Below are 72089 nucleotides of genomic sequence, written 5' to 3'. Positions count from 1 at the left end.
ATACATATAAATAAAATTGTAATGTCTGTTTGTAATACTGAAATAACCGTTTCTAACTACATGCATATGAATATATACGGTACATAAATCAAAATAATATTTTTTTGTCTGTCAGACCGATTTTGACAGGACTTTTATTGGCAGGTAGCTGATGTAATGAGTGACTTAGGCTACTTTTATTTTAGAAAATTTAAAGTTAAATGTACGGACGTATTTGCGGATACAACCAGTCTGCAATAGAATAACAAAACAAACATAGAAGCAGTTACTTTAACTGATGTAACCGTCTTTTCTGAAACGGGTTAAGAAATAGATTGCTTTGTATTATGTAAACTTGCTCTATATTGTGTTTACTGTACAATACAATACTGTACAATACACATCGGTGCAAGAAATTTCTGTTCGAAAACTGAAACTTCTGACTACAAAGGATAAACTTACTGTTATATCCATCTCGTTCATATCTAAATGGAGTGAAGGAGACGGAACTGTAGCACAAGTTGACCCCTCTCAAGTGGACACAGTTTACTGAGAAGTGTATAGGCAAGTTCCCAAACGTGTCCCTTGGGGCTAAACGTACCTGATACTGTAGGGGCATTTGGTAGTAACGGGTCACGTGACTTTAAATGATGGTGTACTTTGCGCAGAGTTTGAAAAAGAAGGAAGAGAGCAAGATGCTCATAGTTATACTCTGTTTATATATTCCATAGATCTAAAGAGAGAAGACCGGTTTTGTGGAGTATTCATTTCAAAATATCTTTATTCATGTAGGTCTATTACAGACTCTTATGATATGTCAAATCTACCGACAGTTCGGAATGATATCGAGATGAGAAGAACTGACTTTTCAAATAATAGTGGAAGATGTTTATAATAATACATAGTCAAAATGTATTATTATAAATATGTTCCACTATTAAAAAATAATAATACATAGTTAAAATTCAAATTTGGGAGAATAGAGTAACCACCAGCATATTCTATCGCAAAGAACAAAAAATTTTATCAGTGTTCACAACCTGAACAGACCATCCCCACAGCACCACCCGTTCACGAGTATGACGGATGAGCCAGCCATCATTGCACTCAACCATATTTGAGGGAGCACGTGACCCGGCCCATCAGCCGCCACAAGTTTGAACTTTATAGCGAGCATGACTGTTTCAGGTTATCCACTAGATAGTATGATAATGTAATAAATATTATGAGGTCAGGTCAGTTTGCCCCTCGTGATTAAACAACCAGGATTTAACAACGATGGTTTCCAGGGAGAACCTCCACGCAGGAGGTTGACCTAACATAGTACATTCCTAGTAATGGGGGAAGGTAATTGGTAGTAATATGGATTCATAACCCCTTTACTAGCAATATGCCATGTCAGGCTGACCTCCACGCGGTTCCCCCTGGAAACCATCGTGATAAATTCCTGGTAAATTTGTCACGATGGGCTAACTGACCTGACCTCATGTTCTTCTTATCATCCTCCACTGGTGCCCCGCCAGCGTAAACCGTTAGCGCAGGCGGGTGCACCATTCCATTGTCATCCACTAAAAAAAAAATCCTAGTAATGGGGTCACTAGACCCCGTTACTAATCGCCTTTCCCCTGAAGAAGAAGAAGAAGAACAGTTATAAGAATGACGGCCTCGATGGTCTAGCGGTTTAGTACACCGCTTCATTTCCAGTGGTAGCAGGTTCGTTTGCTTGCACGGTACAAACATGTTAATACATGTGTATTTAGGTTGTCTGTATTATTCTGGGTATTTTCCGTATATATATTTTTTAATTTTGACGTGGTCATTATTTACACGTAAAATTAAGAAAATCAAAGCCTACAAGTGATCATGGTGGTTGAAACACGGCCGTAATATTTTTTCTTTTTGATCCCATTTATTTGGGGTCGGTGTAATATGTTTTTATCTTCCATTCATCCCTGTTTGCAGTCATCTCGTTACTTACTCCCTCTCTTACCATATCATCATTTTGACACTTACAGTAATTAACATTTATTATAAGACTAGCTGCTTCCGCGTCCGCATGTGACTTTAAACTTTAAATTTTTTCTAAAATAATAGTAGCCTAAGTTACTCCTTATTATATCAGCTACCTGCCTAAAAAGTAAAAAAAAAAGTCCCGTTAAAATCTGTCCAGCCGTTTTAGAGATTAGCAGGAACAAACAGACAGACAGACAGAAAAAAATTGTAAAAAATGTTCTTTTGGTGTATATGTACCTTATATATATTCATATGCATGTAGTAAAAAACGGTTATTTCAATATTACAAACAGACACTCCAACTTCATTTATATGTATAGATATAATTTACATATTATCATTTTACAATTCCTAATTTACGACCTCAAAGTGCGCGCTACTTTGTTGTGCAATTAACATAAACTCAGTAATCAGTGTATGCATTAATAAATGCAACTTCCACTGGTCGTTCCCGTTATAGCATCCCACGGGATTGCATTGTTTGTGTCCGGAACTCGGTACATTGTCAGCACACGAGTGCCATATGCGTTCCATTTACAATATGTATAGCAAATTGTATTTTCCTTAATCACGCCATTGGAGTTTATTAGATTCTATACTTGGGCAATTGTTTGTTCTTTCATGTTTTTGAAAAACACACTTTTCAAAAGGTAGATTGTAAAATGTGAACAGAACGTAAGAAAAGAGTAAACCAGTTCCAGATAATTAACACTTAGTATTAAATCGCTATTAGAGTTTATTAGATTCTGTACTTGAGCAGTGCATTTTGTTCATACCATGTTTTTTGCAGAAAAACACACTTTTCAAACGGAGTGATTGTAAAATGTGAACAGAACGTAAGTAAGGTAAAACAGTTCCAGATAATTAACACTTAGTATTAAATCGCTATTAGAGTTTATTAGATTCTGTACTTGGGCAACTGCGTTTTGTTCATACCATGTTTTTTGAAAAACACACTTTTCAAAAGGTAGATTGTAAAATGTGAACAGAACGTAAGTAAGAGTAAACCAGTTCCAGATAATTAACACTTAGTATTAAATCGCTATTAGAGTTTATTAGATTCTGTACTTGAGCAACTGCGTTTTGTTCATACCATGTTTTTGAAAAACACACTTTTCAAAAGGTAGATTGTAAAATGTGAACAGAACGTAAGTAAGAGTAAACCAGTTCCAGATAATTAACACTTAGTATTAAATCGCTATTAGAGTTTATTAGATTCTGTACTTGGGCAACTGCGTTTTGTTCATACCATGTTTTTTGAAAAACACACTTTTCAAAAGGTAGATTGTAAAATGTGAACAGAACGTAAGTAAGAGTAAACCAGTTCCAGATAATTACCACTTGTATTAAAGCGCCATTGGAGTTTATTAGATTCAGTCCTTAGGCAACTGCATTTTGTTCAGACTATGTTAAGCAAAGACATTCTTTAAGAGGTAGACTGTAAAAATCGTCTTCTTTTCGGACTACTCTAATGCGGCAGCTGACCTTTAAACCTTCACTGGCTCGTATTAGATTCAGTAACTGTGCAACTACATTTTGTTCAGGTTATGTTTTCTGAAAAGACTCTTCATGGAGTAGACTGTAAAAGAGATCTTTTTTTCGGTCTACACTAATGCTGTTGGTAGCTGACCTTACACTCACCAGACAATAGTGGCGTATGCAGATGGCACTCCTAACACGCGGAGGGACTTATGGAACAGCTGAAGGCCATCTCCTGCCTGAAGGATACGACTTTAGTCTAAGAGCACCGCTAGGGGTTCGAACTTCGGCTCAGGCCGTCATAATGTCGATCCTCGTTTGACGGGGATCGATCGGAGGACCTGTTCCTCGTCGTCTCGTTCTCACATTTTCTAGTCTTGTAGGGTGCAGATCATTCTAATACTGGACATAGATCAAGGCATGTCACTGGGCACGATCTTCAACCCTTCTCGTCCAGTTTTTACCCGCAATCGTAAGTGTGTCGTTGTTCCACCAAGCTGGAAGCATCCTACGCTACGTTTGCCAATTTCGTGGTCTATCACTCTTGACAAAATACTATAGTGCAGATAGATTGTGCAGGATAAGACGCATGATATTTTAGCTCTCTGGAATGGCAACGCACAAGCAGAACTCCGTTTAACGCTGATTCGGTTTAGCGCTCCTTTATTTCAACTCGAGGATTGGAACATAACGGAAAGACGTCGAGGAAATAGTTCAAGAAACAGCAGCTAATCTTTCTAATAATGGGCTCTAGAATGAACTGAGCAAGAAGATTACAAAAACATTGATAGTAGTGATTCCGAAGAAAAGAAAGAAAAATAGCCAGTTTTAACGCTGTTTCGATTAGCGAGGGAACTTATTGAAATGTGACCCCGCGTCACGCGAGGTCTTTATCTTCATTGTGGGGTTTGGGCTATTGTCAGGTGCTATGCACCTGTAACACTGCGACCTGTATAGATATATCGTGATCGCTCTTATTCAAAGTTCGCAACCTAAATCCATAAGGGACAAGAATTGAAGGATATTCTTGGAGTGGCGGAGGTCGGTTCTTACGGTAATTTTATTTATGGAGTACATCTGTGTGCCCGAAAACGTGAGCCAAATGTGTCGTGAATGGGAACCATCACACAGTGGTGAATATATGATTATTTCATATAATATTAATATTATTATGACAATTCACATATAGCGCTATCTACTAAGCTCAAACTAAACAAAGTCATTATCATATAAATATATAGATATTTTTGGCCGCAAACTTGAAGCTCTTGTATATAAAAATTACGTGTCACCTTGTTTTCTCAGCGATGTACTCGCAAACTACTGAACTGATTGCAAATTGATTTGTACATTGTGTACAATTTGATCCAACTTGAAAGATAGGAGAACGACATCTCAATTTATAGGTAAAAATTACGTGTCACGTTTTTTGTTCAGCGATGGACACATAAACTACTGAACCGATTGCAAATTAATTTGTACATTATGTGTAATTTGATGTAAGTTAACAATTTATAGTTGCAATATTCTTTTATGCCAAATTATTTGTTAGTTATTAGCCACAGCAACGCATGGCCAGATCTGCTAGTTAGATTACAAAAAGTATAAAAAATATAACATAACTATCGAAAATATAACACAATATATTTTACCACTATGTAGCTGGCTGTATTTTCAATTAAGCATATAATATCTTATTCAAGTTTATTAGCAACGAGATGCCACCAAGCCTGGTGTTCAGTGTACAACATTGTATCTCACTTACATCCCAAAACAATGTAAGAAGCTGTAAAATCCTCTATGAGTCTTATTAGACCGTTGAGGTGTTCACTTGATGCACCGTGAGGTTAACTTCGCGTCTGCACTTAAACGCTATCAATATTGAACTAGGTTTCTTCATTTACTACATTAACTTTGCGGTTTTCATTTTAATTAGAATGTGTTAATTTAAATTTAATTTACGTTAATTATAGTTTCAATAAAGGGCACTAATTAAATAACATTTCAAAAACTAAATTATTAATTATATTCAACGAGGAAGGTAAGAGGGTTTAGTAAAGAGAATAACCCTGTGTAGGACGGAGACCAAGACAACGAGCAAAGAAAACGGCACCAGTATAGCAAAATATTGTAATGACTTACTTAAGTCACAAAAAACAATAGAGTATTATAAAAAATATATAAAAAAAGAGTTTATAAAACAGATTCCAACGATTCCCATTGCTAGCAATATACCATGTCTGGTTGAACTTGATAAATTCCTAGCGAATTCATTACGATGTACTAACCGACTTGATCCCATGTACATCCTATCATCCTCCACTAGTACCCCGCCAGAGTATAAAGGTAGCGCAGGCGAGCGGAACATTCATTATAATTCATTAAAAAAATACATTCAAAGATATTAAATATAATAGGGTTCGTATATATATTACATCTGTATTAAATATATCCACGGTTATACTATAAAAAAACCTATCAACTATAATCGTCGATCTGACGCAATTTTGATATGATCTCAATTCTATTCTGTTAATCATAAGTTGTTCTTTTCTACTACTACTACTACTACTACTACTACTACTACTACTACTACGACTACTTTAAAGCTGTTGGCCGTAGCTGGCCTTTACAACTTCACCGGACGATAGGAGACAAATGCAGATGGCACTCCAAACCAAAGGACTTATGGGAGCTGCCGAAGGCAACTCCAGCCTGACGGATACGACTTACTCACGAACTACTTATACCACACTGGTTCTATATCGTTATTTCTGAAATGGCGCTTTTCTAAGAGAGGGCATGAGACCAAATGACCCAATCACACGCTAGTTACGAAGGACTATCATTTGACTGAACGTAATGTGAGACTAGCTAAGGCAGAACGTTTAGATCTAATTATTTTGTTAGTAGTACTGTCAAGGCTCTAAGGGTTTCTTCAATAATAAGGACTATATGATGAAATATATTATATTGTTTCTAATATGAATTTACAATGATTAACTAAAGAAGTCTGACGACGCGCGTCCTTGAAGCCGCTCGTGATGGCATTGAAGTTGGATCGCCGAGCACTGCACCTCAATCCGCGACAGCATCATTGTGTAGTAACAGTACAGTAATATAGAATCTGTAGTTTCTAAAACAAAGAAAATATACGCAAAATACAATTGCAGTACATCCATCAAAATTATTAGCAACCGAAAGCGCTTCTGTATAATATTTATTCAATGCAAACAAAACAAAAGCGAAGCAAGAAGTTTGTGATCCCGAAACGGACCGGCCTTATTCACATTAACTGCAAATTCGAAGAAAAATACACCAAATGTTTTCAGCCATAAAGTTTAATATGGCGAGCGATAAAAGTTTTTTACTTACTACAATCGTGTGAACTTGTTGAACTGTGTGTACAGTGAGAAATGAGTTTTATTTAGTCGAGATATGATTCATAATTACTGTGAGGATGACGTTATTTTGTAAATTGTTCACGTTACAGTGACATAAGTTGAATTGTAGGGTTGGCTTTAAAGAGATTCATTGACATTTTAACTGTTTTCCATTATATTTGCTCAATCTTTTGTAAGAGCTTCATGGTCTAGTTGGTTTACGGTCCCAACTTATAGTCATCTGCTTCTTCCTTATCCTATACAGTTGGCATAATATATTTTTCTCTTCCATTCACTCCAGTTAGCAGTCATTCACACCCATTCTTGCTATATCTTTCTGACAAACCATCCATATTTTTTCAAAACAAATCAAATATCTTTATATGATTTTTGAATTTGAATTTCTCCCTCTCCTCTTTCTTCTCTCTGAAAGAGGAGAGGGAGAAATTCAAATTCAAAAATCATTTATTCATGTAGGACACTTTAGCCGCTTATGAGCGTCAAATTTTTTATAGTAAATTTTTTCCCTACAGTAATAAATAAATAAATATATTATTTAGGTCTATTTCATATGATATGCCAAATCTATTGTTTGTTTTAGCTATAGTTCGGAATACTCACGAGCTGAAAAGACCTGACAAGAAACTCAGCTTTTCAAATAAGGATGTACATGATGTTTACAATAATACAGATTCATTTTTAAATTCAAATTTGGGAGAATAGTGTGACCACTAGCATAATATTATTGCAAATTTTTCGACCTTCCTCGACCTTATAGCAATTTTGTTGCAAACTCTATTCAGTGCTCGTAACCCAAACAGACTAGTCCCCACAAGCAGCACGCGTTCAAGAGTATGACGGATGATACAGCTATCATTCAAGTTACCTCCACTATATCACTTTTCTGCCTTCCTCTGCCTTTGTAACCAGTCAATCCCGACTTACAACCTAAAGATTATGAGTCAGTGAATCTCGCCCATACCAATAGATCTCGTAACTGTAACTAAAAAAATTACTTAGAAAACGGCGGAAGGCCATCAATGACTACAATTAACAATATTCTTGTTGCACTATCTGGTATAACAGCCGAAAAAGTATATCGTAGTATTATTTGACGGTCTCGGTGGTCTAGCGATTTAGTACACCACCTTACTTCCGATGGTCGCGGGTTCGATTCCTCGCACGGCACACATATTTGTATTTATAAGTATGATTATTTGTATCATTCTGAGCGTTTTGTAGGTATAATATGTATGTATTTACAAAACATATATATCTGTGTATTTGTATCAGTTATCTAGTACCCATAACACAAACTTTAGCTAGCTTAACTTGGGTCTAGATGGCACTGTATGAATTGTCCCGAGATGATGATGATTACATAGTATTAAATAAAGTTGCTCTCGCTGTCTGTCCCAATGTAGGTTTAAATCTTTAAAACTACGCAACGGATTTCCGAAGCGATTTTTTTAAATAGATATAGTTATGTATTATAGAGGAAATTTTATATATATACATATATATATAATACATGTACACCCGCTCAAAGCCGGGGCGACTAGCTAGAGTTATTACTATTATGAAGAATTAATTTTATTCTAATACTCACTACCCACCCCGTCTTCGCTCAGGCGTACATGTATTATATATATAAACCTTCCTTTTAAATAACTCTATGTATTAAAAAAAAACCGCATCAAAATCCGTTGTAGTTTTAAAGATTTAAACACACATAGGGACGGACAGACAGCGACACTGACTTTGTTTTATACTATGTAAAATTTTATTCTAATAAAATCACTAATAATGCATATTGGATAGCGCAAAATATAGACTTTTATTAAATGCCAAGCTGCCAATATCAAGTTATCTCAAAGAACTCAAAGAAATTTCTTAATTAAGATAGTATTATAATATATATATAGATAGTATAACATATATAGATAGTCTTTATAAAAGCAAATGGCCGTCTTAAGAAAGGTACAGTAAATTCTCCATTCAAAATAGGTATCTAAATATATATAACTCAAAGGTGACTGACGTAGTGATCTATCAACGCACAGCCCAAACCACTGGACGGATCGGGCTGAAATTTGGCATGCAGGTAGATGTTATAACGTAGGCATCCGTTAAGAAAGGATTTTTGATTAATTCTACCCCCAAGGGGATAAAATAGGGGATGAAAGTTTGTATGAAACTTTGTCAATTTTAAACCGATCGGGCTGAGACTTTGCATGCATAAAAGCTACACTTGACATCATTTTCTATGAAAGGATTTTGATACCACCCCTAAGGGGATATTATCGCGAGCGAAGCCGTGCAAAAGCTAGTTGAAAATATTTCTTCATAATTTTCAATTAAACTGATTTCGAATTTATATTCCTATTACCACAGACTATCGGATTAATTTTTGTTTTGATATAAGTGTTTTATATTGAGACAAAGAATTAATACAGCAGAATTGAACTTAGACCTCTTGATTGTAATTCAGGACAGTAAATCATTAGGCTTCAATGTTTTCCTCAAAAATAATATTCTGTTATTATGTTACAAATTCAGAGTCAGTCAGCCAATAATTATTTAGCGATCACGGCAGGTGGCGACAAGATTTTCTGTATTTATAAAAAGCATATTTTAACCAGCTCGTTGTTATAAATAGTTCGATGCAATCATGCAATATGCAATATTTTTATGCCCTGTTTCTTTATTTTTATTTATAACTCCTTATTGCACCTTATATAAATACAAAACGAAGCAATATTCCTAGTATATAGGTAGGTACGTACTAGGGACAAAGGGCGATCTTATTGATTAAGCGATTTCTACTAGACAACCTTTGGGTAGAGGAGAAAAAGACAGTTGGATAGTATATAAATACATATATTATACATAATATACATATAAAATAAAATATATAATGTAAAATTAAAGAAATAAATTAGTAATAATACACTATAACTATGCAATAGAAAGAAGAATAGAATAGAAAATCATTTATTCAAATAAACTTACATTGAACTAATATTGAACATTGAGCACTTTTGAATAGTCATCACATTTTTATTTATATGCAATTAAGATTTATATTGGTATATCATCGTAGAGATTATAGAAAGAACCTCTAGGTTTGGGAAGTAAATTTGTATATAAATGATAATAATAATATCTCAGACATTTCACACAGCGCCATCTAGTCCTAAGCTAAGCAGAGCTTGTGTTATGGGTACTAGACAACTGACATAAATACAAGTATACATTTTTTTTTGTAAATAAATACATATTATACATAGAAAACAGCCAGACCGATACAAACAATCATACTCATGAATACAAATGTTTGTACCGTGCGAGAAATCGAACCCACGACCATCGGATAGTAACGTGGTGTGCTAAACCACTAGACCACCGACGCTGTCTAGTGTCTATAAATACAATACAACCTTAATATTTATAACCTCTATTGAAACTCTCCACGTATTTGTGATGCATCGGTGATACATCAATATTAGTCTAACTGAGAGTCAACCTGAATATCATGCGTGTAAAGATTTTAACGAGATCTATTTAGTATACCTCAACATAATAACATATTTGAGTCCAACGAAGCCTGTTTATCAGCAACTGAAAACCATTGAACAGCTTATCTATTCATGAGGCATAAACGTGAATATTTTATACCTCTAGAACTGTGGTGTAAGTAATAACATGCAATATGACTTGCGAACCAATTCATAAGATTTGGGATCTTTTCATTCGGTTACTGAATAGGCCGCGGCTACTAACACTTTTTATCCATATCACCACAAACTGAAATCTCTTTTAGCTGCTCTTCTATTCATAAAATGTATGACGAATAAATTATTTGTGATCACAACGTTTTTCGTTCAATAAATTGTCATAATAACGGATGTCTGATAATTTTACTGAACGAGAAAGTAATGTTATAGAAAATAATATATATTACTAGCTGTCCCGGCAGACATTGTTTTGCCATATAAATTAATAACGCTATAAAAAAATAGGGGTTGATGATAGAAGGGTGAAAATTTAGGATTGTATGTATTTTTGTATGTATATAAAAAATTAGAAACTAAAAATTTTGCCTAGGAGTGGACTACCCCTAACATTTAGGGTGATGAAAAATAGATATTGGCCGATTCTCAGACCTACTCAATACGCTCAAAATTTCATAAGAATCGGTCAAGCCGTTTCGGAGGTATGGGAACGAAAACTGTGACACGAGAATTTTATATATAAGATGATTAGCTGTCGTTTGTATTCACATATTTAGAGAATATATAAGTTTGTAGCTCGTTCTTCTATTGATGAGACAGAATTAGTGGTAGATAAGAAATATGTATGACTATTCAACAGTGCTTCAATTTTAGTTCATTTCAATAAATAATTTTCTATTCTAATCAAACTGTACTGCAGATTAATACCAGCTGCTGAGTTTCACCACCGTACCAACAGCTAGAAACTAAAATACCATCCTGATCATCTGGGTGAATGGCAGTCCTCCACAGTGCGGTTTTCTAGAAACTTTTTACGCACAACCACATTTTTTTTATATATTTAAATACATTTTTCCACAGATATATTCGTCCGTGCCTTTTTTAATTTACTTTAATATTATAATATTTATTTAATTTCCACTTTTGTGCAACTCCAACCGAGATGTTACAATTTGCCTAACAGTGACACCGAGGCAGACCTTATCCGCCTGGCCCAGAACCACCGCTGGCCGGCCGGGTGAGTTGACAACATGCAGTTTCACCCATCTTTATTTGGAGGATTAGATTTACCAATATGCATATACATGCACAACCACATTGTGGAATCACCTTCCAGCAATGGTGTTTTCGAACCAATACGATATTGAAACCTTCAAGAAAAACCTTATTCTAATGGCAAGCCGACAACGCACTTTCCCCTTTATTCCCCTGAGGTTGCGAGGTATATAGGCATTGGTAATCACTTACCATCAGGGTGGTACATGCTCGTTTGTCCCCTGCGCTGTAAAAAGAACAGAGTTAGCCACTAGTATTGGCATATTTGAAATGTTACTTCATGATAAATTATACTAAAATTAAGGCACTACATATTTTATAGGCCCAAGTTTAAATCGAAAGCGATTAACTTCAAATCAGTGATATCTGGGCCGATACAGTTGCTTACGTATTCACAGATTTATTCATCTGAGGGGCTACTTTCAAAAGCTACGGAGATTGGATTGGGATTGGGAAATAAAGTATTCAACTTCTCGAACGTGTATCGACCTATTCATATATATATACTGGTAGCTATAATTTTACAAGCGAAACAATTTAGTGTACCCCAGGGCGCTATAATAGGACCGTTGCTAGTACTAAAACTGCAATTACGTCTGCATTATTAATAGATTCAATAATTTAAATATGACTTAGTGCAATGTGAGTAGCATTGTTATTTTACACTGTAGGTTTGTCTTTTCCTACCCGTGCCTATCATCCGCTTTCTATTTTAACCCATTGATTAGCTGGTGTTGAAATGAAATGAAAATGCCACATGGAGTTATGGTTGCCAATTTTTATCTTTTCGATGGTCTAGCGGTTAACCACAACTTCTCACTTTCGATTGTCGTGGGTTCGATTCCTAGCACGATGTATTTAATCTGGGTGTATTCTATATATATTATGTATTTAGTTATAAAATAATGTATTTAAGTATTTCTTTCAGTTGCAGCACATATAACAGAAGCTCTCCTTAGCTTTGGGACTAACTGCCGCTCTGTAATATTTCTTAGGGTTTTTTTATATGAGCATTATGGGATTTATATATTAATATTTTCATATATATTTATGTATATATATGTCAGGGATATCGACATACGAAAGTTTATTATTGTAATTTTTCTCATACACGCTACTTTCAGAGACTCTTGGCTTGTCTCCCAATACTAGTACTTTTTTTTAATTTAGAAATGTTAAAAATAAACTCAAACTCTAGTCACTAGACAGACTTTTTAACATTATATATTTGCTTTTACCTGACGTTGTGCAACTTAATTGAATTTTCTCTATTCCATTATAATATATAATATTAATCTAGGTAGCAACAAAAACGCAGTAACTTACTGGGACTCATCGGTGGTATCCACTGCGGGGTTGAACGACCGCACGCATGCTGTCCTCCCTTCTTTTTCGGGCTAAATAGCCAACGAGCTGTCTTAGTGCGCATTCATTCCGTCTAACTGCGATCAAATTCCGATCTTACTATGTAACGAACTGGATCCTATCCGTGGTACGGTAGCGGCGGGTGGCTGTGTACTAAAACAGTGCCTCGCCGATCGCCGCGAGCTTTGCGCGTCGCGTTCAAAGTTAGCCAGCGACTTCATTCCTCGTCCGACAAAAGTTTCGAACTTTCCGACGGCGTTCTGGAATCGCATGTGAATTTATAGGATGCTGTTCTGTTGTTTTATTACTGAAACATTAACAGTATAGTGCGTACGGATTTGTGAACTGCCATTGTTGAGGAAAATATTATTTTTGGAGAAATGAAAAGGTATATAAACTATTTTTTAAATTAAAATAAAAATTAAAAAAAACATATTATACTTGAACAGTTCTATATTAATTTATGCTTGTATTAATATTAAATTAATATATATATACGGTATTTATCTATTGATATTATAAATCTGAAAATATATAATAATAATAATAATTCTTTATTGGAACTAATAAATATAATATGTTACAAAGTAGGATAGTGTAACGATAACACACCACATAGTAAATAATACACATTAATAAATAATATTTAATTGAAGTATATATGTACTGAAAAATTATTATTATTATATGTTTTAATATATTTATAATACTTACAAGAGTATAATGGATTTTTTGGACATTTCATAAACATAAATAAGATTATCATATTTAATAGAATTATTTCATCATTATTACTACTTTACTTAATAATAACTAAACATTTTTATAAACAAAATATTTTTATATTTTAATATTAGCTAACTGATTTAAATATAAGTTTGTAAGCTTATATTTAGTTATGGTAATTTTTATATTAATTTCGAAAAGAAACATGATATATTAATAAATATGCAGTAATAATAATAATAATAATATCTGTAATAATAATTGGATGCGAATAAGTAATCTACATTAACATTATAAAGAGGGAAGATTTGTATTTTTGTGTTTTAATGTGACTTATGTTTGTAATGAATAAACTCAAACGATTTTTGAAACTTTGGCGATTTTCAGAATTCTTTCATCATTAAAAAGCTACATTCACCCTGAGTAACATAGCTTATATTTATTGCTGGAAAATATTTGGGATCCTTACCAAAACTTTAGTAACGTAACTAAAGACGTAAAAAAACATGCTAAATAATCTTTCTTCGCGTGCGCTGCGGAAACTATTGGTGATAGAACAAAAATACGTTCTACAATATTGAAGAATATATCAATAACTACAAAAAACTTTGTGGTACTATGTGTCCAACTATTATCGTTAAATATATATATATATATAATAAACCTTACTAAAATATAAACCTTAGTCAATTTAATTAGGTAGGATATGATAAAAATATTAAATGTTGTAAAAATGTCAACCCGTGCGAAGCCAGGACGTGTTTAATAGTTTACAGTAGTGGTTGATAAACCAGAAATAAAACTAATCTCTTATATATAGGCTGTATCTGGTTAATCAGAAATATATTCTTTATTCTAAAATTATATTAATGTTTATGAACTATAAATTTTATATACTTTATTTCTGTCTTGTCGATAGTTTCCCAACATATCTACGTATTTCAAGTCTTTTTCTATAGTTTCCATTTTACCTATACACATATAAAATAAAATTACAATAGTATATAATAAAAGTTTTAATAATCAAGAATAATATTTTAATTAAACAAGTAAAATTTGTGCTGAATTATTAAAAATCATCATACATCATTGCCTTGCCTTTATCCCATTATTTGTGATCGTCGCAGTATGTCATTCTCTTCCACTGCTCTCTATCGGTTGTCATATCTGAGCATACTCTCTTTTTATTCATATCATCTTTCACACAATCCATCCATCTAAACTTTGACGACCTCGGTGGTCCAGCGGTCTAGTACACCGCTTTAAGACCGATGGTCGCGGGTTCGATTCCTCGCACGGCACAAACATTTGTATTCATGAGTATGATTGTTTGTATCGGTGTGGGTGTTTTCTATATATAATATGTATGTATTTACAAATAAAAAAAAATATCTATGTATTTGTATCAGTTATCTAGTACCCATAACACAAGCTTTAGCTAGCTTAACTTGGGTCTAGATGGCGCTGTGTGAATTGTCCTAAGATTATTATTATTATCTTTTCTTAGGGCGTCCCCTCCCTTTACATCCATCCACATTCATATTTATTCTGAATTATTAAAAATATTAACATTTAAATTAATTATGTTCTTCTTTATACTATTTATATTACAAAACATAAGTAATAAATTAAAACAACTGAAATGAAATATGTATCACAATCTGCAGTTTCTAGATCTGTACTCATATTTTACGGGAATGAGTAAATAATTTACACGATTACTGTTTATTTCGGTGAATAAAATGAATTTAAATTAAAAGTAGAATTAATTATTCTACTTTTAATTTAAATTAATTTTATTATATAATGCGATATATAACAGTAGTAAGTTTTATATCGCAGCTCCACCTCAATGGAATATTTTCTTTAAAAATATTTATAGGATATTTTCGTACAGATTATTTTGGTGAATAAAATGAATTTAAATTAAAAGTACAATAATTAATAATTATAACTAGCAAAAAATTGCGAGTTGCTCGTTTAAATAAATGTTGTTCAGCGGTTGTTTAGGATTTTGTGTGAATAGAAACAAATAGCAAAAATGATAAATGTAATAGCTGTTTGAGTAACAAATTCAGTCATATATATCAGAGTAGACTAGTCCCTAAAATTATTAAGGCCTGAATTAGAAAATTAACTGTGGTATTCTAAATATAACCTAATTGTACAACTAAGAACCTAAATATTAGGTCTTATAAATATTTTAAATATGAAATATTATTTCAAGACATATCACACAGCGCCATCTAGACACAAGTTAAGGTAGCTAAAGCCTGTGTTATAGGTACTAAATACTGTTATATATACATAGATTGTTTTTAAAAATATTTGGACCGAATCGGCTTGATGTTGATACGTACCACCGTATCTGATCCTGTATCATCGCCAGCAAAAATTTTATTTTCATTGTACTGTAGAATATAAGATTAGTAATAAGATACGATGGGTCTGGCATTATCATATTATGATAACAGTCCCTAAACATATATAAGAATAAAAATAAAAATACATAAATATTTTATTTTGTAAATACATACACATTATGCACAGAAATCTCCCAGATCGACACAAACAATCATACTCATGAATACAAATATTTGTGCCGTGCGAAGAATCGAACCCGCCACGCGGAAGTAAGGCGGTGTGCTAAACGGCAAGATCACCGAGGTCTTTATCTTATAAAAAAATAACAATAATCTAAGCAATTAATAGATTCCGACCGATCAGCGAGCTCAGATTTCATAATTCCCCTTCAGTTGAAATTAAATATTTTATCGGTCCAATGATCTGGAAAAGCCAGGGTTGCGCTTTCCGCCGTTCCTGGCTTCTTGCAATGGAGCAGATATTATGAAATGTCTATCAGTAATTTCTAGTAACAAAGGTATGATAAAGTGCACGAAATTTATACTGTTACATCAAATCAAATCGAAAATCATTAATTTATTTTAGCCGCTTATGAACGTCAAGTTTTTGTATTCATATTTTCCCTACCGTCCAGTTCCGTATACAATTGAGAAGAATTGGTAAAAAAATGAAGTTTTTTACATTATTTTCTTACTAGCTACTCGCCCCGGCTTCGCACGAGTGTACGTGTAATATACATATAAACCATTCTCTTGAGTCACTCTATCTATTAAAAAAAACCGCTACGAAATCCGTTGCGTAGTTTTATAGATTTAAACATACATAGAGACGGAGCGACTTTGTTTTATACTATGTAATGATTTTATTTGATATATTTCACTTTTTTTATTCATTGTCTTTTAGATAGTTCGTCATTGTATTTCAGTGTATTATATAATAATATAATATACTGAAATACAGTTATTCTATATATATTCATCATTTAGATACTCATACAGAACACTATAACAGTACCTATACTCAGTTCTTCTCATCTAAAACTGTGGTTTCAGTCTAAAACCTAAGAGGAAACTCGAGCCCCAAACCTCGTAGAACCGTGATTCCCAAAGTGGTCTATAAGGAGTCTACGACAGCAGTCATCTTATTGTTTTTACTTTATGTTTTTAACACTAAACATTACTACAATTAGAAATTTACAAAAAATCTATACCAGCTAAGAATGGCGGGTCTACCCAAAACCGAAAAATGTGGCAAGGGGTCTACGATACAGAAAGTTGAGGACCTCTGTCGTAGAACAATCTAGAATACAAACACTCCATGTAATTAAAGAGATGGGAGTATTATAAATATACGGAGGAAAGTATATGCTGGTTTTTGATTGATGTAGACTTGCTAACGACGTGACCCAAAATGTGAAATTGCTATACTTAATTCACTCCCATAATTATATAATACATCATCGAGGTTACATAGCCTTCTGCAAAATTTGGGTCCACCATAACATTACTGTTTCGTAAGTGGTAGCAACACTAATAGTCCAGTCAAATTTTAAATACGACATGATGTGACCAGTTTCTAAATACAATATAATACAAAGAAAAATAAGAATAGTATAATATGATAATAATCTCAGAACAATTCACACAGCGCCATCTAGATCAAGTTAAGCTAGCTAAAGCTTGTGTTATGGGTACTAGATGACTGATACAAATACATAGATATTTTTTTTCGTAAATACATACATATTATACATACATAGAAAACACCCAGACCGCTACAAACAATCTTACTCATGAATACAAATGTTTGTGGAATCGAACCCGCGACCATCGACGTAAAGCGGTGTGCTAACCCGCTAGACCACCGAGATCGTCAAAATATATGAAAATAAGTCCGCAAATACATCAATAATAATATTAAAAATTAATAAGTAAATTAAATTAATTAATAGAAATTTTTGTTTAAATTGACGGAAAAGGGATGAAAAAATTAAAAAAAGGGTCGTAAAAACGCTGTTTTTCAAAATAACTCGGTAACGGTAAGAAATATGAAAAAATAATTCAAATAAAAGTTGTAGAGAATAAAAATCTACACAGATAGGTCGTTTTTATTTTTTCATTATCTGTTGTTGTTTTACATCGTGGTAATTTCAAAATTTTACTGCACTATAAAAGTCTGTTCAAAATATATCTTTTGATATATAAAATTCGTGTCACAATGTTAGTTACCATACTCCTCCGAAACGACTTGACCGATTCTTATGAAATTTTGTGCGTATATTCAATAGATCTGAGAATAGGACATAAAGTATATTGTCTTGTCGTCACATCTCAATTATTTTTTATATTTTTCTGAACAATATTTTGTACTTTTTAGAAATATTTTTTTGCCTTGTAAAATACTAGATACTTGTCCCGGCCTCACCCGGATGTACATATATTATATATATAAAACTTCCTCTAGGATCACTCTATCTATTAAAAAAACCGCTTCAAAATCCGTTGCGTAGTTTTAAAGATTTAATCATACATAGGGACAGACAGCGATAGCGACTTGTTTTATACTATGTAATAAGGAGGAACTTTGGACAGTCTCTACCCACATCTACAATCTATATCTGGCGTGAAGATAAATAGTTAATATAACTACGGCGCATATTTTTCCAAGCTTGATATTCATATAAATCGGACCATTAATTTTGACCGCCTTCCGCATGACTGAATATCAAAATACTGAAAGGCTTTAAAGTGCTCCGATAAAATTACCAACGACGGCATTACATGAAAATAACGTACTCGTATTGTAATAAATTAAAAAATTTATTTGAGGAAAATTTCGAGGCACTTGGAGAATTGTGAACTTGTGAAACTCAAAAAAAAATTGATAAGAATAATTGTAAATATAAAACAAACAGCTGTAAAAATCATTTCACCATTAATCGGATACTAACTCTTCCATGTATCTACATATTGGAAGTATGGAAATTCGTTCGCAAATATCCTGATTTATACAAAAAAAGTAGATATCAAATATAATTATTCTCTACTATTGCAAAACAGATTAATGCTTCCAGACTCCAAACTTTGCAATCATCTGGTCCTGTGGCAATGTCGAAACAAATATACAAAAAACTAACCGAATATTTGAAAAATATAAAGAAAGACAAAATGTTAATACATAACTTAAAAAAATTACTTATAAATAAAATGTTATTATAATGTATATGAATATTTGACAGATAACTTACGAATCAGATGAAATATATACAAAATAATTAAAATCTGTTAAAGACACTGTATCTCATTGAAGCTTGCTGCGCCCATCAGGGTCCGTAGTGCTCTTATAATAATATATGTCAACCTTTATTGTAACACTATGGAATGTAAATGAATGAATAAATAAATAAAAAAATTGAAAAAAAAAAATTGTAATCATGTACAAGTTGAAAAAATGAGCTGAGTTTCTGGTCAGTTCTTCTCATCTCGAAATCATTCCGAACTGACGGTAGATTTTACATATCATAAGTATCTGTAAAAGACCTACAAAAATAAAGTTATTTTGATTTGTTTTGAATATTTTATAAATTTACAATATGACCCTTACTATATACTATATATTTACCCCCTAAGGGTAAGATTTCTACAAACTTAGTATGTCATATTTATAGTATAAAAGAAAGTCGCTATCGCTGTCTGTCCCTATCTATGCTTAAATCTTTAATTTTGAAGCGGTTTGTTTTAATAGATAGAATGATTCAGGAGGAAGGTTTATATATATAACTAGCTGTCCCGGCATACGTAGTTTTACCGGGACAGAAAAAAAAAATTAGGAGTGGACTACCCCTAACATTTAGGGTGATGAAAAATAGATATTGGCCGATTCTCAGACCTACTCAATACGCTCACAAAATTTCATGAGAATCGGTCAAGCCGTTTCGGAGGAGTATGGGAACGAAAACTGTGACACGAGAATTTTATATTTAAGATACATGTACACATGTGCGAAGCCAGGGTGGGTAGCTAGTATAATGATAAATGTCAGTGGGCAAATTATGATGATGCAGACGATGTTACTGGGGTAGGATACTAACTAAAAACATAACTTACATTCTACAATATGCTATGTAGGCTATTGTAATACATTATTTAAAAGAGCAACACACGAGTTTCTTGCTCGTTCTACTTGTGATGAGACAGATTTCCGAATGAGCGGTAGATTAAAAAAAATGTGATGACAATTCAGAAGTGCAATGTAAATTTATTTGAATAAATGATTTTCTATTCTATTCTATTCTATATTTAGAAGTACGTCGTCATACAAGGCCCTACATGAGATGTCGGTGTTCGACCCCTTAGGGTCTTTGAGTTGAGGTCCAAGTCACTACTTATCTTTGAGGGTTGTCTTGTTAGTGAATACATTTATAATATTAAGTTCTCGTGAAGCGCTGTTTGTTACGAAACTTCTCCGAAACTCCGAAAATTAGTAATTTTTTTAAAATTATATGTGCATTAGGTAGGTCTGGAAATCAGTCAAGATATTTTTCATACCCTTAATGATAAGGGTGAATTATTTCTTCATGTTCATGTTATTGATTGTTTTATTTTGATTTCTTTATGATCCGTCATTGAAAAATACAAAATCTTAAAATTTTTACCATTTATTGATCCACTGTTTTTTATAGCCATTTTAGTTTTTTTCTATACTACTATGGTGGCAAATAAACATACGGCCAATCTGATGGTAAATGGTTATCGTAGCCTATGGACGACTTGCGTGTTGCCGACCCTTAAGAAACCTTAATATACTCTTCTTGAAAATCCCCATGCTATTTCTCAATTATTTATATATATACCTCAATTATTTATATGGCAAAACCACGGTGGCTGGGTCGGCTGTCACAGCGCTGTTATTGTGTATAGACCATAAGTGACTACACAGAATAACCTTGACAGAAAAAAATATACATGTCAACAAACACCAATATGAGAATAGACTTTATTTAAATTATTAACCGGGTCTTAACACGAATAATTTTATGGCAAATAAAGGCACTAGCCGTGCACTAGCCGTGGTCACGAGCCGGCAGCTCATGACCACGGCTAGTGCAACTTAGTCGAAACGTAGAGAGAGGTAAATACCTTTATTTGCCATAAAATTATTCGTGTTAAGACCCGGTTAATAATTTAAATAATGTATATTAAACCCGAAAGTTTTAAAGTAACTATGCGAATAGACTGCTATGCAGATTCAGCCTAGTATTAACCGGATTTCACTAGATGTTTTAGAATAGAATAGAATAGAAAATAATTTATTCAAATAAACTTAATTTAAGCACTTTTGAATAGTCATAACAATTTTTTTTATCTACCGCTCATTCGAAAAGCTTTCTCATCACAAGAAGAACGAGTGAGAAACTTGTGTGTTGCTCTTTTAAATAATCCTTGTAAGTTCACATTTTCAAGCCGAAACGTGTGAATACAAACTACCAACCAGCACTAATTTATTTAGGCTCAAATATAAATACACAATAAGATTAAATCAGGCGTAGTGATAAGAGCAGACCAGTCCCTACAAGCAGCGCTCGTTCACTAGTATAACGGATGAGCCAGCCATCACTGCGCTCGACCATATTTTAGGGAGCCTAATGACCCGACCCGAAATGAGGAGATCCGCAGAAGAACTAGAGTGACTAACATAGCCCGAAGAATTGCAAAACTGAAGTGGCAATGGGCAGGGCACATAGCTCGTAGGACAGATGGCCGTTGGGGCAGTAAAGTCCTCGAGTGGCGACCGCGGACCGGAAGACGCAGCGTGAGAAGGCCTCCAGCAAGGTGGACCGATGATCTGGTCAAGATCTCTAAAAGGCATTGGATGCGAGCAGCGCAGGACCGATCGTCGTGGAGATCTTTGGAGGCCTATGTTCAGCAGTGGACGTCTTCCGGGCTGAGATGATGATGATGAATGACCCGGCTTCTTCTTTTGTTCCAAAAACCGGTCAAAGTATCGATAAATGTTTTTAAAGTTATTATGTAGTATTCTATTCTATTCTATAGTCTACAAAGTTACCGTTAGTTAAACATTAAGTAGAGTACATAGGTATATTCAATGAATGTTACTTCATAAAACTTTTAAATTTATTGAAAAGTGGATCCAATTCTATCCTACGGAATCTTATTGGAAAATTCCGATAAGATATCTATTAACGTTTTCCAAGTGACTTAGTGAGTACTTTGTGTTAGCGAACTTGTGTATAAATCAGCTGTTCAGCTCTACGGCGATACTAGACGCCGTTTTATTTTCAAAGTTCCGCAGATAAATGATATGAACAGAACCTAACATATTATCTATAAATACAAATTTAAATTCAAATTCAAAATATCTTTATTCATGTAGATCTATTACTGACTCTTATGAAATGTCAAATTCAAAATGTCTTTATTCATATAAGTCTATAGCACATTATCTATAAATACAAATATAAATTCAAAATATCTTTATTCATGTAGATCTATTACAGACTCTTATGATATGTCAAATCTACCGTCAGTTAGGAATGATTTCGAGATGAGAAGGACTGACAAGAAACTCAGCTCAGCTTCTTTCCAAATAAATGTTGTACATGTTTACAATAATACAGATTCAATTTTAAATTCAAATTTGGGAGAATAGAGTGACCACCAGCATATGCTATTGCAAAAAACAAAACATCTAATCAGTGGTCGCAACCTGAACAGACCAGTCCCTACAAGCAGCACCCGTTCACGAGTATGACGGATTAGCCAGCCATTATTGCACTCAACCATATTAGAGGGAGCACATCGACCCGGTTCACCACGCCGCCACAAACATAACTATTTCAATCGTAGTCATGAATACAAATGTTTGCACTGTGCGTGGATTCAAACCTGCGAACATCAGAATTAAAGTAGGGGTTTCAGTTTTAAACCGTGGTTCACCGACCCGTCATTTGTGAACCAGCACTAATTTTTTATCAAAATAAAAAAATGGTTGGGTAACAATAATAAATGTAAAAAATACCCAGACGGATACAAACAATCATATTCATGACTACAAATATACCGTGCGGGAAATCAACTCGGGACCATCGGAAGTAAAGCACCGCGATGTACCTCCGAGGCCGTATAAACATAAACCCTCTCGTTTTAGATATATACGTGGCATGCCCTCACGCTGCCACAACGTAAGCTGTAAATCCACCGACGCGTCTATTGCTGACAGGATAATGCGGCGTTGAAACTCCTTATCATCATCATCATCATCGCAGCCCGGAAGACGTCTACTGCTGGACATAGGCCTCCCCCAAAGATCTCCACGACGATCGGTCCTGCGCTGCTCGCATCCAATGCCTTCCAGCGATCTTGACCAGATCGTCGGTCCACCTTGCTGGAGGCCTTCCTTCTTCTTTCCTTGAAACTCCTTAAGTGAGTTTTAATATTAAAGAATACCGAACGATTGTCTTACGGCTCGTCTGGAGTTTTCAGTTACAGACTACGTGCGTTTTGAACCATACTGATATAATTAAAGTAAATAAAGAAATAAATCTATGTCATTCAGATAAGTAAAGGTCAGTAATAGACTCAGAAAAATAAAAATATACATAGAAAACACCCAGACAGATACAAACAATCATATTCATGAATACAAATATACCGTGCGAGAAATCAACTCGGGACCATCGGAAGTAAAGCACCGCGATGAACCTCCGAGGCCGTATAAACATAAACCCTCTCGTTTTAGATATATACGTGGCATGCCCTCACGCTGCCACAACGTAAGCTGTAAATCCACCGACGCGTCTATTGCTGACAGGATAATGCGGCGTTGAAACTCCTTAAGTGAGTTTTAATATTGAAGAATACCGAAGGATTGTCTTACGACTCGTCTGGAGTTTTCAGTTACAGACTACGTGCGTTTTGAACGAAACTGATATAATTAAAGTAGTCAGACTGAGAGGGGAGACGAAGAAATAAATCTAATGCGAGACAATAGTATAGATCAAAAATAGATTTAGTAGAATAAAATTTTTAAATAAGTTTGATGGAAATGGATAATGGAAAATATTTTTAAATTGTTTGCAAGTTTTTATTGAATTGTTGTCTTAACAATTGTTTCGATACACTCTGGTCTCAGAATATCTTTTCTTTTTATACACTTGTTACCTATATAAATTTGTTTATAAGTTCTTTAATAGGATTCCTGTACTATTTTGTATTGATACACTTTAAGAATATTTTATTTTACCTTTTATTAGCTATCATTACCTGTTAGGGAATATACTCTCTGCTACCAAAATGTTAGGGAAAATACTATGTATATATATAGGGAAAAATATGTGTGGAAACGTCTGTCACGTACCTGTATGGTTCTGCGGATTTCTTGAGCTTCAGGGTCTCGAAGATATCTTCGCTAGCTTTCCAGTTTCACAATAGGTTTCACAGTAGGTTTAACACAGTTCTAATTTATTTTAATTCACAACAAAGGCGCGCGCGTCATGGCCGCTGTACGGTCAGTTCAGTACTGTAGGTAAGGGACTCTAATATAATAATCTGTGCTTACGATGGTACAGGGTAGATTTTGAACATTACCTATATAAATATCTAGCTGTTCTTGCAACTTCGTCAGCGTGGAATTTAACTTTTTAATTTTTCTAAAATAAAAGTAGTCTGAAGAACTACAAATTATTTTGTTCGTCTTAATTTATTCGTTCAATTAGGCACTGATAGGTTCAAACTAATACATTTACATCCTGCATCATCCCTTATTTTATCCCCATGGGGGTTGAATTTATCAAAATATGGGATTTTGATAAATTCAACACCGATGGGGATAAAATAAGGGATGATGATAAGCGAACATCTTCATCATAGTAGCTCCAATCTTTAATTTCAGTTCAATCAGTCGAAAATCTAAGATTTATACAAATTTTCATGCCCTATTGTATCCCCTTAGGGGTGGAATTTATCAAAATCGTTTCTTAGGGGATGCCTACGTCATAGTAGCTTTATGCATGTAAAGTATCAGTCCGATCGGTTTAAAATTGACAAAGTTCCGTACAAACTATCATCTCCTATTTTATCCCCTTGGGGGTAGAATTAATCAAAATCCATTCTTAGTGAATGCCTACGTCATAACATCTACGTGCATGCCAAATTTCAGCCCGATCCGTCCAATGGTTTGGGCTGTGCGTTGTTGATAGATCACTATGTCAGTCAGTCACCTTTGAGTTATATATATTTAGATAATAGTAATATAGTACAATTTATACCAGTATCACCATCACAGCATCATCTAGTTCTAAGCTAAGTAGAGCTTGTGTTGTCCTAGTGTGGTCCTAGATTACAAATATAAATATATATGTGTATAAATATAAATTTTCTTTATAAATAGAAATAAAAATTCATACCAACTAAATTTAAAAGTTGATTTAATAACTTATTGATAATAAGTTAAAAAAAGCAATGGTACTAAAATGTAACTAAACCATCACTTAGTGACATCCACAGTGTCTATAAACATCTTCATTTTATGGTTGATAATGGAATCATGCATCGGCCTGAACATGAGGTCAGGTCAGTTAGCCCACCGTGGCAAATTCGTATAAAGATCAACTTGATATGGTACATTGATAGCAATGGAGTTATAGGAAAATCGAATGAAAATAGATAGATGCTTCTACAGACGTTTATTATAGCAGAGTGCAGTGACAGAAGTGATATAAAACATAATGTATATAAAGAACATCATATTTTGAATATGGGTAAGAGAATATAAAAACTGCCAGTGATTCTCATTGTAGATCTAACAGTTATTAATCCACAATACTAACAGCACCCTCCTCTCTATACATATCAAAAGCAGTGTTTCTACAAATAATAACAATAATCTCAGGACAATTCACACAGCGCCATCTAGACCCAAGTTAAGCTAGCTAACGCTTGTGTTATGGGTACTAGATAACTGATACTTATACATAGATATATATTTTTTTTGTAAATTCATATTCAAATTCAAATTCAAAAATCATTTATTCATGTAGGACATTTTAGCCGTTTATGAACGTCAAGTTTTTACATTATATTTTTTTGCCCTACCGTCCAGTTCGGTATATAGATCCAATTGAGAAAAACTGGCAAGAAACTCAATACATACATATTATACATAGAAAACACCCAGACCGATACAAACAATCATGCTCATGAATACAAATGTTTGTGCTGTGCGAGGAATCGAACCCGTGACCATCGGTCGTAAAGCAGTGTACTAGACCGCTAGACCACCGAGGTCGTCGTCGTTATTAATCCACAATACTAACAATTGCCCCTCTCTATACATATCAAAAGCAGTGTTTCTACAATAAACAATATAAAATACATTTAAACAATACACTGCAAGTAGTTTCGTTTGCTTTCAACAAAACTATAGACAAGGACTCCTTATCATTGAATAATACGAGCGTGATGAATAATAATTCGTTACAGAATCATAAACTAATGAACCCGTTTAAGGGACGTGTATAAGTAACGAATATCGTGTTTAGACAGGTGCTGACTACAAAAATAGCACTAGATATTGATAGAGTCGAAACTGGGGGCAGGGCCTCGAAATGATATGAACTGGTGAGACATACCTGCTAAGATGCGGAACCCTCGCTTAGAATAGTCCCCCTAGTCGGAGATCATCAGTGTAATGAAGTATAACTGTAAAATTATACCATAACTGGTTGACCCGAGCAACTTATCACATTTATGTTAGAATTCACATCATTATTGTAGAAAATATCCGATATTTTAAAAATATATTAAAAGAAGGTAAGGTTTGTTTTTAGTACTAAGAAGTACCCAATGTAAAGATTATTACGAATATTGTAAATAGCGCCATCTAGTATTTATTGACCAACCTACTACATTGACTTTGGTCTAGAAATACGATGTCGGTAGTTGAATAAATCTCTTTCGTTGCGTGAGCCACGGCATTCAGTCGACGGGCGCAGTGCGTGCCGGTTGTGTTTTGGATACTAAAGTGAATTGTATTAGAAATGGGTATATCCCGATCTTAATTGGGCCTGGGGAGAAGCTGGAATTAGTAAAGGTGACTGTTAATGCATTCTAAAAGGGCCTTTTAAACCTACACCCGTGTCACAAGTCACGGGCGCTACTTGGGGTTTCCTTTGCGGTAGCCGACTTCAAAGCCTCGGTCGTCCATCATAATTAGTGCTTCTTACACTTATTCGATATTTACCATCATATCTCGTCCAGTCTACATAATATATTTTTAAATTATTGTATATGTGTTATTCTGATGTATAAGCTATATTACTGTAAAGTTTCATCAAAATTTATTTAGTAGTTTTTGCGTGAAAGAGTAACATACATCCGTCCATACTCACAAACTTACGCGTTTATAATATTAGTAAGATTCAATATAATTTTAATTTTAATTTCGATAACAGTTTTATTTTAATTAATTAGTCAGTCAGTATGTTATATACCTGACCAGATGCGGAGCCCTCGCTTAGAATTCAAATTCAAATTCAAATTCAAAATATCTTTATTCATGTAGGTCTATTACAGACTGTTATGATATGTCAAATCTACCGTCAGTTCGGAATGATTTCCAGATGAGAAGAACTGACAAGAAACTCAGCTTGTATTTTTTTTTTAATGTTGTACATATTTACAATAATGCTTGTGTGAGACCCCTCTCCCCTTTGTCTAAGAATCCCCTTTTTGGATAACTGCAATAGAACACCGTATAACTATTAATTTATATAAAAAATAAATTGAACATAAATACATGTAAATAAATAAATTTGTATGATTGTAGAATAGAATAGAAAATCATTTATTCAAATAAACTTAATTTAAGAACTTTTGAATAGTCATAACAATTTGTTTTTTATTTACCACTCGGTCGGAAAGCTGTCTCATCACAAGCAATTGTAACGATTGTTAGTGATCCTAAATAAAAATATAAACTGCACGGGTGGTGTTTCAAGCGTCCATATGCTGAGGTAACGGTTCAGCATGAGATTAAACTTCATGCTACCATAGTAGTATATAAAAACTTGTTAAAAAAAGTAAGAAGAATGTACATCATATGATCTATCAAAGCACAGCCCAAATCACTGGACAGATCAGGCTGAAATTTGGCATGCAGGTAGATGTTATGACGTAGGCATCCGCTAAGAAAGAATTTTGATTAATTCTACCCCCAAGGGGATAAAATAGGGGTTGAATGTTTCTATGAATCTTTGTCAACTTTAAACCGATCGGGCTGAGTTTTTCTATGCATAAAGCTACTATGACGTAGGTATCCCATAAGAAAGGATTTTGATAAATTCCACCCCTAAGGGGATAAATTAACGCAAGCGTAGCCGCGGGCAGAATGTAGTTTATAAATAATAGTAGATCGGCCATTACATATCCACTATCATTACTCACAATACACGGAACATTTTGTATCATTACGTGAAATGGAACGATCAGACGTTTTCAATATAATAAACTATACACTCGGTCCCGTTGGATCCGGGGACCGGGTCTCGGGACCCTTTCAACTTTCTGCTCCCCGGGGAATAACCAGAAAAGCAACGATTGTATTGTATTCACAAATAGGGATGCGACTGATGACGTTACTAGCCGATAGAAAATCGATTGTTAAGGCAGTATGCGATACCTTTAGACCATCGAGGTTAAGTGATCGTTTGTTTATTTAAATTTAAAATTAAAAAAAATTTTTTTAGGTGACACAATTTTTACTAAATTCATATACAGCTGTTAAAGCCTCAGAGGTCACTTACTTGAATGTTAATTTATTCATATTCAAAATTAAAAAAAAAAATATTTTTAATTATAAATATGATATGATACGAAAAAAAAAATCTATATACTTGTATCAGCTATCTAGTACCCGCAATACAAGCTTTAGCTAGCCTAACTTGGGACTAGATGGCGCTGTGTGAATAGTCCTGAGATTATTAATATTATCTAAATATATATAACTCAAAGGTGACTGACTGACATAGTGATCTATCAACGCACAGCCCAAACCACTGGACGGATCGGGCTGAAATTAAGCATGCAGGTAGATGTTATAACATGGGCATCCGCTAAGAAAGGATTTCTATTAATTCAACCCCTAAGGGAATAAAATAGGGGATGAAAATTTGTATGAAAGTTTGTCAATTTTAAACCGATCGGGCTGAGACTTTGCATGCATAAAGCTACTATGATATAGGCATCCCCTAAGAAAGGATTTTGATAAATTCCATCCCTAAGGGGATAAATTGACACGAGCCAAGCCGCGGGCAACAGGTAGTTATTAAATATTTGTAATGTATGGAATCACAGCACTATCTAAACGCAAGTTAAGCTAAAGCTTATTTTATGGGTACTAAATGACTGATACATAGACATATATATTTTGAAAATACATACATATTACACATAGAAAACATTAAGACCGATACAGAAAATCATATTCATGAATAAAATATTTGTACCGTGCGAGGAATCGAACCCGCGGCCATTCGAAGTAAGGGGGTGTATTAAATCGTTACCACCGAAGCCGTTAAACTATTTCCATTTTCAATCGATAAATCAAGTAATCGATTTATTAGTCGATATAATCGAGTAAGACTACGAGTGAATAGAGTCGAATGGACATCACTCAATCTCATTACTCGTGATAGTCACGTGGGCTGTGATTTGTGAGACCATTTGTATGTTTGTCACGTGAATATAGACTTTACGTGTTATTTGCTGTAGATAAGTTAAAAGAATTAATTTCATTTATTATATTTATTTGTTATCTTAAATAAACAGTAATTATGTCAAACCAATTAATTAATTTATATATTTGATACCTTTAATAAGCCTATAACCCATATAATTATTACATATGTAGTATAAAACAAAGTCGCAGTCGCTGTCTGTCCCTATGTATGCTTAAATCTTTAAAACCACGCAACGGATTTTGAAGCGGTTTTCTAACAGATAGAGTGATTCAAGAGGAAGGTTTACATATATAATACATGTACACCCGGGCGAAGCTGGGGCATAGCTAGTATAATATAAAATAAAGTCGCTGTCGCTGTCTGTCCGTCCCGATGTATGCTTAAATCTTTAAAAACACGCAACGGATTTTGAAGCGGTTTTCTAACAGATAGAGTGATTCAAGAGGAAGGTTTATATATATAATACATGTACACCCGGGCGAAGCTGGGGCATGTAGCTAGTATAATATAAAATAAAGTCGCTGTCGCTGTCTGTCCGTCCCGATGTATGCTTAAATCTTTAAAAACACGCAACGGATTTTGAAGCGGTTTTCTAACAGATAGAGTGATTCAAGAGGAAGGTTTATATATATAATACATGTACACCCGGGCGAAGCTGGGGCATGTAGCTAGTATAATATAAAATAAAGTCGCTGTCGCTGTCTGTCCGTCCCGATGTATGCTTAAATCTTTAAAAACACGCAACGGATTTTGAAGCGGTTTTCTAACAGATAGAGTGATTCAAGAGGAAGGTTTATATATATAATACATGTACACCCGTGCAAAGCTGGGGCATGTAGCTAGTATAATATAAAATAAAGTCGCTGTCGCTATCTGTTCATTTAGATCTTTTAAACTACACAACGCATTTTAATGCAGCTTTTAGCAATACATAGAGTGATTCAAGAGGAAGGTTTATATGAATATTACATGTACATCTGTGCGGACCCTGGGCAAGTATGACAATCCGCCTTATTGTAACGATACATGTGTCCTTTGTTATATTGTTTGTTCTTCTTCTTTACTGTACGTTGCAAATAAAGTATATTCTATCTTCTATCTATCTATCTAAACAAAAATAATGAGTTTAATTTAAAAAAATATATTAGATTATTGCTAAATGACGTCATTCCTCGGCCGTTTAATTTAAAACTGAATAGCCGTGCTCAAAATTCCTATCTCACCAGAGAGTAATTTCTCATTTTTCCCCTTTAACCATTTAATATGCAACAAATGGTATGAAAATTATACAATATTGAGAAAATTATTTCGTACAAGCCAATGTCGACTGTATGCCCATGCTTTTAGGAAAGAGTTTCATTTAACGGTAGGGTTACGACGAAGGAAATATGGTTTTTAGTTGCATTATAACAGTTGCGTGAAACTAATTTGAATATAAAAGCACTTAAAGTCACTATCATGTATATATTATTAGTTGTAAGTAAGTAGAAAAAAGAAATCTTAATAATATTATAAACTCGAAAGTTTGTACGTATGGATGTTTGTTACTCTTTCACGCAAAAACTACTGAACGGATTTTAATGAAACTCTACAGTAACATAGCTTATATATCAGAATAACATATAGGCTATAAATTCCGCGCAGGTGAAACCGGCACAGGTAGTATCATTACATAGTATAAAACAAAGTCGCTGTCGCTGTCTGTCCCTATATATGATTAAATCTTCAAAACTACGCAACCGATTTTGAAGCGGTTTTTTTAATAGATAGAGTGATTCTAGAGGTGTATAATATGAATGTGGATGGATGTAAAGGGAGGGGACGCCCTAAGAAAAGATGGATGGATTGTGTGAAAGATGATATGAAATAAAGAAGAGTATGTTTAGATATGACGACTGATAGAGAGCAGTGGAAGAGAATGACATACTGCGCCGACCCCAAATAATGGGATAAAGGCAAGGCAATGATGATGATGAGAGTGATTCTAGAGGAAGATTTATATATATAATACATGTACATCCGGGTGAAGCCGGGGCTAGTAGTTATTATAATAATAATAATAATGTAAATAGTTTAGAGTATAATTTAATATAATTTTAATGACATAATTTTAACGCGGCTTCGTTTGCGCTATTCGCAAACGAAGCCGCGGGTACAACTAGTTATAAAATAAGGTAGATCGGCTCTGGACTCCAATAATTAAAAAAATAGATTTTAAATGTTGGCATTATTGACATGGCATTACATGCCAACATTTACATGCTTCTCACTAGACTACAGCATGGGGTTTTTCAAGAAGGGTATATTAAGGTTTCTTAAGGGTCGGCAACGCGGATAACACCCCTGGTGTTTCAGGCGTCCATAGGGTACGGTAATCAATCTGATGGTATCAGATGGGCTGTATGTTTGCGTAGTATAAAAAAAACATGATCTATATACTTTAGGATCAGATGGGCCGTATGCTTGCGTAGTATAAAAAAAAACATGATCCATGTACTTTAGGATCATATGGGCCGTATGCTTGCGTAGTATAAAAAAAAACATGATCCATGTACTTTACGATCAGATGGGCCGTATGTTTGCGTAGTATAAAAAAACATGATCCATATACTTTAGGATCAGATGGGCCGTATGCTTGCGTAGTATAAAAAAAAACATGATCCATATACTTTAGGATCAGATGGGCCGTATGCTTGCGTAGTATAAAAAAAACATGATCCATATACTTTAGGATCAGATGGGCCGTATGCTTACGTAGTATAAAAACACATGATCATATAGATTTTTTTATATATTCTAATTTTGCTTAATCAAGTATTGTGTATGTGAATGTTCACTCAATACAGCATTTAATATATGACAGGAGTCTCGTTGCCATATAAACCAGCCTTGGGGCCCGACTTATAAGCGAAGGTAAACGAGCTTGATTAAACACGCCTGCGAGGAATCCACGAAATTCATACGTTGAAATTACTCATAAGCAATGTAGGATACATCGCAATGTGATGTTTATTACATTTGAATTGGAGTTCATTTTCTTAATTATAAAAATAAAATTTCCAAATATAATAAATTTTTAATATTTCGGGTCGACGTAATATGTTTTTCTCTTCCATTCATCTCTGTTCGCAGTCATCTCGTTATTTACTCCCTTTCTCACCATGTCATCTTTCACACTAATATTCAATTGTATTGAGTTTATTTGAATAAATATTATTTCTATTTAAAATAGTATAGAATAGAAAATCATTTATTCAAATAAACCTAATTTAAGCACTTTTGAATAGTCATAACAATTTTTTTTTATCTACCACTCGTTCGGAATGCTGTCTCATCACAAGAAGAACGAGCAAGAAACTTGTGTGTTGCTCTTTTAAATAATCCTTGTAAGTTTACATTTACAAGTCGAAACGCGTGAATACAAACTACCAACCAGCACAAAGTTTTTTGGGTCAAATATAAATATACAATAGGATTAAATCAGTCGTAGTGATAGGAGCAGACCAGTCCCTACACGCAGCACTCGTTCACGAGTATGACGGATGAGCCAGCCACCACTGCGCTCGACTATATTTTAGGGAGCCCAATGACCCGGCCCACCACGCCATCACATATCTGTCCATGTATGCCGAGACCTGACCAGCGCTACTGGATGCATTACGATCTTCTCTATTGGTGATCAAATTCTAACATTTATTGAATATACACAATATTGCAGCACCTGTTTCGTCACTAAATGAGGCGTCATCAGGCACTGAATAGAGCTCGTATATAGCTTGGAAGCCTAGTGTTGTCAGTTCAGCGATGTGGAATATTTTTAAAATTGACTTCCTCAAATAAACAGCTAATTCGATAAAATCAACCAATTATCCCAAATACATAATCAATGACATGTTTTTATAAAGTTTGCTTGTTAAGATACATTGACTTGTAACTTCGAATTGAGTTCTACCTTCATTAAATGAGTATTCCATTTTAGATGTAACTTTCGGTCTTTATTTATAACTGTACACGCGAATTCGTCCGCGTGGAATTTAACTTTATTTTTTTTAAATAAAAATTGCTTAAGTTACTCCTTATTACATCAGCTATCTGCCAAAAACAGTCCCGTCAAAATCGGTACAACCATTTCAGAGATTAGCCGGAAGAAACACATAGTCAGACAGACAAAAATTGTAAAATATGTTATTTTGATGTAGGTACCGTATTTATATTCATATGCATGTAGTAAAAAACGGTTATTTCAATATTACAAACAGACACTCCAATTTTATTTATATTTATAGATATTCTTTTTCACATAAAATTGTACATTGCGAACTTAAAACCTCATGGCACTCTCTACCAGTCAACCATTGCGTTGGTCAGATACAATAAGGCACTACTTCATGTTTTTGGATTTAATTACTGTGTAAATATTGTATATTGAATTACTAAACCACAAAGATATGAAAGTTTTTTTTTGTTTTTGTTTTGGCAACAAACAGTTATAAATATTGAGTGCCAAAGATTTTAACATAATTATATAGTGAGCCTATTGGACTGAAATAAAAACTACAAGTTTTAAAAGAAGATAAACTTCATTATCATTACATAGTATAAAATTAAGTCGATGTCTTTTCTGTTCCTATATACACACTCTAAATAAAAGTAAAGCCGCAAAAATACCTAACTCTTAACGCGAGTGAATCCGCGGGCAAAAGCTAGTATTATTGTAAAATTTAAAAATAGTATAGAAACTTATCAAGGAGTTCGCTACACACGCTGTTGCTTTCTGTCCGTCCGTATGTATGCTTAAATCTTTAAAACTACGCAACGGATATTGAAGCGGTTTTTAAATAGATAGAGTGATTCAAGAGAAAGGTTTATATATATTATTCATATATATCCAAGTGAAGTCAGGGCGAGTAGCTAGTCAAGAATAAATCATTAATGATATGAATATTGTTAACTGACGCAGTTCAGAGAAAAAGTTCACAAAAGGTTTTTTTTTATAAATGATTTTCTATTATATTCTATTCTATGCTTAAAAACAAGCTTCAAAAACTGAATAGTATGTAGTGAAAATTGAGTTACCTTTAGGTAACTCAATTTTAAAACAAAAAATATATAATAATAATAATAATAATTTCAGGACAATTCACACAGCGCCATCTAGACCCAAGTTAAGTTAACTAAAGCTTGTGTAATGGGTACTAGATAACTGATACAAATACATAGATATTTCTTTTTCGTAAATATATACATATTATACATATAAAATACCCAGACCGATACAAACATTCATACTCATGAATACAATTGTTTGTGCCGTGCGAGGAATCGAACCCGCGACCATCGGACGTAAGGCGGTGTGCTAGACCGCTAGACCACCGAGGTCGTCAAATATATATATATATATATATATATATATTGTAAATGAGCAACTTATTGTCAGTAGATATTAGGTACTAAACATTTTCAATTTAAATGAGTTAAACACAAATAAAAGATGGCTCGGTCAGTAGCTACAGATGGGGAAAAATGAAATATCATTAACACGAGGCAGTGGGGCGCGCCCCATCTCCAGGCTACGGAGCTCGTCGAAATGAGCAATTGTTTTTATTTGCTTCGCTCTACAGTTGCTTTGCGATAAACAAAATGAGAAATACACAAAATTATGGTTTGAATATTCTCGGGGTACAGCTGCGCTTGTTATTGTGTATTAAGTTATTAGATGTTTATCTGTTGACACCCTCACAATAGGAATAGAAGTAATCTTTATAACAACAAATAAATGATAAGCATTTTAGAATAGATTTTTAATCTACCACTCATTTGGAACAGCATCATTATCATCATAGTATAAAACAAAATCGCTATCGCTGTTTGTCCCTGTGTATGTTTAATCTTTAAAACTACGCAACGGATTTGATGCGGTTTATTTAATAGATAGAGTGATTCAAGAGGAATTTTTTATATATATATATAATAATACACGTACGTGCGAAGCCGAGTCGCTAGTTACATAGTATAAAACAAAGTCGCTGTTGTTGTCTGTCCCTATGTATGTTTAATCTTTAAAACTACGCAACGGATTTTTAGCGGTTTTAATAGATAGAGTGATTCAAGAGGAAGTTTTATATATATAATACACGTACGTGCGAAGCCGGGGCGAATAGCTAGTTACATAGTGTAAAACAAAGTCGCTGTCGTTGTCTGTCCCTATGTATGCTTAAATCTTTAAAACTACGCAACGAATTTTTAGCGGTTTTAATAGATAGAGTGATTCAAGAGGAAGTTTTATATATATAATACACGTACGTGCGAAGCCGGGGCGAATAGCTAGTTACATAGTGTAAAACAAAGTCGCTGTCGTTGTCTGTCCCTATATATGCTTAAATCTTTAAAACTACACAACAGATTTTGAAGCGTGTTTTTTTAAATAGATAGAGTGATTCTTCTTGAATCACTCTATCTATTTAAGAAACTCCTTTATATATATAATACATGTACATTCGTGCAAAGCCGGGGCGAGTAACTAGTATATTTTATAACGATCGGGTGCAAATTTTATAGGGACGGACATTTTATTTTGATATTACATATACATTTTTTGGTATCTTTTAAACGAATCCCTGTTGTTACTAATGTTTTCGGTAGCAAATTTTTTTTTTGTTTAAATTATAGATAAAAAAATTTCAACCTTAGTTTAGAATATAACAAACTGAAAATTTTACTATGAGACAGTTATACGATCAAACCTATATTTTATATTTTTTAATGGTTAAAATTTTAATTGATGCATTATATGAGTTAATAAAAAAAATAGTATTGTCATCTTCGCGCCAAAATACACTTTTCATATTTGTTGCTTGAACCATAAAGTCAAAACTGAAGCACTATGGTTTAACTTTATCTAATACTATTTATTGAAAAACTAATAATTTAAGATATATATATATACTACAATTTAAATTTCATATTTTAGATATTTTTGTCTAAAAAACATAGATTTTTATAAATTAGTAATGAAACGAATAAACCTTTTAGGAAACATATTTTAATCGCTTAATACATAACACGTATTTCAGGCACTTACACTAAATCTCATATTTCATTTACCCATCTCAAAAAAAGGATACCATAAATCTGAGCCGCGTATTACAGCTGAAAGTTTTATTAAAACTCAACTCAATGTTCCCTATAATATTTGCACCCAATCGTTATAAAATTTACTAGCTACTCGCCTAGTCTTCGCACGGATGTACATGTATTATATCTATAAACCTTCCTCTTGAATCACTCTATTTCCACCCCGACCACACTTTTACACACACACACGACACCGTCCTCGCCGGCGAAGACGTCGACCCCCTACACACCATATCGCGCAATCAACCGTGCGCTCCACACCGGCGCCCACGGGCGCCCCTCCGATCGATCCCCATCCAATTCAAACGGGGATCGAAATTACGACGGCCTGAACCGAGGTTCGAACTCCTAGTGGTGCCCTCAGATTAAAGTCGTATCCGTCAGGCAGGAGCTGACCTTCATCCGCTCCATAAGTCATTCCGCGGGTTTGGAGTACCATCTGCACTCGCACCCTAACGTCTGGTGAAGCTGTAACGGCCAGCTGCGGCCAACAGCATTAGAGTAGTCCGAAAAATAAAGTCACTCTATTTATTACAAAAAACCACTTCAAAACCAGCTATGTAATCCGCTATTCGACTTTAGTTTGAGGGCACCCCTAGTGGTGCCCTCAAACTAAAGTCGCATCCGTCAGGCAGGAGCTGACCTTCAGCCACTCCATAAGTCCTTCCATTGGTTTGGAGTGCCATCTGCACTCGCCCCCTATCGTCCGGTGAAGCTGTAAAGGCCAGCTGCGGCAACAGCATTAGAGTAGTCCGAAAAAAAAGTCACATCAAGTTATTACAAAAAACCACTTCAAAACCAGCTATGTAATCCGCCATTCGACAATTACTCGCGGCAAATAAAGATACTGCAATATTCAAGGGGAAGGAAAGAATATAAAAAATTATCATCACCTCATTCTCTTACGGGTTTGGACCCCAAATAAAAAAGTAAGTCGCGAGTAATTTTTTTACAAGCTTTACACATAACTGCAATAAAAACGCGGGCCGACGAACGGGGCTGGTTATATTTCATTTTATGTCTCACTCGAGTCTAACCCCCTCCTATTTGGGAGGGTGGACACCCCTCGTGTCTCTGACACTCCGAATGAACTTTAAATGTAGGTTGGAAATAATGTGAATTACGTGGTAGAAGGAATACCATCTCACTGTGAAGGCTGCGCAGAAAAAAGAGTTGTGGGACATTTCATGGTGAATTATTGCTTGTACGAGCTTATATTTAATTCCATTCTCCAAAGAAAAATTGACGAAAATTTTTCAAGGAAATTGCAGATGTAAGTCTTAACGCGGAGCGGAATGTCGTTACATTTTTGATTTAATGTAGTGGCTCAACACACGAATGTTACTGCATTCATATAATAATAACCTTAGTACCATAGACGTAAGGTATTGAATCATTTATTCATTTATGATATTTTAGTCGCTTATAAACGTCAAGTTTTTTACATTATAACTTTATTTTTTTTCCCTACCGTCCAGTTCAGTATATACATCCAATTGAGAAGAACTGGCAAGAAACAATTGAATTACTTTTTAAAAGCCAGTTTATTTACAATGTATATTTATATCTATGTCTAACATTAATTGAAAATCCAGTGCGTGAACAACTATTGCCATGCACGCTCGTCATTCAAGTAATCGTTTAGTGAGAAATAGGTTTTGCTCAGTAAATATGATTTAACAAATATTTTGAATTTATTTAAGGGTAATTCCAATATATCCTTATACAATAAGATACCATCTGATTGTAATTTTTTATACCAATTCCTGTAAAAGACCTATTGACTTTTTCTAAACGATACTTGGGGACAGCAAGTATACATGTATTAGCCTTCAAAATTGTTATTAATTGCATTTTATTTCATGATGTCCCAGGACACAATCACAAAAACGATGGAAAAGTAATTTAATTGTTGAATATTTACGATCTTCTATTGTTTTCATCAGTTTCTTGTTAGTTCTTCTCATCTCAAAATAATTCCGAACTGACGGTAGATTTGACATATTATATGAATCTGTAATAGACCTACATAAATAAAGATATTTTGAATTTCTTTCTAAACGGTAACTTTACATTTTACACTTTAAATATCCTGGAGGCAATGGAGACATCATAATATATTTTTTTACATTTTAATATATTTTTTCTCTTCCGCTTGCTGCCCAACAGGGTCCATTATTAACCTACTTTGAAATGTACCTGTCTATCTATCTACTGTAAAATTATGGAATGCAAAGCTTAAATAAATAAATTAATTAATACATTATTTACTATAATTTAAAAATTCTGCTGAAATGTAGGTACAAATGAAATCCATTTAAATTATGATATTATATTGGTTTTTGTAAGACCATTTAGAAATTTCAGATCCTCTTTTCCAACATGTTTATATATATAGAGAAAATATAAGTAATATATATAAACATAAACATCTATATTTTGCATTTAAAAATGAATCTGTATTATTGTAAACATGTACAACATTTATTTGAAAAGAATACGAGCTGAGTTTCTTGTCACTTCTTCTCATCTCGAAGTCATTCCGAACTGACTGTAGATTTGACATATCATAAGAGTGTAATAGACCTTACGATATGTCAAATCTACCATCAGTATAAATTTCACAATCTTGGTTTTTAAAAATAAGTAATAGAAAACTTAATCTAAAAAGTTCGATGAGGAAATAGGTTTATTTTGAACTTTTTGGTTCTATTGGACTATTGTTGATGAATCAGTGAATAATTAGGGTGCTAATTATTCACCGATTCATCAACAATAGTCGCACAAACGAGAAACCATTGTATACAAAAATAAACAATAGAAAATTTTATCTAAAATGTTCGATGAGGAAACAGGTTTAATTTGAACTTTTTGGTTCTGCACCCTAATTATTCACCGATTTACCGACAATAGTCACACAAACGAGAAACCATCTAAATATATATAACTCAAAGGTGACTGACATAGTGATCTATCAACGCACAGCCCAAACCACTGGATGGATTGGGCTGAAATTTGGCATGCAGGTAGATGTTATTATGTAGGCATCCGATAAGAAAGGATTTTGATTAATTCTACCTCCAAGCGGATAAAATAGGGGATGAAAGTTTGTATGAAACTTTGTCAATTTTAAACCAATCGGGCTAAGACTTTGCATGCATAAAGCTACTATGACGTAGGCATCACCTAAGAAGGAATTTTGATAAATTCCACCCCTAAGGGGATACATTAACGCGAGCGAAGGTGCGGACAAAATTAAAGAAATGAAAAAAATTAATCTGTAGTATTGTAAACATGTACAAGATTTATTTGAAAAGAATACGAGCTGAGTTTCTTGTCAGTTCTTCTCATCTCGAAATCATTCCGAACTGACGGTAGATTTGATATATCATAAGAGTGTAATAGACCTTACGATATGTCAAATCTACCGTCAGAATAAATTTCACAATCTTGGTATATAAAAATAAGTAATAGAAAACTTAATCCAAAAAGTTCGATGAGGAAATAGGTTTATTTTGAACTTTTTGGTTCTATTGGACTATTGTTGATGAATCGATGAATAATTAGCACCCTATATTATTCACCGATTTACCGACAATAGTCACACAAACGAGAAACCATTTCGAGTTCCCCGCAAACGACCGCCTGTCAAACTCAACTCAAGTCATAAATATTTCAATTGGATTTATATTTTATTCGGTTTCAACAGCGGCGTAGTGGATATAAAGCTTCCCTCATTTGCGTGATGTTTCCCGAAACGATTTAATATAACGAGATGAGGCAAAAATGTTGATCGTCACGCTCCTTATTACCCGGGCAGAGGTTTAAGATTTTCAATTTAATCGCATTATAACCTCCACAAATATTCATATTGGAGAAAAATGGGAAATCCCGATTACAGCCGCTCTCTTCACTTGCCCCTTTAATTTGAGAAAAAATATTATGCTTCCATACTATACCTATAATATTTAACAATATTATAAATGTGAAATTAGGGATGTTTATTACGCTTTCACGCAAAAACAACTGTACCGATCAACATGGTAGAATCAAAATATGACTATTCAAAAGTGCTTCTAATGAGTTTATTTGAATAAATATTATTTCTATTTCTATTTCATGAAATTTTGTACACATGTTTTTGGAGGTATTAGAAAGAACATAAGATACTGTTTATTAAAAAAAATATATATTTTTTATATAAAAAAAAATATATTAACATTTTGCTACTTCAGCGCCATCTAGCAGCCAGTAAAAAGTTATACGGGCGATGCTGCGGGTTAAAGCTAGTATTTATATTGTTGAATTACGAATCCTTATAAATTAATATATAAAAGAGAGAGTGGACTGTATTTATTGAAAAGAAAATAATTAATGGAAAAGGAAGTAAAAATACGATTTCGACCTGAACGTGTTCCACACTCCGAACACCCCAAAGTAAGCAATGTAACATCAAACTCACTCACCTTTGCTCAGGAACGTCCCGATGTGTAGTACTGTTTAGTGGCCACGCACTCTACAGTGTATATTTTCATAAAAACAATTATATTGTGTTAAATAAATAATTAATTATCTCGTTTTCTATAGATAAAAATACGGAGCGTCCTTTTAATTCCAGTTCTTATTTTCAATTGTTTTTTTATTCTTTTTTCGAAATTTAAGTGGTCACATGTTTTTATATGTGGCCAGTGTTACCGAGCGCCCTTTGCTCCAGTAAGCAAGACGGTGATACAACGGTTGACGGTTTTATGATGTGGGCTTAAAAGTACATGTAACCACCAATGTGGTGGTTGTAGATTCGATTCCTCGCTCTGTATAAATATTTGTATAAGTATGATTGTTTGTATAAGTCTGTTTGTATTTATGTTATACTAGTTGTACCCGCGACTCCGTCCGCGTGGAATTTAACTTTATTTTCTAAAATAAAACATGTTTTTTTAAATAAAAGTAGTCTAAGTTACTCCTTATTACATCAGCTACCTGCCAAAAATAGTCCCGCTAAAATCGGTCCAGCCATTTCAGAGATTAGCTAGAACAAACATACGGAAAGACAAAAATTGTAAAAAATGTTATTTTGGTGTATGTACCGTTTTATATTCATATGCATGTAGTAAAAAACGATTATTTCAATATTACAAACAGACACTCGCAATTTTATTCATATGTATATTAATATTGAGTGTTGAGTTGATTTTGTTTTCTTCAAAACTATATTTAGGGTCTACCTATCAAATCATTACCAAAGGTACGTTAAAGATTTCAAATGTGACCCTTAAAGGTTGAACAAATCTGTATCAAACATTTTCAAAGAGCCTTTTGGTGATATTTTGTCGGGCTTACATCGGAGGCACGTGCCCACAGGCTACGTTCTGTTTATGGATAATGTGCCCTTTGTGGGGATCTGACTTCGTCAAAAAGCTCATATTGTCCTTTTCAATATAAGGTAGCACTGACCCCAACTTGATGTAAGAAAATTATAACATAAAATTTTATAATTTGATATAAATACAAAAAAATATATTTTTCAACTTGCCTTACAGCTTGCTTTGAAATGTAAAACATATAAATTAGATGAATTATATAGATATATAAAATTAACAAATACCTACTATGTTACAGATTTTATCTGTAACATACATAACAATTCAAATTCAAAACTCATTTATTCATGTAGGATATTAGCCGTTTGAGAACGTCAAATTTTTTAAATTATAATTTTTTCCCTACCGCACAGTTCAGTATATAGATCAAATTGAGAAGAACTGGCAAGAAACTTAATTGAACATTTTTTTTAAAAGCCAGTTTATTACAATATATAGTTATATAGGTGTGTATGTCTAACATTAAATGAAAATCCCGTGCATGAACAACTATTGCCATGCACGCTCGTCATTCAAGTAATCATTTAGTGAGTAATAGCCGTTGTACGCTATAAATTATAGATGATAAATGACAAACAATGATCATTAAAAAAAATTTGGTAAATTAATAAACAGATGAATTAATTCCAAAGTATGGGTATCAAAATATCTAAACTTAAAAGATAATATTTAAAAATTTAAAGAAAGGAATTTGGGTCTAGATTTACATTTTGGTCCTATTCTCAGGCCTACTAAATACGCACATAAACTTTTATAAGAATTAGTTTCGAGCGAGTTTTGTTAGAAACCCTGAAAAAATTTTACACGAGAAATTTATATATTGATTTGCCTATTGGTTTTTTCAATGTGGCAATGATATAAAACTACTTATATTCATTTTTGCACTACACTAGTAACAACCAAGCATACGGTCCACCTGAAGGTAAACTGTTACCGTAGGAAATAGACGTTTAAAATACCCCTTGGTATCAAGTTCGCGTTGTCGACCCTTAGAAAACCTTAATATGTCCTTCTTGAAAAACTCCATGCTGTAGTGTCCAGAGAAAATCTATGGCAGCTATTTCCTTTCACGATGAAAATATTATAATATAAAATATTTCATGTTCATAAGCGGCTAAAATGTTCTACATGAATAAATGATTTTTGAATTTGAATGAAAATGTGATCTGGAGCAAACTTCAGAAACTTAAAATTCAACTCAAAGTTCATTCGAATAAAGATTATTTCCTTAAATATAAAATAATAATCTTGTAATAGGAACCAGATACGAAGTACACTAAATCCGATTACAGAAGACAAATTCACAATCAATAAAACCTTTATAACAACATCGACCCCGCGTATCCTCGATAATTCGAATCTATAAAAGAGTAATGCCACATCGCGTCGACACTGGAATTTTGAGTCAATTTCTCGTTTGACAAAATTGAATTTGCTAGTCGATAAATCTAGTTGCCGTGCACGACCGTTGACTTCCGTCGGTGTGGTCAGAGTCAGAGGCACTTCGTTTTCTACTTTGAGACCACCGTTCGCTTTTACTTTAACAACGATAGATTCTAGAAGAGCATCAATTGATTTGGGATTTGCACTAGTTCTATTTGTATCATCTTAGTACTTCAATTTCGTTATGTTTCTGTAATTGGTAAATCAGTCGTTTTTATCTAATTTGTTCTAATTTGTTTTAGAGTATTGGGTATGGATTTGGGTATTTCTAACTGTTTTATGTTTTTTTATTGGCTATGCTTTTTATAATAACTCTATTGTTTTATATACAACATTAATCAGTAAAATATATGTGACTACACCGGTGCCTTTTTTGCTGTCATCGTCTTCACTCGCACATGTTCGTCTTTGATCTCCTTCCTCTATAGGGCTTGTTCTATTTCTATCATTTTTATAGAATTCTGATTTCGTTATATCTGTATTAGGTAAATAAAGTTTTTTTTATCTAATTTATTTTAATAGTATTGGAGTATTGGTTTGGGAAGTAAGCTTATCGTATCATTTTTTTAGAATCCTGATTTAATTACGTAACTATGAGTTTGTTCTATTTCTATTATTTTTTAGAACTATTTCAGTTCATTATATATCGGTAATTAGTAAATTAAGAATTTTTTTTTTTTTTTCCCTAATTTCTCCTGATCAACATCATCATTTCAGCCCGGAGGATATTCACTGCTAAACAAAGGCCTCCCCAAAAATCTCCATAACCATCAGTTTTGCGCTTTCATTCGGCGCTTTCTAGCGACCTTGATCAGATCGTCTGTCCATCATTTCTTCTGATAATTTTAGAGTATTGGGTTGAGAATTTGGCTTGTTTGTTAACTTAACTCTGTTTTCGTTTTTTGTCTGTAATTGCTAAACGGAGAATTTATTATTCGAACTTGTTCTAATAGCATTACAGTATTGGAGCCCAGTAATTTAGTACCACAATTTATAAACACTAGATGGTAGGTTAAAATTTAGGGGACACCAGAAACTTGATTGGGTTTCAGGTCATGCAAATACTGATAACATATGAAAATAATCTAATACTTATTTCATTCAGCACAGTTTAGAACTAAATTATATTGCTTGAAAAAAAGTAGTTAAGTCAGCCAGTCATATATATAAATAATTTTGAAGTGTCTGTTTGTAGTTTCAAATTAACTGCTTTTTATTAGATGCATATGAAAGTATATACGGTACTTAGATAAAAAAAAAAAAATTAATCTGTCTCTCTGTTCTTGCTAATTTCTGTATCGGAACGATTTTGACGGCACATCCGTTCGCAAATATCTAATATTATATTAAGTAATTTAATCAACCTTTATTTTAGAAATTTTGTTTATTTTAATAAACACGATTTATTTTAATACACGAACGAAGTCGCATATAACAACTACTATAAAACTTAATTAGTAATAAAACAAATTTATACAGTTTATATCCCTATAAATTATTAAGTCTCTCTTTAAGTCTACAACAAATTTTTTTTTTCTCTTTTCTTATCTGCAAGCAGTCCCAGAACTATGAGCAGATTTTTTGGGTATGGGATCTAAGAATGGAGTGTCCACCCCAGCGGGAGAATCTACTCCTTAAGCATACTGCAAACATTACACAATGTCGTTTCTTTTTAGTCGCTTGGGGTAAAGTATTTTAGTTTTTAGTTTAGTTTTACTGGATTCATTAAGTCTACAACTAAATGAATCCAGTATTTTAAACAGAGGACGGTATTATAAAAATGGAACTGTAGACCGCCGTTGTGGTCTAATTCCGTCGCCTGCTACGTTAAATCAATAACAGCTAACAAAGACAATGTTAAAATCTTTGGTACTATCTCTTGTGAATAGAATAGAAAATCATTTATTCAAATAAACTTAATTTAAACACATTTGAACAGTCATAACATTTTTTTTTAATCTATCGCTCATTTGGAAAGCTGTCTCATAACAAGAAGAACGAGCTAGAAACTTGTGTGTTGCTCTTTTAAATAATCCTTCTAAGTTTACATTTATAAATCGAAACGCGTGAATATAAACTACCAACCAGCACTAATTTATTAGGGTCAAATATAAAAAGAGAATAACATTAAATCAGTCGTAGTGATAAGAGCAGACCAGTCCCTACCCTACAAGCAGCACTCGTTCATGAGTATGACGGATGAGCCAGTCATCACTGCGCTCGACCATATTTTAGGGAGCCCAATGACCCGGCCCACCACGCCGCCACATGTCTAGACATTTTAGTGAGCATCACTACTCCAGACACTCGACCACGTCATAGCTACTTAAAATTACTATACGGTAGTTACAGTATTCGCTATCATATTTCTGTAGTGAATATCTGAAAATGGCCTTTGTGAAATAATTCCTACGTGAACGAATGAGAGAAACTTCAGTGTGGTCACAATCCCGGCAGATTGCGATGCGGCCGGGGATTTTAGTTTGCAAAGGTATTCATGGACCAAATGACATGTACACCGAAATAACAGTAACGTAACAGTGTATTCTGTTGCACACTAGGTTACTTTAATCTTCTTCAAATTCAAAAATCATTTATTCATGTAGTATATTTTTTCCGTTTATGAACGTCAGATTTTTTTATATTATAATTTCTATAGGACACAGTTACCTAGATTCATTTTCATTCATAATTTAAGAGCTGTGCTCTTGTCGACGGAGCTCCCGCCACCTTCCACGATCTTCTATCAGTCCTTTTAGCTGTTGATACGACACGACTCCAACTTTTTCTTTAACTTGCTTGATATCTCTTTCCATCTATTTTTCCTTCAATAATGTTGTCAATTAGTTCGTCGTGTCGTATCAAGTGCCACAACATTTTTCCTCGCACATTTTAGTTACCTAGATACATTAAAATAATAATTACATTTAATAATGGCTAGTAAGACAAATCCAATATTGTGTATTAAGCACTGCCGTATCTAAACTGTGTCCCCCACCTTATATCTTCCTATTGTCATTTAGTATATAAGATCTATATTTTTATGTACATATTGTCAGTCTATTATCATCTGTAATATACATCGTCTCAACCGACAACATCGTATTATTACCCCGCAACAATTTCCTTGCCGTCCAGTTCAGTATACAGATTCAATTGAGATGAACTGTCGAGAAACTCAATTGAATTTCTCATTTTATTTCTTGTTTCTAATCTGGGAATTATTCCTGGAACTAGCGACAATTTACAATGGATAGAGTGTTAATATTCTTTTGTTTTATTTATTACTACCTACTCGCTTCGGCTTCGCATGGGTGTACATGTATTATATATACAAACCTTCCTCTTGAATCACTCTAGTTATTAAAAACCGCTTCAAAATTCGTTGCGTTGTTTTAAAGATTTAAGCATACATAGAAACGGACAGACAGCAATAGCGATTTTATTTTATGCTGTGTAATGAAGGGGGTTGGTCTTTACTCGGTGCTAAAGAGACCTGTAGCACTGTGACCTGTATAGATCTATTGTGCTTGCCCTTTTTTAGAATTCGCTGCCTAGGTCTGTCAAGGATAAGAATTGAAGGATATTCTTAGGAGCGATGGTTTTTATCTCCTCTGAATACTTTCCAAAGGAGATATTTCATTTATGCATAAGTAGGCTACAACATAGGATGTGTAATGGCGTTTCCTGTTCCATTTGGAAAAATCTGGAAATCTTTGTTAAGATCTAAATTTGCTATGTGTTTATTTAATTTTCAGTGTTCAGTGATGCATATATTGTTATTTTTTCAATAGCATTAGTCTATTAGTGTATTGGCTTTTGAATGTAATAATCCCGGCATTTTCTGCCAGTGATTTAATGATTCCTGCTTAGTTACTAGTTTGAGACTTTCCATCTTCAGGCATCGAGCTACGTTAAAAAAAGTTCTTTCTTTTTGGAAGGTTGTAAATTGTATTTTTATATTGTTTTTAAATTTTATAATTGTTTTTAGTTATTAGTTTTAGACATAGCCCGAAGAATTGCGATACTGAAGGCAATGGGCATGGCACATAGCTCGTAGGACAGATGGCCGTTGGGGCAATAAAGCCCTCGAGTGGCGACCATGGATCAAAAGACGCAGCGTGGGAAGGCCTCCAGCAAGGTGGACCGACGATCTGATCAAGATCGCTGGAAGGCATTAGATGCGAGCAGCGCAGGACCGATCGTCGTGGGGATCTTTGGGGGAGGCCTATGTCCAGCAGTGGACGTCTTCCGGGCTGCGATGATGACGATTAATTTTAGATGTCCCGTCACAACTTTAGGCAGCCTATAGATTATTTTCCTTCTAGAAGATATATATTGCATTTTTATATTGCCTTTAAATTTGATAATTATAGTTTAATAACGTATTTTTCTATAATATTCTATTGTATCGGTGTCGTATCAGAGTCATTCTTATTATCTCCGTATATTATTTTTAAAATCATCAAAACTTCTCCCTTATCAGGTATTTTAGATACTTTTACTTGACATATAGTTATAGAATCTTTGCCACATACACTATACACCCATACGAAACCGGGGCAGGTCGATAGTATATTGTAAAATTAGATTAATGAGTCCAAAACTCATTAATTACCAGCACTCCGATAAAGCACATAAAACACATAGAGAGCTGATAAAATCGCTATATGTTTGTCTCGCTTCCTGTAATATATTGCCTCGTATTTATAATAAATGTGCAGCCAAATTATGACTTATTAGCTTTTGCCTGCGGCTTCGCTCGCTTTAATTTATCCCATTTATCAAAATCCTTTCTTAGGGGATGCCTACGTCATAGTAGCTTTATGCATGCAAAGTCTCAGCCCGATCGGTTTAAAATTGACAAAGTTTCAGACAACTTTCATCCTCTATTTTATCCCCTTGGGGGTAGAACTAATCGAAATCCTTTCTTAAAGAATGCCTACGTCATAACATCTACACTACATGCCAAATTTCAGCCCGATCCGTCCAGTAGTTTGGGCTGTGCATTGATAGATCACTATGTCAGTCACGTTTGAGTTATATATATTTAGATTTATTAATCATTCAGAACAAAATATTGGCAGTATGTTTTTTTTTTCAACAAACTTTGGTCGTAAAGTGCATCTAATTTTTCACCGGTTTTCGATTTTTTTATACTATGATGGTGGCTAGCATACGGCCCATCTGATGTTAAATGATTACCGTAGCCTATGAACGTCTGAAACACCATGGATTTCATCGCATTGCCGACCCTTAAGAAACCCTACTTGAAAAACCCCATGCTGTAGTCTCGTGGGAAAACCTCGGCAGGAAGTTCATTCCACAATGTACGCGGGAGGAAGCTCCTCTGAAACCGCACTGTCCGAGACCACTTAGGTTCCAGCGTGTGGGGATGAATTCCCTGTCGATATATAAAGCAGCGGAGCCTGTCAGTAAGCAGTGCGCTGATTTAAAAACTTAAAACGACGGGAAAACAACTGTATGTATCTCAGTTTTATGGTTGAGTTTATTTAAAATCAAGTGTGTTGAAAGACGTCGTATGGTATTCGTGCGTGTTTAACACACTTGGCTCTATTACGCCTATTCGTCTTCAAGTGGGGCTGAAATTCTACCTCGTGTGTTAACCAGCATAACGCACTTATATATATCGTAACATAGTTTTAAATTTAGAATGCGTTGGACAGTCTTTGATGAATGGATTCTTTGTTTGACCAAATGGAATTTGACAGAAAAATATTTTGTAGGAATACATAAAAATGAAATTCTTTATTTAAATTTGGCGCGTATTCGCAATTGTATCAAACTTCAGACAGATATATTTTATTTATTTATTTATTTTAAATTTAGAATGCGTCTTCAGATCAGTCTATAATGTAATTCTTTGTTTGACCAAATGGAATTTGACAGAAAAATATTTTGTAGGAATACATAAAAATGAAATTCTTTATTTAAATTTGGCGCGTATTCGCAATTGTATCAAACTTCAGACAGATATATTTTATTTATTTATTTATTAAATTTTAATGCACAAAAACAATGTGTACATATGGCGGACATAATACCATACGGCGTTATGTACCAGGCAACCATGAGTGGTGCAGAGAAAGATTGTTGGCGGTGCACTAATATTAATGAGAAATGTCAAAAAAAGGTATACAAATATAAAGCAAAATATTTTAAATATAAATTTCAATAAAATAATAATAATAATCATCATCATTCCCATCGTTATGTCGGTGAACGGTTGAACGGCGGCTCACTCCCGGGAAAGGTGCAGAAAGCGGTGCTCTTAGATTCTGCCCGCATTGTACGCCGGTTTCTCTCCCTGGGGCCCTGAACCCCGGCCGACTGTGCTTCTGCCGGGGGTATGTTGCCATCTCCTCTCCTTAAGAGGGTAGATGAAAATTTTTGAAAAAAAAAATAATAATAATAAACATATATAAATATATATATATATTATTTCGATTAAAAATATCGAGAAACTGAATTCGATTTACCAGAAAAAAGGTTCGAATGTCTTATAATGTATTTTCTTTGTTTTTACAAGTCTTTATAAGCTTATTATACAATTGAAGAATTTATAAATGATAATAATGTTTTGTATAAAATATCTAACTTAAAATTCATATCGCCGACAATGTTATCTGATTGAACAGAGACTAAGTGCGTAGCGGTTTCTATGTTGATTATCGCATGAAATAAATCTAATTAAAACAATATTTATTTAAAATAGCAACACACAAGTTTCTTACTCATTCTTCTTGTGATGAGACTTCATTCCGAATGAGCGGTAGAATAAAATAAATGTGACTATTCAAAAGTGCTTATATTAAGTTTACTTGAATAAAAATTATTTCTATTTCTATTAAATAATTCTTAAGGATGTACGTTTCTATTACAGAAACTAAATGGAAGGCAGTCGAAGGCATCTGCACACAAACGACACTGGTTGGTGATTCAAAACATGATACAGTACTAAGATGAGCGGGAAACGAGGGCCGTGCAAGAGCTTCGCCATCAGCATCATACAGATTATCACCATTATATGCCAAGGTAGGTGGAGCTAAAGCGATCTATTACATTTTTAATTTTTTTAGATAAATTATTTATTCATCAACACATCTGTACTGCCCTATACCAAGCGTCTGAGCTTAACCAATGGCGGCAGCTGGTCGACAAGATAGCTTAGAAGAGCAATTTTCAGCAGTGAGGGAAAGGTCACGTAGAGAAATACATATATTATGATATAGTAAAATATAGTTTACTTATTTAAAAAATGGAGGTGGCTTTATATGTCGCAAAGATGAGATTAGATTTGTATTAGATTAGATTAGAGAGGATTTAGAGGCAACTCAGTAAAGAGCTACAGATAAATCTCCAACACTGATATTGTGTTCGCTCCTATAATTAAATATATATATATTTACTTGCACAATTAACATACAGCCAAGCAAGTTAAGCAGAGCTTGTGTCATGGGTACTAGACAACACATAAATACTAAATACTCATATATTTTTTTTTTAAATACATATATAATATATATAGGAAACACCAAGACCGATACAAACAATCACACTCATGAATACAAATGTTTGCACCGTCCGAGTCGAATCAGCGACCATTGGAAGTTAACCAGTGTGATTAACTGCTAGATCACCGAGGCCGTTGATAAATATTACTGTATCTAAAAACGTTACGTATACTAACTTCCCTATTAGCATTATTTCTAAATACGTCGCTGTATCATTTTCCAAGAAATAATATAGACTTATCTCATTTCAAAGCAACTTTTAATAAAGTCTTCCTATTAATTAATTATATTCTAAATGTTGTTTCTACAGAAGTTATAGAAGTTATAATTATAACATATAAACGAGCCTTGTTAATTATTACAATATAATAATTACATTCCGTCTGTCCGTCGTCATACGAATGAGTATTTTTTAATCTGTTCACGCCATCTATTGACGACTGGGCGCAAGTAAAGTTAACGTGAGCGTGATGTTGGTAATAAACGGCTTCACTTTGACAATTCAAATAAACGCAACGTTATACCCAATTTACACTCAGCCCGAGTGGGCAGGGAAGTGAGCAGCGCGAGAGTGGAAACACGAGTGGAAACGCTTCCCATGCCATTGGCGCTGCCACTCGCGCTGCCCGGTGCTCCCTCGATTGTCGGTTTTTCGTGCGCGAGTCAAAGGACTGGCAGCGCGAGTGGAAGCGTGTTTTTACATTCAGCCCTCTCGCTCAGTTGTCGCCCGGCAATATTTCCGGCAGCGCGAGTGCTAGAGGAAGGGAAGGGTCATTTTAATCATAATCTTTCTATACTGTACTATGGACAATAAATAAATTACCCTGGATAATTAACACAGCGCCATCTAGTCCCACTATAAACAGAGCTTGTGTTATGGGTACTAGACAGCAAATATAAATACTTTTTTATGCAAATACATACATAATAACATAGAAAACATCCAGACTGACATAAACAATCATACTCATGAGTACAAAATAATGTTCGTGCCGTGCGAGTAATCGAACCCGCGACCATCGGGATTGAAACGGTATTCTAAACTGCTAGACTAACGCTGTCACAATATCGAATTCTTGCTCATTCTTCTTGTGATTATTCTGCATTCTAGTTGAGTGGCAGAAACAAAAAATGTGACTATTTAAAAATGCGTGTATTAAGTTTATTAGAATAAATATTATTTCTATTTCTATAAAGAAAAATATTTCAATCTTGATTACAAGTATTGATGACATAAGGATGACATCCATTCTTATCTATCAAGTATTCCTATTCTCTACCAGCGTTCGGGTTCCCGGAGAAATACAACCCCGGATTCTTCAAGTCTGTGGTGAAAAGATATCTTTTGGGTAAGCGCACTACATCCTAGGTTCAACCATCATTTCCCATCAGATGAGGTAACACCAAGCGCAAACCCATTAATAATAATAAAAAAATAATATTGTTATATATATTTTAGAAGTATTATTATTAATTAGGTATAGTTTTTGCGGCTTTACTTTTGTTTCCTTTCTTAGCGGATGCCTACGTCATAGCTTTACGCAAGCAGAGTCTCAGCCCGATCGGTTTAAAATTGACAAAGTTTCATACAAACTTTCATCCCTATTTATTTTATTTCTTTCTATTTTATCCCCTTGGGGGTAGAATTAATCAAAATCCTCTCTTAGCGGATGCCTACGTCATCCATCATCCAACATCTACCTGCATGCCGAATTCGATCCGTCCAGTGGTTTGGGCTGTGCGTTGATAGATCACTATGTCAGTCCCCTTTGAGTTACATATTTTAGATATGTCTCCCTTTGATGGGGTGCTTGTATTTGTGGGTGAAAATTACCAAACAATGACAACTATAAAAGAAAAGATGTTGATGAAGATTTTTTAAAAGAAAAACAAAAATATTTGGACAATTCTACATGTGTTAGCATTTTAAAGAAGTATGAAAGTAAGGTGAAGTTGTTATTATTATTATTAAGTATGAACGTGCACATGTGGTGTTCTCAGCTATTACATGCACTGTAATCTTAAAAACTTTTAAAATGTATATATTATTTAAATTATTAACCGGGTCTTAACACGAATAATTTTATGGCAAATAAAGGTATTTACCTCTCTCGACGTTTCGACTAGGTTGCCCTAGCCGTGGTCACGAGCTGACTGGAGCAACAGCGATGTCATTGTAGGCAGATGACAGCAGTTTTTTCTTCTACCGTCACAAGATTGTTCAACGAAAGTACGCGACACACAACACTCACGGTATTCAGATACTTATCGACTGTTGAACTTTGTTTAAATTTATTTATGACTGGATTCCACGCAGAAGATAATTTTAAACCATCCTCTCTGTTAAAATTGGGATGTTTCTTAATTTCAATCGCCTCCCGGACCATTCGTAGATAATAGTGGCGATCAGTAGAGAGGACCTTAGGCGCATGTAGTTCAATCCAGTGATTTGTTCCAGCGTTCAGTAGATGATCGGCAATCGCTGATTTGTGTGGTTGTCGATTTTTAACAGCTGCGATGTGTTGTGCCTCTATTTGCCATAAAATTATTTGTGTATAAGACCCGGTAAATAATTTAAATAATGTATTTTATAATGTATTTGTTGGAGATAGAAAAGATGTTGTTAGTGATAGAAACAAGTATGAAAGACGTGGTATAAAACCTTTCACTGTTACTTATCGGGCTGACTATAGACTTAAGGATTTCAATAGCATATCGATTCTTTATTTACGCGATAGAAATGAAGTCATTAGTGATAGAACCAGCTATGAAGGACGTGGTATAAGACCTTTCACTGATACTTATCCGGCTGACTATAGACTTGAGGATTTCAATAGCATATCGTTTCTTTATTAACGCGATAGAAATAAAGTTATTAGTGATAGAAACGGGTATGAAAAAAGTGGTATAAAACATTCCACTGTTACTTATCGGGCTGACTATAGACTTGAGGATTTCAATAGCATATCGATTCTTTATTTACGTAATAGAAATGAAGTCATTAGTGACAGAAACAGGTATGAAAGACGTTTTATAAAACCTTTCACTGTTACTTATCGGGCTGACTATAGACTTAAGGATTTCAATAGCGTATCGTTTCTTTATTAACTTCAATCTTATTGTTTTTGTAAAGTTTGCCTTATTGTTATTGAGTCAAGTTTTGCTTCGTTTTTGTTTTACAAAATATGTTCTATCCAAGTCTGAAGGTTCTACCTGGGAGTTTGTTTAACTTAGGCTCATTATCGCTAAAATATCGGTTTACAGCAACTGTTTGTAATAGGAAACACAAGCTTGCTTATCCACAATAAAAGACAAATTAATAGAACAGAAATTATTAAGGTGAAATTAGATTTCGTATTACTCATTCTAAATGTAGCTGTTGGATTATATATTTAGGATTAGTTGTTCCCGCGACGTCGTACGCGTGGAATTTAACCTTATTTTTTTAAAATAAAAGTAGCCTAAGTTGCTCTTTATTATATCAGCTACCTGCCAAAAAGGGTCTCGTCAAAATCGGTCCAGCCATTTCAGAGATTAGTAAGAATAAACAGACAGACAGACAGACAGACAAAAAAATAAAAAATTATATTTTGGTGTACGTACCGTATTTATATTCATATCTATATACAACCTAATACAATATATTACAAACAGAAACTCCAGTTTTATTTATATGTATAGATTACTTACTACTAATATGACGAGAGTTTCGGTGGTCTAGCGGTATCCTTAACCGCTTTAGTTTCTATTGTGGCGGGTTCGATTCCTCACACGGTGCAAATATATGTATATATGTTATGTTATCTGTGATTATATCGATCTGGGTGTTTCTATATATACTATGTATGTATTTACAAAAAAAATATCTTAGTATTTATATTAGTTGTTTAGTACCCATAAGATAAGATCTGCTTGCCTTGGGTCTAGATGGCGTTGTGAGAACCGTCCATGGATATTTATAATCATCATTATTACTACAGTTTTTTATTTCAGCATTTGAATAAGACACGACATACTGTCTTGGCGGAACCTTCGATTGAAGTCGGACGGTTGGTGTGTTATTTTTTTTTTCTTTATATAACTTCAATGCACAAAATACCAAGGTAAAAGTACATATGGCGGACTTAACGCCTTACGGCATTTTCTACCAGTCAACCACAGGTTGTGCAGAGAAACTGTAGGCGGTGCAAATGTAATCAATAAGAAAAATAAAACCTATGTCATAAATAATATATATTTACTAAACGTAAGTAAAAGTACATGTAAACATACATATACAAATACATACAATATATAGAAAGCTATAGATAAATCTGAATAAAATATATACCTAAATATAACATGTATATATCATATAACATACTTAATAGTCTGACAATGAAATAGCAACAGCAGATGGAACATAACAAAAAAAAAACAAATTCAGCAACTATAACATAGAAAAGATGTACAAATAACAATGAGTCACGCAAAAAGATAAAATGGAAATAGTTATAGTGTCTTTTTTGACTAAATAGCTATTTTTTAATAATATTCGAGGTCAAAAGACTCAAAATTAGTAAAGATTAAGATACTCGCAAAATTATTCCTGTTCTAGATATTAATTTTACCTTTCTTATCTTATTATTATTTCATGAAAATTTCTACTCTTAAACCTGTCTACGATTAACCTTTGAAACGAGAGCACATCCTAGACAAATCTGCTTTGAAAAAGATGAATATCAAAAATAAAATAGCTAATTGCCAACCTAACAAAGTTCATGAAATTACACGGGAACTTTTCAAATAAAAGCCGGTTCAAAGGGCACGCGCTTAATGAAGACAATATTTTGGAGTGCTCCAACTTGGGTAATTAAATCTCGCGACTCATATCCGAGACGATAACTAGGATAGACTTTGAACAATTGCTTATTAAATTAGTGATGGTGTCAATTTAATTTGGCTGTATTACGGGTTAGTTGGAGTTGCAAAGGTGTGGCCGATAAGAACATTGTGTTATTAACTTGGATCTAATTTTATGGACTTTAATGTGTCTTTGCCGTGTTTATTAGTTTGTGTTCTTAGAAACTAAAACTGAACTCCTTTAGAAAATAAAATTTTAGGTTAATAGTTAGGAATGAACTCTAAATTTAATTAAATAAAAGAAATTTATAACAAATCGTATAATTAATTTTAACAAAATCAGTACAAGAATTTATAAAGCAAATACGGTATGATACGGAGATTCGTTCGAGAGCACTTCTGTCGACCAAAAGAGGCCACTTTTTTTTCTTTTCGGACTACTCTAATGCTGTTGGCCATAGCTGGCCTTTACAGCTTCACCGGATGTTATGGGGCGAGTGCAGATGGCACTCCAAACCCGCGGAAGGATTTATGGAGCGGCTGAAGGCCAACTCCTGCCTGACGGATACGACTTTAGTCTGAGGGCACCACTAGGGGTTCGAACCTCGGCTCAGCCCGTCGTAATTTCGATCCCCGTTTGAATTGGACGGGGGATCGATCGGGGGGGGGGGGGGGGCCCGGGGGCGCCGATGTGGAGCGCCCGGGCGCGCGCAGGCGCCCGGTTGAATGCGCGATATTGAGTGTTTGAGGTCGTCGTCTTCGCCAGCGAGGACGGTGTCGTGTGTGTGTGTAAAAGTGTGGTCGGGGTGGTGGGCCCGTGGGGAGGTTAAAGAGGCCGCACACCGGGTTTCGCAGCCTTTTATAGACGCGCCGCACGACGGTGGCGCCACCAGCGGAAGTTACAGCTAACATACTTTAAAAAGTGTGTTTAACACTTTCTGTTGATCTATTTAGTATATCTGTTAATAATAATAATAATAATAATCCTAGACAATTTACACAGCGCCATCTAGTCCCAATGAAAGCTTGTGTTATAGGTACTAGATAACTGATAGATATAACTGGTTTTCGCCCAGGAGATAGTACCACTACAGCGTTACTCAAAGTAACCGAAGACCTTCGTAACGGTATGGATAAATGATAGAGATATTCAGTGGATTACGTATACAGTTGTAAATATAATTTATTTCGTTCCAATTGCAGTTGCACGTTACACACAAACTGTTACTTAGCAACAATACTTATTTTAAATGTGATGGATTATACTTTTTCTACTTCAATCAATGTGCCTAATAATAAATCCCACCTCACCATTGTTAGAGTTCACATCAATATTGTAGAAAAATCCGATATTTTAAATAGAAATTAAAAGAAGGTAGTTTGTGTTTAATACTAATTAAGTACCCAATATAAAGATTATTACAAATATTGTAAATAACGCCATCTAGTATTTATAGACCGAACTAAGTTGTTTATCATACGATAACTATTAAACCTGCTTCACTCCCTACTACACGGACTTCGGTCTATAAATACGGAGGTCGGTAGTTGAATAATCCTCTTTTGTTGGGTGAGCCGCGGCATTCAGTCGACGAGCGCAGAGCGTGCCGGTCGTGTTTTGTTTTATTGTTTTTGTCCGTGTGGAATTTAACTTTATTTTTCCAAAATAAAAGTTAAGTTACTTCTTATTACGTCAGCTACCTGCCAAAGAAGTCCCGTCAAAATCGGTACAGATAGACAAAAATTGTTATTTTAGTGTATGAACCGTATTTATGTAGTAAAAAACGGTTATTTCAATATTACAAACAGACACTACAATTTCATTTATATGTACAGATTAGTAATATTGGATTGCCCTTTAATTATTCAGCATTATACACTTCGAAATCAGAATATCTTCCACGAGTGATTATTCCTGAAGCCTGATCACGAGAACAAGCCTTTCAGCTCTGAGCATCGGCCTCCATTAATCATTTTAGGTAAGAGGCGAGAGGTTGCGTGCGGAGAGCCCTACTCCTAGGGTTGCCACCATCATTACATAGTATAAAACAAAGTCGTTGTCGCTGTCTGGTATTTTATATTGTAACATTTTTGAAAAGTACTGAATAAATATTTTTTTCTTTCTTTCTTTCTGTCTGTCCATCCCTATATATACTTAAATCTTTAAAACTACGCAATTTGAAGCGGTTTTTTTTAATAGATAGAGTGACTCAAGAGGAAGGTTTATATATATAATACATGTACACCCGTGCGAAGCCAGGGCGAGTAGATAGTACTTTATAAAAAGTATCCTACTTTATTATTGGTAAATACTTTATACTTTTACATACAAATAAAGTATGCAAAAATACTTTATTTTCAACATTTACTGTGATGCGTAAAACAAAATACTCATTATGGGTATTTATCGATTTATAAACTGAACAAAATGTTAGATGTTAATTGTTAGTTGTGACATTTGTCACAGCTCTAGTATTAAAAGCACATAAAAATACTTTTTTAAAGCAATAAAAACATTAGCAATTTGAAAAATACTTTTTTTCTTATACAAACCAGTTTTTTAGTCAAAAAGTGTTGGCAACCCTACCATCTCCATTCACTTACCTTGTTTGCTAACCGTACCTGTTACAAAATGTTTTAACACAGTAAATATATTAATCTTGATGATATTGTAATACTGTTTGTTCTCACCAGGGTCTAGTCAACAGTATTCATTATGATTAAATAAGTTAAAATCTAATTTTTAGTTACAATTAAGAAGTATGAGAATTGAAGGAAATAAACGTTACGTTTAATTGTACTGTAACAACTATAATGGAAGACTAGTGTTAAGTTACATTACAGTATAATAATAATATAATAATATCAGAACAATTCACACAGCTCCATCTAGACCCAAGTTAAGCTAGCTAAAGCTTGTGTTATGGGTACTAGATAACTGATACAAATATACATATATTTTTTACTTCGTAAATAATAAACGTATTATACATATTAAATTATACTTATTAATTATACATAGAAAATACCCAGACCGATACAAATAATCATACTCATGAATACACATGTTTGTGCCGTGCGGGAATCGAACCCGCGACCTTCGGACGTAAAGCGGTGTGCTAAAACGCTAGACGCTGTTCATGCACGGGATTTTCATTTAATGCTAGACATAGATACCTATATAAATGTACATTGTAAATAAACTGACTTTTTTAAAAAAAAGTAATTAAATTGAGTTTCTTGCCAGTTCCTCTTAATTGGACCTATATACTGAACTGAACGGTAGAGAAATGAAATAAAATTATAATGTAAAAATTTGACGTTCATAAGCATCTACAATGTCCTACATGAATAAATGATTTTTCAATTTGGTATTTGAATATATCTTCGACAATTATTCAAGTTATATAATCTAATTATATATAACTCAAAGGTGACTGACTCACATAGTAATCTATCAACGCACAGCCCAAACTACTGGACGGATCGGGATGAAATTTGGCATATAGGTAGATGTTATGACAGAAGAAAGGCTTTTGATTAATTCTACCCCCAAGGGGATAAAATAGAGGATGAAAGTTTGTATGAAACATTGTCAATTTTAAACCGATCGGGCTGAGACTGCATGCATAAAGCTACTATGACGTAGGCATCCCCTAAGAAAGGATTTTGATAAATTCCACTCCTAAAGGGATAAAATAGGGCATGAAATTTTGTATAAATCCTCTTATATTTTCGACTGATTGAACTGAAATTAAAGATTGGAGCTATTATAATGAAGACGTTCGCTTAAATAGGATATTTATAAATTCAACCCCAACGGGGATAAAAAAAGGGATGATCCAGTATGTAAATGTATTAGTTTGAACCTATCAGTACCTAATGGAATGAATAAATTAAGACGAACAAAATAAGTTTTACTTCTTTAGGGCAACTTTTATTTTAGAAAAATAACGTTAATATCCACGCGGACGAAGTCGCGGGAACATCTAGTCTTGTACAAAATGAAAAAAAAGATAAATAATAATTCATTTTAGAAGATATGGCGTTAAAACTAAAATGACTAGCCGAACTGTCACAATGTAACCATACAGTTTTGTTTACACTTTTAACATGTTCCGTTCTAAGAAATTCCCATTCATAGCCGAACGAAGTCGCGGGAATAGCTAGTAAAAGATAATTCTCTACAGATTAGTCAAACAACGAATGAAAAAAGACTTCCAACCGTTCGCAAGTGTATTGTACGTATTGTATTACATGTTTTATTAAGTCATTTGCCTACTCAGCATATTATTGGAAAACATAATAAATTCTTTGTAGGCAGCACGGAACGGAAACCAAAATATATGAATGCTCAGAATATTTCTACTTAATCATTTCCTTCAAAGATCTATTTGTACAGGCGGATATTCTTTGAGAGGACTATTGACAAAACATAATATCATTTATTTGTCATAAAAGGGAAATGTTAACATTTTATTTTCTGGCTCAGACAGTTTTTTATACATCCAATGATTAACTGTCTAAGTTTTGTTTCATTTTGCATATTGTATTTGTATATGAACGTTTTAATGGAACGCAATCTTTATTATTTGAACAAGGTACTTTCTTCTGTGTCCCATCTTTATATCTTTGTGTTTTTTTCTACCATTATTTGTGGCTGTACATAATATTTCAATGTCCGATTATTATATGTATATAGTTTCTTATTCATATAGTTACGTCTAATCCTTATCCTTACTCCTTATTAATATTATAAATGCGAAAGTAACTTTGTCTGTCTGTCTGTCTGTCTGTTTCACTTTCACGCCAAAAAAACTGAACCGATATAAATGAAATTTGGTACACATAGTCTAGAACCTGAGAAAGGATATAGGCTTCTTCTTGAAGCGGAAAAAGGGTTCTAAGAGGTTGAAAGATTGTATGGAAGTATCGTCATTTTTAGAAGCTCGAAAATTATTTTTTGAGCTGTTGATATTACACACCTACTTTGCATATCTCACTTATTTATTAAAATCATAATGATTCAATGATTCAAATATATACCTTATAATTATTATTCATAAAATATACTCTATATCGTAATTATATTATTGATATATATATTTATCTCGCAGTTATTACACCATCATATACCAATAAAACTTTCTACAAATTAAATTAGGGGGGGGGTGGTCGTTACAATTGGTAACAAATATAAGTAAATATGACATTCAAAGTTTGTAAAAAAATTACAGTTACTGAAATACAATAGGGGATGAAAATTTGCATTAAAATTCGTCATTCTTGTAGCTGGAATGATGAATTTATTTTTTTTATATTTTTTGGGTTACATTATGAAATATTTCTGGGCCAATATCACTATTTCAGGCGGACGACGTCGCGGGCACAGCTAGTATATCATATATTTATATTTCCACCGCCAACAATAATTTTCTATCATCCACGGTTGGCTGGTAGAAAACGGTGCATGGTTTTAAATTCGCCACATTTACTATAAAATTACGTGCATTAAAGTTATTTAAATAAATATTTCTTCACAAAGAGACTACAATTAAATAAAATCACAATTACGTACTTGAATGTGAACGAAAATGTGAATTTTGTTTAACACAACATTTTTTGTATGTTTTTGAAAATGGCAAATTTTTTTATTCCACAATGTGGCTGTGAGAATTGGCAGAAAGAAGTAAATAGTTAAATTAATAGAAATAGTGTATATTTTTTAACAGATATATTGAGATGAAAAGTATTTCTTTTCAACCATCTAGTAAAGTGAGCACGCATAACTTGTTGAACTATGAAGCAAGTTGAGATGTTAAAGTGTCGATTACACGATTTGAATATAAATCGGTCCAGCTGATCTATGAAATTGATATGTGTGGATATAAGATTGAGTCAGTGTAGTCGATTAGCATTGCTTTACTTCCGATGAGGGTTCGATTCCTCGCACAGTACAAAAATTTGTGTTCCTGTGTATGTTTATTTATGTATCTATATGTATGATTAGATAGATAGATAAAAATTTTATTCGCGTTAAAGGCACACACACACACACACACACACACAAGGCGCTGTAATAATAAGAACAAAAATAAAAACAGATATACACATTACATTAGTGAAGTCAACAAAATACAATGCACAACAGATATACAGATAAAATAAAATGCAATACAGATAACAAAAAACGGTATGAGTAACGTAGTGTGTGTGCATATCCGATACGTAAAAAGGCAGCACCTCAGTGTATTGTTTGCAGCATACAAACAGCAAACCACTGATATTCAGGTACTGCCCAGATACATACATATTATGTATGAACCTTAAAAAATGTATTTTATATTAGTATTTTATAAATAATAATAATTATCCAGGACAATTCACACTATGCCATCTAGTCCCAAGCTAAGCAGAGCTTGTGTTATGGGTACTAGACAACTGATATAAATCGTTTTTTTTTGTTTTTTAATTACATGCATAATATACGTAGAACATACCCAGACCAATCATACTCATGTTTGTACCGTACGAGGATCAAATCAAACCCGCGCCCGTCGGAAAAAAAAGCAGTGTACTCAACCGCTAGACCACCTAGGTCCGACTAATGTTCTTGGATGAATGCTATGGTTCCCATGGCCCGGGCGATATGATTCAAGGAGAAATAGTCGTCAGGTTTTTATCAGGTAGGAGTCCGGAAATATTCATTCCTTCCTAAGGGACTGGTTCTCGGTGATGGATTTTCCTAAAAAAAATCTAGTACTTGTTACACTACATCTGGTTAGCTTCAGACTAAACGGCGTTGTATGTTTGTCTTGAGATATTACTACAAAACAAGCTGCTTGCTACAAATAAGTGAGACTTAGGTATACACTTTTACTCAACTTTTACAATGTACTTCTGGTAAGATTAATGTTGCGGTAATAATACTATGTTGTCGGTTGAGACGATGTATATGACTGACAAAATGTACATAAAAATATTGATCTTATATACTAAATGGCAATAGGAAAATGTAAGGTGGGGTGACACAGTTTAGACACAGCAGTGCTTAGTACACAATATTGGATTTGTCTTACTAGACATTATTAAACACAATTATTATATTGATGTATCTAGATTACTGTGTAATTGTAATTGAAATAACTGTAGATACATAAAAAATAAAAACATGTGTAACGATTACTTGAATGACGAGCGTGCATGGCAATAGTTGTTCATGCACGGGATTTTCATTTAATGTTAGACATAGACACCTATATAAATATACATTGTATATAAACTGGCTTATATAAATTCAAAACATCTAATCATTAAACTAACACTAAATCATTAAATCATTACTGAGCAAGGCCTATTACTCACTAAACGATTACTTGAATGACGAACGTGCATGGCAATAGTTGTTCATGCACGGGATTTTAATTTAATGTTAGACATAGACACCTATATAAATATACATTGTATATAAACTGGCTTATATAAATTCAAAACATCTAATCATTAAACTAACACTAAATCATTAAATCATTACTGAGCAAAGCCTATTACTCACTAAACGATTACTTGAATGACGAGCGTGCATGGCAATAGTTGTTCATGCACGGGATTTTCATTTATTGTTAGACATAGACACCTATATAAATATACATTGTATATAAACTGGCTTTAAAAAAAAAGTAATTCAATTGAGTTTCTTGTTCTTCTCAATTGGAGCTATATACTCTCAATTGGAGCTATATAGGTACTGAACTGGACGGTAGGGAAAAAAATTGAAATGTAATATAAAAAATTTGACGTTCATAAGCGGCTAAAATGTCCTGCATGAATAAATGGTTTTTGAATTTGAATTTATTCCAAAATTGCTTTCCATTAACACTCAATGTTAATAATCAGAAAACTCCAATATTGCACAACAAAGCTAAAAACTTAATTTAATAAAAGGGAAACAGTGGCTGTCCCTTATCGAGCGGGGCTTTACAAAGTGTTGTTATCTGCCTTTATCCACCGAACTTTGGTAATAAACAATGTTTTGCCTGTCATTACGAGGGCCGAACTTCGTGGTTGATTAAAAATGTCAATCCTCACCGCTCAGAAAACATCTTTGTGTTTTGCTTTGAAATTCTTCAACGCTTTGTTTCTATCGTTTAATAAAGCTCGCTGGTTGAACGATGAAGACGGTTTTATTGTTTCGGACGCCGACCTCAAAAAATATAGATTTTAACACAATTGGTTTGTTTTTATTTGTGTATGTAATACGAAATATTCGTTAATTAATTTTAATTAACAAAAAAATGGACTCATAAGCTTAGAGTCACTCAGAGGGCAATGGAGAGGGCTATGCTCGGAGTTTCTCTGTGTGATCGTATCAGAAATGAGGAGATCCGCAGAAGAACCAGAATGACCGAAGCCCGAAGAATTGTAAAACTGAAGTGGCAATGGGCAGGGCACATAGCTCGTGGGACAGATGGCCGTTGGGGCAGTAAAGTTCTCCAGTGGCGACCGCGGACCGGAAGACGCAGCGTGGGAAGACTCCAGCAAGGTGGACCGACGATCTGGTATAAGATCGTTGGAAGGCAATGGATGCGAGCAGCGCAGGATCGATCGTCGTGGAGATCTTTGGGGGAGGCCTCTATCCAGCGGTGGACGTCTTCCTGGCTGAGATGAACAAAAAATACCCAATGCTCTTCTAAGTCCAAATATTCAGAGATTATTCCAGAGATATTGTAATTTAGATAATGACAATATGTAGTGAAATATGATAAATGAAATTTGGAAAATAATTTACGTCGGGAAATTTCAACTTACGGCAGCGTGTGAAATTTCAATAATCCGGCTCAAAGGACCAAAAATGTAATGGATCGGTGGACTGTACGAGTGTCTATGCGTAGTTTATAATAATGTAATATATTAATGTGCAGTTGTGAATTATAAAAAGAATAATGTATCAATAATTGAAATTTATTGAAAACATGTTTTATACATGTTTTCAATAAATTTCATTTAAATTATTATATATTATAATATTTTTAAAAGTAATAACAATATCAAAGGAGTTAAATATTGTAATTAATGAAAACTATGATTGATACAGCCTATGGTATAAATACTATAAATGACGTAATGGAGTAACTTTTTTTTATAATTTATTTATTTATTCATTTCAACTTGAAACAATCATGCTCGATATAAAGTTCAAACTTTAGATCCAGATTTTATTGGATATACTTTATTATTTTAGCTATCATGGCTCTAATAATAACACCATGGTGGTCATGATGTTATTTGCAACAAAGGATGTTTCGATGGTGTATGGAAAAATAGATATTTATGGACTAATTCAATCGGATTGATCGGAATGGTTACTGTTTAAATTGAAAAGCAATAACTACATTCACGGCAAGCAATTATTCTGCTATGGGCGTACAAAATACATATATAGTACCTACTGTTTTTATGTTGATTATACTTTCTTGTCTATATATTTATACATCTTAAAATTACATCAAATAATCAAATATTCTTTTAAGAAATGTATTAAAATTTTAGGCAATGTACGAAAACAACCTCTTGACCTATTATATATACGAGTATATATATATAAAATTTCATATAGAAAGCTATAAACTCCAACACTACCGAACTTATTTTCATTTCATATTCACATAGATAGGTAAAATAACTGTAAAATATGTATTGAATTATAAATTTAATTAATGTATAATCTCACTAATCTGATTGAACAGAGATTAAGTGCGTAGCGGTTTCTACGTTGATTGTCGCATGCCTAATCCTTGTTAATGTAAATCTAATTGAAACAATATTTAATTCAAAGAGCAACACACAAGTTTCTTGCTCATTCTTCTTGTGATGAGTCTGCATTCCGAATGAGTTGAAGAATAAAAAAATGTGACTATTCAAAAGAGCTTTTAGTAAGTTTATTTGAAAAAAGATTATTTCTATTTCTATTTCTACTAACATAGTTTTTAAGGTAATTACTGACACAAATGGATCTAGTTGTCTGAATAAATAAATTATTATCTATACATATAAATAAAATTGGAGTGTCTGTTTGTAATATTGAAATAACCGTTTTTTACTACATGCATATGAATGTAACTACGGTACATACTCCAAAATATTTTTTTAGCAATTTTTGTCTATCTTTCAACAATTAGCCGTAACAAACATACAGACTGTTTGTTTTGGCTAATCTCTGAAATTGATTTTGACGGGAATTTATTGGCATGTAGGTGATGTAATAAGGAGTAACTTAGGCTACTTTTACTTTAGAAAAATAAAGTAATATTGCAAAATTCCACGCAGAAGAAGTCGCGCGTACAGCTAGTTGTTATTATTAATAATAAATAGTAGTAATATATTTTAAAAATTCGTTAACGATAATAATGTTTTTATAGAAAATCTTTAAATCCATAGCACTGACAATATTATCTGATTACATTAATAATGAGTGCGTAGCGACTTCTATGTTGATTATCGCATGCCTCTTACTTGTTATACTGTAATTATTTATATAAAAAAAAACATCTATTAAAAAGAGCAACACACAAGTTTCTTGCTCATTCTTCTTGTGATGAATCTGCATTCCGAATGAGTGGTAGAATCAAAATGTGACTATTCAAAAGTGCTTGTAATGAGTTTATTTGAATAAAGATTATTTCTATTTCTATTAAAGTATTGTTATTGTCCACAGTGTTAACAGAAGAGCCCCGTTTTGCCGAGCCGATACCCAACGTCACAGTTGCACTTGGCAGAGATGCCAGCCTCCCGTGTGTGGTCGAGCACCTTGGCACATATAAGGTAATTATTTATTAGATTTTTTTTACTTTTATCACTATAGTAAATGTTGACGACCTCGGTGGTCTAGTGGATTAGCACACCGCTTCACGTCCGATGGTTGCGGGTTCGATTCCTCGTACGGTACAAACATTTGTATTCATGAGTATGATTGTTTGTATCGATCTGGGTGTTTCTATGTATATTATGTATGTATTTGCAAAAAAGTAACTATGCATTTATATCAGTAGTCTAATGCCCATAACACAAGCATATGTAGCTTAACTTAACTTGAGACTAGATGGCCCTGTATCAATTGTCTAAGTACATTATTATTATTCCACAGTCTATAAAGTAATATTTACCAGAAGATGTAATAATATATGTCTGAAAATGTTTGTGTACATACTATAGTGCCTCTCATATATATATATATATATATTAAAAACTTTTAATTTTATTAGAATTAGGAGATTGTATCATAATTTAATTTAATGTCACCAAATTTTTTTTAAAAGATTAACACAAAGGTTTCTCCTGACGAATCTTCGTTTCAAATGAACCTACAGACTGATATCTACATTTACCATAGGATATGTTAATATATATAGGTTTGAAAATTAAATTTTTATACATAGTGCCTCTCATATTGATATCTTTAATAACTTTAAATTTATTAAATAAGATAATGTCATAATTTAATGAAATTTAAATTAATTTCACTAATATTTATTAAAATTAAAAGTGCAACATGCAAACTTCTTATTAATTCTTCTTGTTATGAATTTGCGTTTCAAATCGTTTGAATAATAAAATATGACTATTCAAAAGTGCTTATATTAAGTTTATTTGAATGAATATTATTTCTATTTCTATTTTGATTTAATAGAATTTATTACTAGTATTTGTACCAGTTGTCTAGGAGTATTTATATCAGTTGTCTAGTGTCCTTAGCTCAAGTTTTACTTAAGTTGGAACTAGATGGCGCTGTGTGAATTGTCTAGAAAAAAAAAACAAAACGAACTATTTCAACTTAATAGAATTTATTGTTATGTGGAGTATTTATATCAATTGTCTAATACCTTTAGATTAAGCTTTGCTTAGCTCGGGACTAGATGGCGCTGTGTGAATTATCTAGAAAAAAAAACAAAACGAACTATTTCAATTTAATAGAATTTATTGTTAGGTGGAGTATTTATATCAGTTGTCTAGTGTCCTTAGCTCAAGTTTTACTTAGCTCGGGATTAGATGGCGCTGTGTGAATTGTCTAGGAAAAAAAACAAAAGAAACTATTTCAATTTAATAGAATTTATTGTTATGTGGAGTATTTATATCAATTGTCTAATACCCTTAGATCAAGCTTTGCTTAGCTCGGGACTAGATGGCGCTGTGTGAATTGTCTAGAAAAAAAACAAAACAAACTATTTCAATTTAATAGACTTTATTGTTATGTGGAGTATTTATATCAGTTGTCTAGTGTCCTTAGCTCAAGTTTTACTTATCAATTGTTTAATACCCTTAGATCAAGCTTTGCTTAGCTCGGGACTAGATGGCGCTCTATGAATTGTCTAGGAAAAAAAACAAAAGCAACAGAAAGGTTCTGCCACAGTTTTGTAAAACAAAAAATTATATAAATCAATCGGCATGTTGATATTATCATTGCCTACCCTTTTCTTTCTTTTTTTTCTTTCTTTTATGCGCAACGATGTACCGGCTGAAGTGTTCTCCGGGGAAATCTGTCCGGGTCGCAACTTGGGGCAGGGGTTACTTGTACCAACTAAAGCAGGGTACTTTGTAACTTGTAAATTAATGCCTCCAGACGGTACATTATACTGGTACATGTACGCCAAAATTCAACATGTTAAAATCGTATGAAACTATTCGGGTCCGCAGTAAATGCAAACTGACAAATTGTGTAATGAAGAACTGGCAAGAAACTCAATTGAAAAAGTAATTCAATTGAGTTTCTTGCCAGTTCTTCTCAATTGGATCTATATACCGAACTGGACGGTAGGGAAAAAAATAAAATTATAATGTAAAAATTTGACGTTCATAAGCGGCTAAAATGTCCTACATGAATAAATGATTTTTGAATTTGAATTTGAATTTGAATAATTATTTTTTATTTAACACTAACTTACCCCACAAACGATTTGCCATATCAAAATCGCTATTAAAATTGGTGACAATTAAATTATAACAAAAAAATGCTTATATGTATGAACGTACATACATTAATAGAGTTAACCTGCTTTTTAATACAATAGACAAATTATACACACATACTCCTAATATATAAAATTCTCGTGTCGCAGGATTCGTGTTTTACACCTCCGAAACGGCTTGACTGATTTTGATGAAATTTTATATTTATATTTAGTAGGTCTGATAGGTTTATAACTAATTTTTATACCCATAAGTGTTAAGGGCGGACCACCCCAAAATTTTTTTCATTTTTTCGACAACCTTTTTTTATTCTATGGCATTAAAAATACGTACAACCCTAAATTTTCACCCTTCTATCATCAACTCCTATTTTTTAATAGCGATATTAATCTATATGGCAAAACAACGTTTGCCGGTCAGCTAGTATTATATATAAGACGACGACTAAACGGCCTCGGTGGTCCAGCGGTTTAGCTCACCGCCTTACTTCCGATGATCGCGTGTTCGATTCCTCGCACGGTACAAACATTTTGTATTCATGAATATGATTGTTTGTATCGTTCTGGCTGTTTTCTATGTATAATATGTATGGACTTACAAAAAAAATATATCTATGTATTTGTATCAGTTATCTAGTACCCATAACACAAGCTTTAGCTAGCTTAACTTGGATACAGATGGCGCTGTGTGAATTGTCCTGAGATTATTATTATTATTATCATCTCACTTTCTCGGACTTTACTGGTTTTATTATTATTTTATTAATATTATTATTATAAATAATAGACAGTATAATATTTAATTTTCATATAAATATACTTACTTACAATTAAGTTTATGAATACTATATATACATGATACCATCTTAAAACTTACCAGTTTTATTAAGTCTGCAGGCTTAGTAGATGAGAAATTTCTATTCCATTCTATATAATATCAGTGGAGGATATTGTGAAAATATTATTTCGCGGTATTTATAAAGAAAAACGTCATGAAAACACAACTTGTGAACAATCATCGTGGAGCGAACTCACTTAAGTTACTGAACTTGTTTATTTGTTAATGTGCCTCTAGAAAACATGGAAAGTACAAAACTTTTGATTAACTTTCTTGAGGTAAATGAAATTATTTCAAGGAAACCCTTAGCTCCGCGGGACAGGACGCATTTGTATTATATCACTAGCTGTACGCGACTTCGTCTGCGTGGAATTTAATTTTAATTTTCTAAAATAAAAAAAATCCTAAGTTACTTCTTATTACATTAGCTATCTGCGAATAAAAGTTCCGTCAAAATCGGTCCAGCCATTTCAGAGATTAGCCGGAACAAACAGACAGACAGGCAGAGAAAAATTGTAAAAAATGTTATTTTGCTGTATGTACCGTATTTATATCCATATGCGTGTAGTAAAAAACGGTTATTTCAATATTACAAACAGACACTCCAATTTTATTTACATGTATAAATAATAACCTCGGTAGTCTAGTGGTATAGCATACCGCTTTACTACCCGATGGTCGCGGGTTCGATACCTCGCAAAACAAACATTTGTATTCATGAGTATGATTGTTCGTATCGGTCTGGGTATTTTCTGTGTATAATATGGAAGTATTTACAAATATATACATATATTTGTATCAGTTATCTAGTACCCATAACACAAGCTTTAGCTAGCTTAACTTGGGTCTAGATGGCGCTTGTGAATTGTCTTGAGATTATTATTATTCCTAACTTCCAAAAAAAATCTCATCTCCCCTCTTAAGGAGAGGAGATGGCAACTTACCCCCGGTAGAAGCACAAGATTATTATTATTAAACCATAACCTAGTTTATATCCTTACAATACAGGTTATATTATGGTGATTAAAGATGAAGCAGTTTCATTTTGTGATCTAATTTAGAATTATTTCCATAATAGAATACATAATTATAGAATTTAAATTATATTTAAGATTCTAATCAAATTTCAAAGTTGGAATTGGTCTTCTGTCTCGGTAGTCTAGCGGTTTAACGTACAGCTTTACTTCAGATAGTTGCGGGTTCAATTCCTCGTACGATACAAACATTTATATTCATGAGTACGATAGTTTGTATTATTAATAATGACATTGCAGGATAAACAAATAATTTAAAAAAAAATGCGTAATTCGCTAAAATATCCTACATGTTTCTTTTTTATACTACGTAGGTGGTAAAGCATACGGCTCATCTGATCACAAATGGTTACCGTAGCCTATGGACGCCTGAAACAACAGAGGTGTCACGTGCGCGCTGTCGACCCTCATGAAATCTTAGTATACCCTTCTAGAAGCTCTGTGCTGTAGTCGCTTGAAAAAACCTACTGGAAAGAAAACTTGTTATATGTGTTTATGTCACTGCAGAGTCAGATATATATATATATGTACTAGCAGATACGGCCACGAGTTACAGTGGCTAAGTTTCTTGAATAAAATAATATTATGACTATAAATTGAGATGTAAGCTATCCTATCTTTCAAGTTGGATCAAATTGCACACAATATGCAAATCAAATTTGCAATCAGTTCAGTCAGAGTCCATCGCGGATCATAATTTATATATATATCCTTACTAATATTATAAATGCGAAAGTAACTCTGTCTGTCTGTCTGTCTGTCTCGCTTTCACGCCAAAACTACTGAACTGATTTAAATGAAATTTGGTACCCATATAGTCTAGACGCCGAGGAAGGACATAGGCTACTTTTTAATGCGAAAAAAGGGTTGTAAGGGGTTGAAAATGGTAATGCAAGGTTATCTTTATGCGGTTGAATACACACTTATTATAATAATGGCTTAACTAAAAAATTAGATATTTTGGAAAGTCTACTTTATAATTGTGTAATTAAGTCTATTTTCAAAAATTTTTAATTTCTGAATTACACCAGTATTGTACTAGATATGCGACTTATTAACGCTCAT

The 72089-nt window shown here is 33.6% G+C and overlaps 1 long non-coding RNA gene across 1 annotated transcript; it reads left to right on the top strand.

The window, feature by feature from the left end:
- The first annotated feature begins 13330 nt into the window (after positions 1-13330).
- Positions 13331-66993, top strand: LOC131851929 (uncharacterized). The gene is made up of 3 exons (XR_009357903.1): positions 13331-13397; positions 50718-50869; positions 66905-66993. It is a non-coding gene; the product is annotated as an uncharacterized LOC131851929 (long non-coding RNA).
- The last annotated feature ends 5096 nt before the right edge of the window (positions 66994-72089 follow it).

This window comes from Achroia grisella, unplaced genomic scaffold (genome assembly GCF_030625045.1).
Source record: "Achroia grisella isolate CSIRO2021 unplaced genomic scaffold, CSIRO_AGI_Agris_v1 utg8191, whole genome shotgun sequence".
Taxonomy (NCBI): Eukaryota; Metazoa; Arthropoda; class Insecta; order Lepidoptera; family Pyralidae; genus Achroia; species Achroia grisella.
This window is presented reverse-complemented; position numbering and strand designations above follow the sequence as displayed.